The 72,089-nt window shown below is 35.8% G+C and overlaps 1 long non-coding RNA gene across 1 annotated transcript; it reads left to right on the top strand.

Annotated features, from left to right (window-relative positions):
• Nucleotides 1-21,442: 21,442 nt before the first annotated feature.
• LOC122148607 lies at nucleotides 21,443-43,768 on the top strand. Its single transcript, XR_006162499.1, has 3 exons — nucleotides 21,443-21,694; nucleotides 43,376-43,421; nucleotides 43,541-43,768. It is a non-coding gene; the product is annotated as an uncharacterized LOC122148607 (long non-coding RNA).
• The last annotated feature ends 28,321 nt before the right edge of the window (nucleotides 43,769-72,089 follow it).

Genomic DNA, 72,089 nt, shown 5'->3' with positions numbered 1-72,089 from the left:
ATCTTTCTTATTCACTGTAAACATCAGTGCAGTCTATCTTTAGACAAATCAAAGAACTCATTAGTCCCAAATGAAGTAACATTTGCCAGTGTTCTGAAGGGGAGCTTGAAATATAATAACTCCTTCTTGTGCTCTTATTTTGAAACTCCTTCAGATTCAGAATGAAGAGGATGATAATGGCGATTCCAGCAAGGACAGGTAAATGAATAATGTTAAATGTGTAGGACAATGGCAGACAGCTTGCGATCTAATCTTTTTATGTTGTCTTTAAACACCTGTACAGCTATCAGAGGAACACAAATGAAGGTTCTCTCGACAAGAAACAGTAAATGACACTGTAAATAAAATTAATTGTCCTTGTGTCTCAGCTGTCAGGAATAGAAAGTAGTTTACAGAAGGTGAAAATGACAGATAAGCAATTATGAATGCAAAACACAGAAAGCAGTCTTTAAAAATCTAGTCCTTTCATTACTCATCAGAAATGAACAGAGACACCACATACAGTATATGTATGTATGTGTAGCAGCATTTCTTTTTATATGAAGTAGAGAAGAAAACACTCTCTTAAATCCATTCAAACTTCACTGACCTTTAACCTATTCTCTGATCTCTCAGACCAGAGGCTATTCAGGGCTCTTTCAGAGCTGTAATGTATGTATGTGTGTCTGCCAGCAGTCTACTGAAGCGCGACCAACTAAACTAGTTGAGTTAATTATGTTTGAGTTCTCCGCATAAAGATCTACGGCTGGCAGCTCAACATGCTACTTCTTTTCTATCCAGTATGGTAGGAATTTAAATGAAATGAAATGTAAATGATGTTAACTGTGACAAGATGATTGACAGGCCAGTTTACAGTGACAGGGTGTGTGCAACTATGCAACAGAGCGGTCCATTAATGAAACAGAATTGTATGATGTGATAGTATGCCCCAAAGCTTGCCTAGTTTTCTACTACACACTCATAAGCCAAATCAACTTTTTCTTCACATAAAAGAGTACATAATTTAGGGGTATAGTATAGGCACACTGGGATGCAGAATCAGTTAATTCTAGTGAATTGTTTCTTCTTAAACGGTCCTACTGTATGTAGTGCTGAAAAGTTCTATTCATTCTAGTGAATTGGTTCTTCTCAAATGGCCCTCTGGATCGTATGAAAGAACAGATGTGCTGATCTGAGTAAGTTTATGACATTTTCAGCTTCTTTATTCTATCAGAATATTTACCCTAAATGCAGCTGTTCAGCATAGGTTTTAGACCTGTGTTCTAGTGTTCACAAGTTCTGTTTAGCATGAATTGTTTTAAATAATTACACACCCCTCATTCTCTTTGCAGAAAGATGCAGCTCTGAATAAATTATAAAATCTGGTACTTATTTATTAATATAGGCCTACATCTTATTGGGCAGGCTATTATTGTGAGCATTCTATGAATAAATCAATTACGTCATATATCAATTATATTTAAAAGACATGTTGCCCTCTTAAGAAGCTCCAAAGTAGCTTTTTGTTTGAAGCTTATAGTTAACCAATTTTTCAAAGAGTAATTCTGACGACTTTAAATTATCTTGTAGCTTTGCAATCTACAGTATCAAACTTTCACAACACTGGTATGCAGTTACAAAACAAAACCTAATTTATGTCAGCTGGAATTGTTGCCTAATCGTGAGGAGCTGACAGAAAAATGTGTCTTGGCTCATTAGGATTCTAAGCTCAAAGAGAATATTTTGGTATTATGGAAAGGGCCCCATCTCATTAAGCATTTTTATATGACGTTATTAGCCCTGCACTGATTTGTCCCCTTGCTGCCCCACTGTGAGCTCTAATCACCCAAGTCTCTAAACCTAGCGCCTGGCTGTCCGAATGCCAACCCTGCTCTCCTGCTCTGAAGGGAGCACTTACTCAGCTATAATTATGGTGAGAGTCCTACAGCATTGCTCTCTTCCATGCTCTCTAGCAGAGGCCTCAGGGCACAGCAAAGTCAGATTGTTCAGAAACAGCCAGGAGATGCAGAATTCCCGCCTGGATTGCCAGCAGGAGGCTAACTAGCTCTGACAGTGTTGGGGTCATCTCTGAGGCCTGGCCATCAGCTGATGCCACACCTAATGCAACCTGAACACTATGGGAATGGGAGAGTAGACCGCAGAAATTCACTCTCTCACTGTCATCAGCATCATGCATGGACAAGTGTGGGAGAGTTTATGTATGAATGTGGGATAGGTAACTATAAACGTGTGTGAATTGGGCCTTATCATATATGAGCAGGCTGTAACAACTGCATCAGGAGCTAATGCAGAAGTATGGATGGCCCTTGGCATTGTGGGGCATGAAGGACATGTGGTTTACAGAGATACTGGCTCTGTCTTCATAACTAGATTTTGGGGGTATTTTCACCCTTGGTTCAGACGTCAGAGAGACATATGCATTAATATATTGATGTAAACTCTAACCCCAGGATACAAACTGAGAACATCTTTGGAGGTTTATTTTAAAGCCTGCAATGCAGTTCACATATGGAAAGCACATAATATTCATTTTCTTTTCACATGTGAGTCATGCTAAATATTATTTGGGTATTGTCGTGCAAAGGTTATGATGATATGCAGAGATGAGGTGCTTAATTTATTTCTGTGGAGATGACAGTAGGAGGATCATAAACTGCTCATTGACTCTCAAAGGTCTTCCTTTGGTGTTCTGTGCAAATGAAGACTTGCAATGACGCATGAAATTACAACAAAATATAACACTTTTGTATAAATGAATGTACGCTGAGGTGGTTAGAAGATTAAAAATGAATTATGATTGAATTATGATTGATAAGTAGTTAAAATGATTAATCTAATATGATGATATTTCATATCAAAATATTGTGTTCTATGAATGAAGTTCTATTAATGCTTTTGATCTCCAGTGCAACATTTATTTGATCAAAATACAGTAAAAACTGTAATATCGTGAAAAATTACAGTTTAATGGAACGATTTTCTTTTTAAATATATTGTAAAATGTAATTTATTCTTGTGATGGCAAAGCTGAATTTTCAGTGTCACTTGACCCTTCAGAAATTCTAATACACATTCTAATATGCTGATTTCAAGGAATATTTACTTCCTATGTAGAAAACAGTTTATGGGCGATTGCTAGGGTGATGCTAAGGTGTTCTGGGATTTTTCAGTGACTCAGGTTGCCTTGTTATGCCAGTGGGTGGCCACAAATGAGTCATTTGAATCATTCATTCAGCTGATTTGTTGTTGTGATGATTCATTCGGGAGCGAAACAACTGACTTTCCCTTAACAAGTGTCTTTGTGAGTGAGTCATTTGAAAAAATTAGTAGATTAGCAGACATTTTTGTGGTAGTCTGTACAATTCATCAAAGCATTTTCAGACCACTGAAACTAACCAAGATCAATCTAACTTTTAAATGTTTTTGTCCACTAGGGCTTGCTGTCCGGGAAGTCAAGGAAACTGACTATAATTAATCTGCTTTTCGACAAGCTTTGTGCCTCTTTAATTGAGCCTGTGACCCAAAGAGCTACAGTAAATACAAAAAGCACTCAATAGAGGGCCAATTGTGTTGGGTTATGATTTTTTTTTTATTATTCAGACACAATTACAATGACCTTCAGCATTTCTTAACCATAAGGTGAATTGTGCAAAGAAATGTTTTCTACCCAGAAACAGATGCACTGAGTCTCCCATTCAAGAAAAGTCATTGCGTTCAAGAGCACTTTATGTAATATCATCTCATTATAACCACTCTTGTTGAAGCAGATTTTTCTAAGCAAGGTTTATAAACACGTGTATTTATAATTTTCAGATGAAGAGCTGAGTCATGAGCTGTACCACTGACCCATTGTGACTATCTCTCACGCAACCTTTTTTTGTCTGAATGACAGTTGCATCACTCAGCATACATCTGCTGTAAACTGTAGCTGTATCACTGCTGGAGCTGACATCAGCAGCACCTGTAATCATTGGACGAGGCATTCGCTTTGCAGATGGAGTTGGCTCAGAGATGTGTAATGCGCTTATAGGGAGGGAAGGCAAGATAAGCCCACCTCTTCCACAACATCTTTGATTTCGGCATGGCAACATGCGTGATGGTGCGTTTAACATATGTATAATCACATGTCTAAGATGAAATTGCATGCATGTGGATGCTTTTTATGTGACAGTTGATGCATTATGTATTAGCAAGTAATTCCAGGGTGTAACAATACTTCACAGATGAAAAATATGGCACTGATTCTTCAAGAGTAGAAATTTGTAGTTGATTTGAATTTGGAGTGGCTTTACATCAACTGAAGTTTTACATTTACATTTTTTAATTTAAAAAATTTATTTTCTGAAGTGATGCTTGCAAAGGTGGCCAACAGATAATTTTCGGTGATACTTTCTGTAGGTTACATCGTATGGGGTGAAAAGTGACTGTGTTTATGTGTGAGTCATTTGATTGATTCATTCAACCGATTCATTCAAAATCGTTGAAACAACTGTCTCAATGAGTGAGTCATTTAATAGATACATTTAACGGATTCATTCAAAAGCACAGGTTTTTTTTTTTTTTCTCTCAGAACAAATCAACTGTTTTAATGTCTGAGTCATTTCATTGATTCATTCAACCGATTTGTTCAAAAACAGGAACGAACCCAAACGAACCATGATGAGCCATTTGAATCTTTCACTCAACAGATTCGTTCAGAACATTGAATCATTCAGAAACGAAACAGCACACTAGGAGATACACAGCAGTCTGTTCTGCTGTGGCTTGTTTGGGCTTATTGTAACTGTAACTACAATATTGTATCTGACATTGTAAGTAACTCAACATTGACTCTTTAAAAAAAAAAAAAAAAAAAAAAAAAACTAAAAGCAATACGGCACTCACATTTGTAATGTTTTTCGAGATGCAGCTTGTTGTTATTACCTGCGGCAATAGGGAACAGCAGCATTTTTGCTATGAATGAGAAAATAAATGATAACTGTCTTACAGTTTAGGTAACCAATCAGAAAATTGATGTATACAGTGCTGTTGAATAGTGCATTTTGGCTGTAGGAATAGAAGTAAAACAGTCAATCACTTGTTTGTTTACTCTTGAACACGCATGCGCATTAACTCGAACAACCTGGAATATATGTGATCCCACTGTTGCCAGATTTTATTCCTGATTTGAAATATGTTTATCTGAATATAATGTTAACGAACCGATATGGAGAGTCAGGGTAGCGCCATATTTTATTTTTGACAGGAACGGAAACGAGGCTCTGAGAGATAGAACAACGTACCAGCTTTTTTAACTTTTATGTCTGTGTACTTAAATTAATCTGAACAATAGTACTAGTGATGCTTTCTCTTGCAGTCACACTGGATCTCAATGATAGGCTCCAGATAAAAGCTTTACTCTGTTTCAGAAAGCTTGGAGGTTTCCTGTATTTCAGAGCTGCCAGGAATGAGAGTTTTATGAAGTCTCCATAGCTCCAGGAAGGAGAGAAGCCAACAAACCTAAATTACTCTTTTGAAAATTCCTCTACCCGTCTGTCATACACCCCTAGTGATTTGAGAAACAATGGCTCCAAAGCAACCACAGCCATTTCCAATCCTGTGTCAGGTTTCAAACACACCTGCAGCAACTTATAATATTGCATTTCACACTAATCACATTTGTCATCTTTTCCCAAGCACTTTGTTCTGTGACTGAGCCACTAGTTTCGCTCATCACTGGATGTGTGAGAAAGACATTGCTGCTAGTTTTGACGTTTTGTGGTCATTGTACCTTCTGTGAGTTTGAGCAGAAGGTATTGAGTAAGTCTAATGGGCACTAACAAACACTCAAGTGTATTACTGCAGTAAAACTATACACCTTTGCTGTTTGGAAATGCTCTTAGAGATGTCTTAGTGCTTTAGAAAGTGCTTTTAATAGAGGAGCGGCAGTAAGTATGGACCAAAATCATATTAAGGCATCAGTGATCTTACTTTTGAATGCTTTTTTCTGATATCCATTTAGTCACTATATACCACATGAGGACATGCACAAAATGATCTGATATATCTTTATGGGAAGGCTGTATATGTAATGCATTATACAGTTATGGATAATCAGTGTGTGGATGAAGGACAAAGAATGCTGCTAACTTAAAGGGATAGTTCACCTCAAAATGAAAATTTGTCAAAATTGTATTCACCCCCAGGCCGTCCAAGATATAGATGTAGAAGTTTTTTTTTTTCAACTGAACAGATTTGGTTTTACATCACTTGCTCACCAATGAATCCTTTACAGTGAATGGGTGCCATCAGAATGAGAGTCCAAACAAATTATAAAAACATCACAATAATTCACAACACGACAGTCCATAATCCACATATCAAATGTTTTCTGGCCCAGATCCGGGCCACACAATCACTTTTCCCTCGGCCCAAGTGCCACAAAGAATGACGGCCCTGAAGTGGCCCAGAGCTGGATTAAAGACAAGGGCCAAACATGGGCCATAACCGGCCCGAATCTCAGCCAGTTAATCACCGTTAGCTAGCACTGAAATGGCCTAAACAGGTTTTATTATTGGTCCTAATTCTCAGCCTTAAGTAAACCAGAATCCCCAAATTTGAGCCATACCTGAGCCTTATATAGCCAAGACCCAATACAGAATCTTAATATTTTATATTATTGCATTGTGTAATACTATAATCGCCATTGTGTTCCTACACTATCCTTGCATATATAGATATACATAGTCTTTATTATACATAGTCTACGATACTTCGATACTAGTCTATACTTCTATTTTCATAGTCTATATTCCTACTACTGCAGCATAGTTTTTATTATTATGTTTCTTACATTGTATGTGTGTATAGTTTGTATAGTGTACAGTTTGTGTATGTGTGTGTGTATAGTTTTGCACTGTCTTGGCATTCATTGTGGACAGCAAAGTAAGAATTTCATTACTAAACAAAACTAATTCTTCAAACCCTGAATATAAAAAAAAAAACTCTTAATACTTAAATTATTCATTTTGTGACATGCTTTGGTAATGTACACACAAACTATGCCAATAAAGTACATTAAACTCAATAGAAAATCAGACTTAAAACCCACAAATTATATAACTGTGCAATAAAAAACGTATTGCATTGAATTTTTTTTATTTTTTTTTATAAAGAACAAATCAACCAATAAAGAGTGAGTGTATAAAGTATACAGTCTATAAGAGAAATGTAACTGATACACACATGTAACTTAATCATAAGACTTTATTGCAGATGTGTCTAAGAGCTGTTATGCAGTAGTCCAAATGACGATGCATTGCAGTTGCAGTCCTCTCTGGCAGAATATAATAGTAGTATGAGGAGCAGGGCATAATTTAAGTTGAAAATACTATCCCAATCCATTTTGGATCTGTTCCTCACACCAAACATCACATGGATACAGAGGATTTAAATAAAAATAAAATACTTTCATGATCATTTTATTTAATGCTTGTGCATGACAGCATACTAATAAAAATGATGTGCTTCATGGTAAACCAAATAAATATTACACTCAACAATTGTCCCTCATATTGTTTGCCGTGATCCACGCCGTTCCATCATTGCCACACATGGACCAGCTCTGGCTGAAAGGGTACATGCCATTGCCGACAGGAGGCCATCAGTGGTTTGTTTGCTATATGGGAAGTTAATGTCTTGTGATATGAAAAGCTATGTGTTTAAGAAACAAATCCATAGTACATAACAAGTAGTACATAATCCATCATAAGAAGTACATAATCCATAATAATTCTCCTTCCAATTAAAAAGTCCATCCCCTGTTGTCCTCTCACATCAAATCCCCAAACACTTTTGTTTAGAAGGGTTTTTTTTTTTGTAAATGGTGCTTGATCTTTGTATATTTCCTGATTCAGTCTAGATTACCTTTTCACTAAAGAATATAGCAATATTATGGATAGTGGACTGATATTTTACCTTCAGTTTGAAGTTAAAAACACAACGTTACACTTCACAAGACATTAACTGATGGACTGGAGTCATATGGATAACTTGTGGATTATTGTGTTGTCTTTATCAGCTGTTTGTACTCTTATTCTGATGGCACCCATTCACTGCAGAGGATCCACTGGTGAACAAGTGATGTAATTCTAAATTGCTCCAAATCTGTTCCAATGAAGAAACCAACTCAGCTACATTTTGACCTGAGGGTGGGTAAATTTCAGCAAATTGTCATTTTTGGTTGAACTATTCCTTAAGTAGTTTCTAAGTAGTTTTGAAACTACTTTTAAATTATAATTTGGGAAGGTATCAAAGTAGCTTCCTTAACAATGTATGTAATGCCTTATAATTATATTCCATATTTTCTCATAAATAATTAATGTTGAAAAAAAGGCGATGCAAATAAAAATGTTGTTTTGTTGTTGTTGCTAATAATATAATTTGAATATTAATAGAGGAAATGGAAGCTGGTTGAAATGAGTGACGTTTATGTGCCAGCCTCTTTGATTGACAGAGGAATGTTTACATGAGGCATTTTTCTTTGATCTTCAGCCTCTTAAAGATGTTTTCCATTCCTCTGCTTAGTGAAGCGTGAGCAGCACATTTTCAGTCAATGAATGCAAAGTGTGTATGTGTGTAATCAAGTCTGTCAAGTATCTCAGCGTCCTTCTCAGCTTGAATCACACGAAAACAACATCACTAAAATCAGGCACTAATCAAGGCCTCAAAAACCAAATGAGATAATCCTCCAGTGAGTGGCTGTCTTGGATCATCCTTTTCCAGAATATCAAATCATCAAACAAGCGGTTTTAAGCCATTATTATGCTGTCGTTTGGATTCATCGGACCTTATCTGTTTCAGTTTTGTATTGCTGCATTTCTCATGATATCTGGACATCTTACGTTTTTCATGATAGTCATTTAAATTTTGCATATTCAATTCAATTCAATTAAAATTTATCTGTATTGCGCTTTTCACAATACACATTGTTTCAAGGCAGCTTTACAGAAAAATGCAAAATGGGAGAACTGTACAATTTCTTTTGGGATTCTACGGCTGATAGGAATAAATCTGAATTCAACATCAGACAGCTCAGGTAGACAGGGAAAATAAGTGTAGATAATCTTCCCTTGCCTGTGAGCGTGTGGCCTTTGCTGAGCTCCAAATACACTCTGTAATGCACCGATACCTTGTCAGCCCTTACAGACCATCACTCTTTCAATCACAACTCTTTCTCAAATCACATTCCCTCACCCAAAAACACACAGCGAGGACAAACGCAGCGGCTCCTGCACTCGGCGGTGTGCCCAGACTTTAGATGACGCTCTAGATTAGCAGAGCTGCAGATCTTCCCGAGTCTGGGGAGCTGATGTCTGACGATGCGACCTGTCACGGTACTTCTTTTTTCATCACATCCCTCCAGGCTCCAGATCGATGGCTGCACTAAGTCACTGTGGCGATTGCTGGGTGGATATTGATCATTTATTATTTCATCTAAGCCTCATGCAGAGGACAGACGGAGAGAGTGTTTGTGGGATGAGACACCACAGAGGGCCTGATATCACTTCCAGTTACAGTAAACACACAGCTAATGGACTTTATCACCATTAATAGTGCTCAGACCAGACATGATTTTAGTTATGAGTGTGTATTCAGCTTTAATCAGCGATAGGGAACGGTTAGTCTGTTTAATGGTCATGCAGCACGATAAGCTGATCAGGACCGACGTAGACCTTATTACATGGATATCCAATGAATAAATAAATGCACAGACATTAAATATTGATTTGCTTTCATTTTAACTGTTATTTGTGTATTATCTTAAAGCTTCGCCGAGAAAACAGTCAATTAATGTACAAAACAATTGGCAACCAGACGAACACTGCAAAAGTATTACAGAAGGCTATTATAGGGAGTGTTCTGAGGTCATTTTTGCTACAATCGATGGTTATAAGTAGTACGACAAGTAGAATCAAATATTCCAGAGCCACACATGGAGCCATTCACAAGTACAGAACTTGTTTTGGCGTTTAAAAATGACAGACACAGGGTAGTGTAAGGGGCCGTTCACACAGAACCCGTTTTTTTCATTCCAGTGGGAGGTGTTCATAGTGGCTGTGTTCGGATACCCTGAATTATATAAAATTTCTTCAAGCAATTATCACAACCTGTTTTTTTAAAAAGAGAACCTGGAGATAACTACTGTATTTCCTTTATTGTATCATGTCTCAAAAGCGCAAGAAGCTATACACAATCTGTGCTGCTATTCACTAACCATTGTGTATTTTAGGGGGTTGTTCACGCAGAAGGTCTTTTTGCTTTCCACTGCGCTACTTGTCATTTTCTATGAATGTGCTAGATGGTGTTTGACTGCAACACTAAACCCTTCCATATTCTTGCAAATAAAATTAAAAGAAGTCAAAATCCTAAGAATAACAACACCACACCTTGCGTTTTCTTTATGCATTCTTTAAAAACAATCCCTAATTAAAAAAGAAAACATTCTGTGTGAACTTGCCCTAATGAAAAAAGAAAAGAAAAAAACTTTTTTTTTAAACTTAATTTTTAATTTTACTTGAACACTGTGTCATGTGCGAGATGCTGCAAAAGACGTGAGGCTCAAGCGCAATGACCAGACACATCGTCCACAACATATTTTCATAGAAAAACAATGAAAAAGCAGCGTAATGAAATGTAAGAACACGTTCTGCACCTAAGAGCCTCAGCTGACAGCATCTGCTTTTTCAACAAACGTCAAGAGAGATCACGTAAGCACCGACTTTTAAGGGGGCTGACAGGCTAATTGCAGATTTTAGAGGGACTTAAAAGGGGGCTGCAATGCCTATGTTGCCAATGAAGATTTTGTCATCATTCTCAAAGCACAGCGTGTTCTTGACGTGTTGTACCATGGAGAGATGGTGCAACGAAGTTCAGTAGTTAATGAATTCTTTTGCTGTTTCACCAAGAACACATCATGCTTTGAGAATGGCATTTTTCTGTACCATATTCTAGGGCTTGTGTAACTAATACTTTCTTCTAGTTGCCTAGAAAATGACTCGATTAAGTCAGTGATTGTATATAATGAATTAATACTCTTTTTCTAAAGTCATATGATCCACATCTTTTTATTCTGAGTTTATATTGTGAAGTTCTGAGTTTATATTTATATATCTACCTTTCTAAAGAAAAACTTTAAATCCTGATAATAATGATAAAAGAGACAAACATCACAATCCATGACTATTTAATACAGATTCAACAGGTTGACTAGTCATCCAGTCATTGCCAACCCTTAAATATTAGTATTATAATATTGTTGTACTGACTGTACGTGGCGTGCTTGCTACACTATGTGTGCTCTGACTGGCATGTAAAGTTTTCAAACAGCTTTTCTTTTGTTTTTGTGTGTTGTTTAAGGACAGATTTATCTAAAATAGATAATACCACCATAATAAGCAAAGCATTTGGAGACAGAGAGAGAATTCATTCATCTGTAGGGGGCTTCATTAAAGCGACACTGTCGACTTTAATCTTTTGTGAAATACAGCACATTGATTTGTGCACAAGGTCTTGTAAGGAAAAACTGATGAGCCGAGACTAATGATCTTACATGATCATTGACTTCATCACTGTAACTTTTGACTGCGTTCATCTTGTCCCGTTTCCTGCCGTTTCACTGTGCGAGGCTGGTTGTTGAAGTGACTGTCAAGCCTGTGTTGTTGATCAGGTTCCAGTGCTCCCGTAGGGACGTGCGTGTTCAGTACGTCACCTTGTCTCCTGTCTCCCCGAGGGCCCAGAGAGATGGCGCATATGGCTGTCCTGCTCTCCCCGCTGTCAGACTGGAGCACCACTCCCTCTATCATCACCTTGCTCATCTTCTTTACTCTCTAATCCGCTGTCAAAACTCACCGTCCTCTTTCTGCTCTGATGCCTCAGACTATCAAACATTCATACTGTACTTTGAGAACCAATCTACTGACCTTACCTATCTTGCAAAACAACAGGAAACTCATAGCCATACATTTGTTGTTGTTGTTTTAGTTTTGTTCTTTTTGCTAAGCCAAAATCCAAACACAGTTACTGTAAGTTTTTTAATTATATATATATATATATATATATATATATATATTATATATATATATATATATATATATATATATATATTTAAATGTATTTATTATTATTTATTACTTATTTACTGCTTATTATTATTATTATTTATTATTATTATTATTATTATTATTTATTACTTTTTATTTAAATAATATTCAAAATATTTTACCACTTATCTTCTGTAGGGTTGTGGGTTATATTTTAACCACTTATTCTAAATAATAATTTTTAACCAAATTATTATTACTTATTTGACTACTATTTTTATTTGTATTTTTATGGATATATTTTTTTATATTATTTACATATTCTATATACTGCTTCTTTAGGGTTGTGGTTATATATTAACAATTTAATAATAATAATAATAATAAGAATAATTAATACGTTTGTATCTATATATATTCTATATTTAAATATTATTTGTGCGCACACGCACGCACACACACACACACACACACACACACACACACACACACACACACACACACACACACACACACACACACACATATAATTATCCATTAAGTAATCAGAATTAACAAAAAATGAGAATTATTAATATTGTAATTAATGAAATAAGAATGATTAATAATACAAATGATTGATGATGATGATGATGAAGATGATTAAATTTATGTTCTTTTTTTGTGATAGTGGAGAGGTTTTTACTAGATAGGATAGAGACAGGCAGGAATTCAAATAAAATATTTTTGCTTTATTTATTCATCTGGAAATTTGGAGGGACTGTGAAACACAAAACGTTGTTTACATGCACCTTTGCTCTTAAACTTTGTTTTTGCTTTGATAATATCTTTAAAATACAGGAGTTTCATTCTAAGCATCCTGACCCCTGCAAAAGACCAGAATGTTTCCCCAGGCAGTTTGACAGATCCCATTTTCCAGGTTCCTTTGTAAATTCTCAAATGTTACTCTTTGTATTTTGTTTCTTTTGTGTAATCTTAACAGAATTGTTCTTCACCATCCTCTTTTTAGAGCATCTCTCTCTCTCTCCCTCTCCCTCTCCCTCTCTCTCTCTCTCTTCTTTCATGGCTGAGGGGGTTTGTCTCTTACTGTGTAAATATTTATCTGTGGGATCTGGAGCTTTTGGTGCCCCTCCCTCCCTCCCTTTTCTCCCTCCTGCAGTGGAGCCCCCATGTCTGAAGCTGTGCATATGAATTCTTCCTCCTCCGGCACTGCTGTATCTGTCTCCATTTTATGCGCACCACTCAGAGGGATGTACCCACCCTGTTCTTTCTTCTTCCTCTTCCTTTTTTCTTCCTATCCCTACAGAAAATGGGCAAACTCCAGTCCCTGTCGAATTCCAAGCACATCATTGGGGCCTTTGGGATGTCGGGCCACCCTCCACTACCTTCCTACTGTACCTCCATATTTTCATCTAGAAGTGTCCCACTGGGGACGTGTCCTCTCTCTCTCTGGCTCAGTGCTGTACTATTCTTGGAAAAACCTTACCAACTGCAGGGATTTGTCATTTCCTGTAGGGGGCCGCATGTCCTGGGGTGCGTAATCGGTTCAGTAGGAGCTGTACGCATCCTCTTTGAGGCCCTTCTCACATTGTTTGGTATGAGTGTAGCTGCTATTTATGGTGGGGGTGTCTGTTGGGGCTGGCGAGAGTTGTTGATTGACTAGTGCGGTAATTTGAGGAGTATTTGTAGGGCAGGAGAATTGCTCTTTTCCTGACAAAAAAAAAAAAAAAAAAAAAAAAAAAAGAAAGAGATGAAACAGGAAATAGCAGCACACGAATAGGCAGAGAGAAAGTGCAATGTAGAATGTGAAACGACATTACATGAAATGTTTGAATTTGTTACATACTTCCTCCTTCACAGATGCACAGATATTAGTTGACAGAAATAAATGGGGCAATGCAATGAATGTTAAAATACACACTGTTTTGACAGTATAGCCAGAAGCCCAGAATACCCTGTCGTTTTTGCATGATATCCTTTACGAAAAAGAAGTTTATTCAAGTGTGCTATTAGTATACTTCTTTTAAACTAAAAATAGGAAAGTATGCTTTTAGTTTACTTTTTATGTACAAACCCGATTCCAAAAAAGTTGGGACACTGTACAAATTGTGAGTAAAAAAGGAATGGAATAATTTACAAATTTCATAAACTTATATTTTATTCACAATAGAGTATAGATAACATATCAAATGTAAAAAAAAAGTGAGACATTTTGAAATGTCATGCCAAATATTGGCTCATTTTGGATTTCATGAGAGCTACACATTCCAAAAAAGTTGGGAAAGGTAGCAATAAGAGGCCGGAAAAGTTAAATGTACATATAAGGAACAGCTGGAGGACCAATTTGCAACTTATTAAGTCAATTTGCAACATGATTGGGTATAAAACGAGCCTCTCAGAGTGGCAGTGTCTCTCAGAAGTCAAGATGGGCAGATGATCACCAATTCCCCCAATGCTGCAGCGAAAAATAGTGGCGCAATATCAGAAAGGAGTTTCTCAGAGAAAAATTGCAAAGAGTTTGAAGTTATCATCATCTACAGTGCATAATATCATCCAAAGATTCAGAGAATCTGGAACAATCTCAGTGCGTAAGGGTCAAGGCCGGAAAACCATACTGGATGCCCGTGATCTTCGGGCCTTTAGACGGCACTGCATCACATACAGGAATGCTACTGTAATGGAAATCACAACATGGGCTCAGGACTACTTCCAGAAAACATTGTCGGTGAACACAATCCACCGTGCTATTCGCCGTTGCCGGCTAAAACTCTATAGGTCAAAAAAGAAGCCATATCTAAACATGATCCAGAAGCACAGGCGGTTTCTCTGGGCCAAGTCTCATTTAAAATGGACTGTGGCAAAGAGGAAAACTGTTCTGTGGTCAGACAAATCAAAATTTGTCAAAGTTCTTTTTGGAAAACTGGGACACCATGTCATCCGGAATAAGAGGACAAGGACAACCCAAGTTGTTATGAGCGCTCAGTTCAGAAGCCTGCATCTCTGATGGTATGGGGTTGCATGAGTGCGTGTGGCATGGGCAGCTTACACATCTGGAAAGGCACCATCAATGCTGCAAGGTATATCCAAGTTCTAGAACACAAATGCTCCCATCCAAACGTCGTCTCTTTCAGGGAAGACCTTGCATTTTTCCAACATGACAATACCAGACCACATCATGCATCAATTACAACATCATGGCTGCATAGAAGAAGGATCCTGGTACTGAAATGGCCAGCCTGCAGTCCAGATCTTTCACCCAAAGAAAACATTTGGCGCATCATAAAGAGGAAGATGCGACAAAGAAGACCTAAGTTGAGCAACTAGAAGCCTGTATTAGACAAGAATGGGACAACATTCCTTTTCCTAAACTTAGAAATATACTTAAAATGAGATTTAAGTATACTTTAGTCTGTGTTTTCATTGTTATATGGTAGAGGGCGCTAGTACACATCTTCTGTACAGAATTTCCAAAAAAAAAAAACACAAATGAAGAAGAAAAAGAAACAACAGATACTAACACATGTAATCTAACACGATCATCTGACAAGAAACAGCATCAAAACTGTAACATTATGGAATAAAATGTCGACCGATGAAGAGGTAATAATTACAGTCAATCTTTGGGGTGTTGATCGTGTTTTGATTATAATTCTGAATCCAATTCATAGTCTTTTTTCAGCTATTTGTTCAAAATGTTATTCCTTTATTTTTTATGAAACGTACCCACATTAGAGTGTTTAAAAAAAGAATGCATAAAGCTAAAATAAAATGTTTTTGTTTACAAGCAGATACCCTGTTCTTTCTTTGGATGTTTTGTATGTTCAGATATTCATATAACAAAATATATACAAATTAAAACCTAAATAGGGACATCGTAGTACACTTAAAGTATGATGTAAAGTTCACTTAAAGAAAACTTATGTGTATACTTGCTGAATAAAACTACTAAACTAGTAGTTTACTGAGACTATACTTAAAATTGTACAAAGTATTTAATTAGTAAACTATCAGTATACCTATAAGTTCACTTTTAGTATAATTGCAGTACAAACTACAAATATAGAGGTAAATTAGTTGTGTAATCAAAGTTTGCTACTGTTGTACTTAAAGTATACTTTTATATATTAGAAGGTGGGCCAATTTAGTTCCAAGTAGTACTGAAACATTACACTTACAAGTATAATACTAGAACACTGATATTTGTATACTTACTACATAAAGTATACTTAAAAATATACTTGAACTTTACTTAAGTATACTTAATAAAATAAACTTGAAGTATACTACTTTTTGGTAAGGGATGTGCAGGGATACAAGCAAATGACTTTTAACACAGAGGATTTACAATTGATAATTATAAATGTATCCATTAAGTAGACTTTAATATTAATAATTATTGTTAAATTATTATGAAACTAACAACAATAGATGATTATGATTAACCATGATCAGTTATTGAGTATTTAATAATTAGAGAAACATTAATGGTTGTTAATCATTGTAATAATAAATTCTATTATTTTAAAATTATAAGATAAATGACTAATATAAGAAACTGGTTTATATATATATATATATATATATATATATATATATATATATATATATATATATATATATATATATATATATATTAGATGATAGATGAGAAATTGGAAAGGCTTTAAACTTGTTTTTTATTGTTTATTTTACAATTTATTTTTAATGAACTTTCTTTTATTCTCCATGCTTTTAAATTGTTTTATAAATGACCTATTGTGGTGTTTTGAATATGTTATTTTTAAAGCATTTCAGATTGTGCTGCTAAGAGAAAAAGTAAATTTATTTATTTATTTATTTATTTATTTATTTATTTATTTATTTATTTATTTATTTTTTGTGCTGCAATAACCTGCCTTGTCAAATTTTAAAATAAAACTCAACTCAGATAGCACCTGGTGAAAAGCTGGAGCATGAATACGCACAAAATATTTTTACACACACCTTTGCTATTACAAATTCCAATGCTGTTGATAGAGCTTAACTCAGATTAAACCCGGAACATTTCTTCAGATGAGACTGCTGTGTACTAAATGTGTTTCTATATGCATTACAGAAATGCTTGTCTCTTTTTATTGGCTTATTATGTTAGATTAGGAGTTAGCTATCTTTGCTGTCTTCCTTTTCATGTGTGCATGTGATTAAGGCATGCTTTACACAGATGCTGACCTTTCAGTAGTAAATGTAAATGGATTCATTGAGCAAAGTCAGAAATGAGGGGGAGAGAGAGCAAGCTTTTTAATTTCTTCATACATTTGTGAAATACATTATTATCCCCAAACCCATAACATTTGTGTGTGTGTGTGTGTGTGTGTGTGTGTGTGTGTGTGTGTGTGTGTGTGTGTGTGAGAGAGAAGAGGTTAGAGAGAGAGAGAGAGAGAGAGAGAGAGAGAGAGAGAGAGAGAGAGCAAGGTTAAAGGGGAGCTCACACTAGATTTTGTGTTCCATTTACCTTTATTCATGTGCAAATGAATAAACAAGATCCAGGAGAAATGCAAGCATATGCATAACAGATTGAAAATAAACAATTTAACCCTTTACTGTATCAGTTTTGATGCTCACATTTTCTAATGACTCAAAATTCTAAACTTGATCAAAACTTTGCTGAAAAACCTGTTGTACACAATCTTCTACACACCTTCTGTGTGCACTGTATTTTATGTATTCACTGTATTTTAAATTCCTTGTTTTACTTTTGTGATTATTTTCTTTTTTTCATGATTATTTTACTTTATTTTATGTAAAGCACTTTGAATTACCATTGTGTATGAAGTGTGCTATATAAATAAACTTGCCTTGCCTTCTGTTGTCTGAGTAATAGTTACTTAGTATACTTTTAGCGATAGTATACTTTTTTTTAGCAAGTGTAATTGTAAAAATGTCAGGTCCCGATTCATGCATCTTTTTGCTGTGAAATCTTTACTTATTTTTGGTCACACTATTTTAAGATGAACAGTTACTGGACTGAAGCAATTTAGGATTGCTTGATTATCCATGCATATTATCCAATGCAAATCACTGTAAAATGTGAGTATCAAATTTCATTAAATTCATTCAAAAGTATTACAATTCATTTTATGTTTTGCCCCCATAACAAAAACTACAGCGCTTTCATAAAACTAAGCATTTAAGTATCATCTTACTAAGACATATTATTGTGTTATATATGTATTGAGAGTGACAACTTATATTTTTATGCATTTTATGTAAGTAGTCTGCTATATTGTATAAAGATCTCAATGATTTACATTTTTTGGCCATTTAAATATCAGCAGCTGCATTAAATTGCACATTTTTGCTCGGTTTGGGTCTCTGAATGAGCCTACTAGTATGAGCTCCATATATATCAAACTAAATGACCCGTATCAAACATGATACTCAAGAGAAATCACATATGCTTTTTTCACCCCATTTCATTTTTAAGGTGTTTTATATGTTTAGTCTGTTATTTCATATGTCAGACTTCACAGGGTTAAAATTCAATATAAATGGCATTTTACTGGAGTTTATAATATTTGATTTGAAAATTCAGATTTTATTAGTAATGCTAGTACCACACACAACACATTTTATTCTGCATAGCATTCAGAACCAACCATTCAGAACACCTTAGCAACTACATAGCAACGGAACTGTATATTCAGATAATGTAAAAAAAAATTTTTTAAAAAAAAATCCACTTATAATTAATCATATCATGTTACCTGAATTCATTACTGGTTCTAAAATAATTTTAGACATACTTAAACCACCCCTGAAGTTTTAATTCCCAGCGAATCAGTCCTCAAGACCCGAGATCTATTTTTTTGTCTCTCTCGTTCTCCCTCTTTGTCTTCCACCTCCTTTCTTCTTCTCTTTTCCCTCTCTCTCTGTTCTCCTATGGGCCTCTGCCAACACAAGCACAGGATGCTGTATGCTAATTTCAGATTTAATGATTAATTAGTTGCTGCCCTGCTTTTCTGCAAGGACGGCCACAGATGAAAAAACACTTACTTTGTTTTCGGAGTGCGAATGGTGTTTGCATGGAATCATACATGCAAAATGAGCTTCTCTCACACACGGAAAACGAAAGAAACACTGAAATTTGGATGTCCCATGAGCATACACAAAACTCTGATGAAGGCGGCGTGACTGTGTGTGTGCTGCAGTTATTATGTAAGCAGCTCAAATGGCCCTGTCATCTCTAAGAGAATGAGCGTGAAGTGCAGTTGTCCTCTTAAAGTCTGTGACATAGTCAAGCACTCTTCAGAGAGCGTTTGGAGTATATGCTACCGCCCGCCTCCCTTCCCCATCACATCTGCCCTGTTAACTAGCACACATCAAAACAGAAAGCCCATTCAACCACAGCGAAACCCGCTACCAGAACATCCCAAATGATGAGATTTGACAAGGATGAAGGTTAAATTGGTTAGTGGGCTACAGTGGTTCTTTGAATGGTTCACAAAACTATGGAAGCCAGTGTGTGCCAAGGAATAAAAAAAATAATAATTAATAAAGGTAATTTCAACATTTTTTTTAATCTCAGATTTCAGACTTTCTTCCCTCATAAACCTCAGTTTGTAGCTCACAATTTGTACTTTTTTTCTTGCAATTCTGAGAAAAAGAATTAAGAATTGTGAGATACAAACTCACAATTCTTATTTTTTTTTCTTTTTTTTTTTTGCGAATGTAAGCTCATGAACTGTTATATATAAATTCACAATTGAGGTGTAAACTCAGAATTCTGAGGAAAAAAGAATTATGAGATGTAAAATTGGAATTATTGCAATATTATTTTTAATTTTTTTATTCAGTGAAATATCAACCCGGAATTATTGCAAGAAAAAAAAACAACAACAAAAAAAAAAAAAAATTGTGAAAAAAAAAGTCTGAATATGAGATAAAAAGTCGCAACTACTTAATTATATTAAATTAATTATATTATTATTTAGTATTATATGAATTATATTAAAAAAAAAAAAAAAAAAGATGTAAACTCAGAATTATGAAAAAAGAGAGAAAGATTCATAATTCAGAGAAAAAATGTCAGAATCCCGAGTTTATATCTCACAATCCTGACATGTTTTTGTCAGAAAAAAAAAAAAAAATCTCAATTACTTTTTATTTATTTATTTATTTTTATTCCATGGTAGAAATTGGCTTCCATACAATACTGTATTAAAATTCTAGAAATATACAATCCTTGTATACAATCATTTTAACAAATGACCCTGGGCAAATTCTTACCAATATCCCCACCATAATAGACCTCGCATCTAATTCATGCAGTTAAAAAAAAATAAAAATAAGAGAAAAAAGATTTTGGTTAATATGGGTGGGCTAAATGACCAAAATTCAAAGTGCAGTATGAAATGTATAAATTACTGACACCAACATTTTGAACAGTGGTGAATGAATCAATTGTGCTCAAAGCCCAGATTTCTCTTCTGGTAGAGAGCCAGTGTGAGCCAATAAAAACCAAGAGAGCTGGTGCAGAGAAAACAACTGAACTGAGATATGGACCATATTTTAGCACTGTTCATTTTACTATGGAATGTTTTACTGGTTTTATTGTTATGAAGAAAATAACATTGTAGCTGTGTGCAGTGATCCGGCAGCATCCAATCAGCGATATTTCAACAAGCCTTAAATCATTCCCTCCCACAATGTCCTCTTTAAACTTCTCAGGACTGAGGAGATCCATAATATCTGGAGAAAGCAATTGGTTAGCATTTCTGTTCATTCAATGTAGTTGCTCACTTTTTTAGCTCAACTCCTGAGCACAAATTCTATGTGAATAATTTTATTCTGCAGGAAAATGACATGATGGTGCTGACTGGCCAATAGCACAATTTTGATTCCAAGAATCAAATAACTCAAAAAAAAAAAAAAAAAAAAAAAAAAAAAAAAAAAAAAAAAAAAATCATGGTTTCCACAAAATATCAAGCAGCACAACTGTTTTTAACATTGATATTAGAATGTTGATTTCTGAAGGATCACGTGACACTGACGACTGGAGTAATGATGCAAATATATGAAAATAGAATTAGTTAATTTGAATTTTACAATATTTCACAATATTACTGCTTTTACTGTTTTATTTTTAATCAAATAAGCAGCCTGTGAGCATAAGATAATTCCTTCAAAAACAATAGAAAACATTTTTACTTTTAAATGGCAGTGTATTTAGATTGCAAAATGTATTTATTTATTTATTTATTTATATGAGAACAATGCTTTGAAGAACCAGAAGGTGTAGTTACAACATCTACCAGCAGCAGTGAACAAGGCCTTAACCCTTAACACAGACCTGCAACACCACATGTCAATTAGGCAGCCAATAAGCATCTTCCAAAAATGACATGTGACCATGAACTTGCACTAACTTCCTATTCACCTGTGAAAATACTCGCTTAATTTTATGTATTTGTGTTTTTCTGATCGTTAGGATGTGGTTAGATTAATAAATGCAATTATTAAATTGCTATTTGGAAACAGCTTGTGGATTAATTGATTTTCCAATGCAGATGTCATGAAAAGGAATCCTGCTATGAAGAGACAGTACAGGCCTGCAGTTTGGGTGATGGCTTTTCTTGGTAAGTCAGTCTTTTTTTCAAAGCATGTGGTGTAAATTTTATCATGTGTTTTGCATTCCAGGTTAAAGTTGGGACAGGTTGCTGCCAATTTGGGCTTGTATCATAATAATGGGAGTATTCACCGTAAACAAGTTATTGACGTAGATTTATTTGATGTGCATATGCAATGCTTGTTTGTCTTTCTCAGGTTGCTCTGTCCTGATTGTTCATTTTTTTATTATTTGGTCCAAAAGTCTGTACATGCAATGCTTGTTTGTGTTTCACAGGTTGCTCTACATCATCATCATTATGGCTTATTTTCTTTATTCCAGGTCAAAAAGTCATGTTTCTGTTTCCCTAAGCATGTTTTGTTGCTAATAATTTTATTATTTTAATGACATTTCTCATTTATAACATTTTGATCTTTCATGGTTGTTGTATCAAGCTGTCTAATGCAATATGTGTTATTTTATTTTTTTTATTTTTTGGCATTATTAATATATTTTCTTAGTGATTAGATCGTCACTCATCCTTATTGCAAGAATTTAATTATGTGAGATTTATATGTGTAAGTTATAGTAATGCAGGCAAAAAAAGTGCATTGAAATAATGCTTTTAATTTGTCCGCAACTTCCTCTCAGGTGTATCTTGTCTTCTTTTGGTAGCTTTTGCAGTCCAAGCATTTGCTATTATACATTCTGAAGTTTTTGTAGCTTTATAAAATGAGTTCTTCTTCTTCAGCTAGTGCGAATAATTGCACACGTTCCTTTGATGACAGTCACTATGATATTTGAAGAACTGAAATTACAAATGGTGTATTAATTTGCATTTATAAAGTAGAATGCAAAAAAAAAAAAAAAAAAAAAAAAAACGGGCCCAGGTGTAAATGCAACTTAAGATGGAGACCATTTTGCATAATCAGGGCTACATTTTCCGAAATCTTCTTAACGCTTTTCGTTCTCAAGTTAGACCTTAAGCTGTACCTTCTCGTTAATATGTGTTTCCCGAAATGTTCCTAGTTAAGTATAATTTCTATAAGTCATAATTTCGTAAAGTTGGTCTGGACCACTCTTAGCTATTCCTTATGTTCACAGTTCTTTACGTTCCAGTCTATACGAATATAATCCTCAAGTTGTAATACAGTGTTCAGTTAGGCTAACTGAAGTGTTTTCATGCAAAGTATAAAATTGTTATGGTGATGGTTGTTAGCTTATATTATCCAAAGGTACATCAGCTGGCAATCCATTTGGCAGTAAAGGCTTAGGATTCTATTAAAAGGGAATGAATGTGGTGGGGAGTTTGGTCAAACTATGGCAGCGATACAGTATAACAGAAATTAGTGATTTACACCAGTAATGTGATGCAGCTGCTGGGCAATCATTCCTGGTTGTGGAGTAAATCGAAACACTATGGGAAATATATTATGGTATATACTGGCAGTTGGTTATATGCATGATACGTTTGGGCATGAGGTTGTGGGTTCATGCATTCATTTAGAAATTATATCAAATATCCAGGGATGGATTTAGTTTGCAATCTGGATTATTTTTTATAAGATCTCGTCAGTCCTGATAAATGCAATTTACCTTCTGTTTTACTTTCTGTTGGATTTGTGTAGGCCTATATTCTTTTTTCCCCCTTTTGTTAAAAGCTGTTAAATTATAAAGCAGTGTCTCATATAGGTTTTTCCCTTGTATTTTCTGTGGTGAACACTGGGATGTGCTTTGAGCATATACTGAAAAAAAAAAAAAATAAATTATAGTCTGAATTGGATATCGATATCTGAATTGTAAGTCGCTTTGGATAAAAGCGTCTGCTAAATGTAATGTAAATGTAATATATTTTTCTTTCTTGGTTTTCTTTCCTGATGCGATGTATGTTGCAAAGTGAAAGTAAAAGTTTTACACAAGTTTGTTGCAGTCTAACAGGAAAGAGTTCCATGTACTTATTTAAAATCAACACTTTTTTTTTTTATAAAGAACACTATCTCATTTAACGCACTGAAGCAGCCCATGCATGCAGTGAATAATCCATTCTCGAGCCATCGATATCAACTAATTGTGCACCACCGCGCCATGGACAGCACCTGGTAACGTGACACGTGAGAAGGTATACCTTAAGCAGACTCCTAAGGTATAGTTCGAGGAGCACGTCTAGGTATAGCTTTAGAGTCTTCGTAGCGCTAAGAGACAACATTATCGGGAAACGTACCCCAGAACTTTTGTAAAGAAGTCAACCAATCAAAATTAGACAAGACATGTGGCAGATAGTGAAGGTGTTTTTCAGTTGTGTGTACAAAATGCATCAGACAGTTGTGACGGGTGGAGAGTTTGAGCAGGTTGCAGAAACGCATGCAACTTCTGTCTCTGCTGTGTTAGATGGCAGTAATTGCGATATTGTATACATGCACAAGAAAGTAGCAGATGGAAATGGCATGATTACATGGCAGTAATGAGAAGAAAAAATATTTATATATATATATATATATATAGATATATATATATATATATATATATATATATATATATATATATATATATATATATAAAAACTACTTTTTTTAGCTCTTTCCAAACTTTCAAGGTCTTGAAACAAACAAAACATCTCACTCGTACCCCGAAGTGGCACATCGGCAAACATGTTTTGACTGTGCAGGAAACAGAACAGCATGAAAATAAGGAGTGTGTTGTTCATAAATTCTTATGGCTGAAAAACACCCATCTGTCCCTGAAAAACCTCCTTCACACCTTTCTGTACTTTGTCCCACTGTAAGCACCTTTTGTTTGGCCTGATAATTTGACAGCTGTACAATGTGCTCTGTCTCTGGAGGTCTGGAAATGCCTTCCCTGCTCAAAACTGCCACGATAACCTCTTTGGCCACTGGCCTCCATCACGTGTGTGTGTCATTATAAGTAACTATTGCGCTGGTAGCTGTCGTTAAAATAAATAAATAAATAGTTACAGGAGGTATGATTATCTAAGGGATGCTAATAAATCAAGGCTGTTTGGAATGCCATACTAACATACTATGCTTATTTTTTTCCCCAGTATATTGTATGCGTAATGTGCACAGTATGCTACTTTTAATCAAATGATCTACTATTACTATATGTGACAACATGGACTCAATTTGACCTTCCATTTCCAAATGACAAATTAATCAGTAGTGATATCAGCTATTTTATTTAGTCATTTTATCTCTATCTTGACTCATTTTTTGATGTACTGCCAAGAATCAAGAGCACTTTAAATTAATGTATTTTAAAAAAAAAAACCCTTAATAATTGTATTTCTGAGATAACTGGACTCCAGTCGAAGACTGCGAAGACCCTCTTGGAATTTCTTCTTTTTCAAACATACTGTACCATGTTCAATCTGCACCAGACTTCACATATATGACGACAGTCCTGGCCTGAAGTCATCTACATGCTAATATTTAATTACAATCATAGCGCCACCAGCTGAAAGCAGGAAGTTTGGCACATATAAATGACTGACATATTCCTCCTATATTTACCACTTTAAATGCATATTGCCCACCATTCATTGTCTTCCTAAGGCCACCAGAGGGCCCTTTCAAAGCTGCTTATATATATATAATTTATACACACTGTAAAAAGTTATGCAATTGTAAATAAAAGATTATAGGAGTATGTTTTACATGAAAATACTCTTTGAGTCTTTCTACTTCAAATTTTCACTTTTAATTCAGTGGGTTTCGTGACATTTCTTTGTAATTGATGGTCAAAGTAAATCATAGATCTATTTTTCACTTGCGTGTAAATATAATTTTTTTTTTAAATAAAATGACAATTTATTTAAATGATTTATTTATTTATTTCTTCACAACCTTCACAGATGGACCCTGAGCATACTATTTCACAAAAATATTTTTATTTATTTATTTATTTTTATTGCAGAGTATACTGCACAGTGTGAAGTACAGTAAGTAGTAATATAGTATTCCATTCTGAATATTGTTCAAGTGACCTTGAATTTGCAGTAGAGGCAGTTGGTTCCTGCATGTTGTCCCATGTTGCAGCATGTAGCCATTGGGCGGCAGCGATTGGATGGAGACCGGCTCTTAGTCACGCCCTTTAATTCAAGTATACAGCCACCCACTGTTCCTCTGTGTGCATGAATATGAATTACAATTCCATGCTTCAGCAGTCTTTGCGTCCTTGAGGAGATTTTCTTTTACCTGAACCTCCTTATTTTTCAATTACATAACCATGCATAGAAGCCATTATTGTAAAATTCTCATTCATTGAATCAACATTCAAGGCTTCCCTTCGGCTGAGAAACTGAGCTTTTAGATACCAGTAAGTGAGAGAGGAAATTTTAAAGCTGAAATAAACATTATGACTGCTTTCACTCCACGGTTTCAAAGATCTGAACATTAAAGGTAATTTATAATCTAAGGAGAGTTTAAAAATGCAAAATAAAACCCTTACACAAATTTCAATGCATTAGAGATAATGTTTTTAAAATAATATTTCACTCAAAAATCATAATTTTGTTACACCTCCATGTGCTTCCAAACCTGTATGTTTTTTTTTTCTTTTTCTCCTGTATATCTGATAAAAAAAAAGAATAGGAAAAAAAGAAAGATCATACAAGAATTTTAAAAGGTGTCTATATGATAATAATCTTGCTTTATTATTATTATTATTATTATTATTATTATTATTATTGAATAACTTTTATATATATATATTATATATATATACATATATATATATATAAGATATATATATATATATATATATATATATATATATAATGGTTTATTTAATGTAACCATAATTAGATTATCTCACAACATAAATGTAAAGCAAAAAATAATTCTAAAAAAAATAAAGAAAGCTATACATTAAAAATAAACTCAATCAACTTAAAACATAAAAAAAAATAAAAAAAAATAATAAATTCAATAGTTTAAGTCAGATAAAAAAAAAAAAATAATAATAAATTCAATAATTAATGACTTAAATTTCACTTGTATTAAATTTTGACTTCAGAAAACTTGTTTTTTTGTTCCAAGTTGCATAGTTTATGTGCATGGTGCTTTATGATCATTTTTCTGTTTGACAGTTTTGTTTTAACCAAAGAAAGAAAGTTTTACAGAAGAAAGAAAACCTATAAAGAAAGGTGTACATATTAGAAACAGTACTGGCATTTTTAGGTGAACTATTCCTTTAACAGCATTACCAAGGTCTTAGAATGTAACAAATTCATCCTCAGGAATTGCAGTGCTTACATAAATATTAATATTGCAGAGAGAGAGAGAGAGAGAGAGAGAGAGAGAGAGATTGATTGTGTATCTTTATGTGATGTGGTGAGGGCTGATGGGTAATTATGGCTGTGCTGAGTGAGGGGCCTCCCCTACTCTGAAATACAGAAGCACTTTCACTCTTCTGTAATCCAGACACCACACGCCTGATTTCATAAGTTGCAGTTTTGGTAATGTGCTGCAACCCCACATAGTGAAATGGAGAAATATCGTAATAATCCACTTATCAGGAAAGAGCACATTCCGATAATCCTGCCTGCTAAAATGGACCACTGTTCTCATTACTACTGCATTAGCTGTTGTCCCAAGTCCCTCCTGCGATGTTTCATGATGGAGCTGCCGTGTGCAAAAAGTAGAGGTGTCTCTTTGAGAGCAATCTGCTCCACGGCTGACATGTGCCATGGAGTAAGAATTCAGAAAATGACATCCACAAAGACAGTTTAAAATGCATGTACATTTTCCTGTCTCCGAGCTCTTCCTGCTCTGAGACAACTGTGTGTTTATGTGTAAGGTTTGAATGGAGGAGGTTTATTTTATTGCTGAGACTCGTGGGTTTAAGGTTCTTGTAAGTGATTACTCATGGAACTCTCTCCAGTGTTTCCTCTGCAGACCACCGCTGATGCAATACAGAATAATCTTTGCATACTGAATTAAGGTCATTATTGTTCTCGGCTTAGCTGATTTTGTTGCTGGATTACTGACTTGGTGTGTGGTGCTGTGGATCTCTCAATTGGGAGGCCAGGAAATCCTGTAATTGCGAGCTGATGTGGTGTTGAAATGCATTTATTGCACATCAGAATGTCGTCTAAATCACAGGAATGGTCCTGATGCCTTTTCAATGCAGGAAAGCATGGCATCTTGATCACTATGGCTATTTACTGTGGATTTGACCCTGTTCAGTGCCTTTGTAGTCCATATAAGTCAGTGTAAAGACAGAACATGCTACTTGTTAAAAAATTAAGAGAAGCCATTTTAGTGCTTGTTGTGGCAATTGCCTTATTGGCAAAAACCTTGTGGTCTTAACTAGTGGTTGGGTTTTCCATTGCCAATGGACTGTATGTGGAATTCAGTTTAAAGGCAGTAGTTAATGGACAGTTGATGTACAACATTCTCACTGTATGTGGAATTCAGTTTAAAGTTGTATGAGTCTCTTAAACTGTGTCGAAGATAACAAGGTCTTACGGGTTTGGAAACAGGTTTACATGCATGCAAGGTCAAAAAAGTTTTCTCAAAAAAATCTATTTAATTTCACCTCATGATTCGTAAATGACTTGTGCGAAGCAGTTCAAAGAATCAGTCTCTCTAAACCCCTCCTTTCCATGAGCCCTCACTGCTGTGATTGGTCAGATGGCACAGTCCTTTGTGATTGGTCCAGAGCCATAGAGAGATTGGCTCTGGATTGGTCTACCGTGTACAGAGCATGTCGGAAACGAAACAACCATTCCCATGACGGAATGATAGCCCTGGAGACTTGTCAATATAGAAAAGATGGTATGGATTGTACCTTACCAATTTGAGCCGGAGTGATGTTAACCACACTGAAATTTTAATGTTTGTGGGTGGGCAAGTTGGCAATGTACAACGTGGGCAGACATTATGCAAATGTGTTAGTTCATGACGTAGAGACGTAACAGAATAAGATTTGAATTCCTGACGACTCGTTTAGGCGATTGCGAGCCGACCCCCTTTTTTTTTGATAGACAATGACTTTATTTATTGTGCACTGTCGGCTTCACAACTTCGTATATAGTTAATGTTCACATACAGTTACATGACACACTGCATGAAAGGTTATATTCAAAAAGGCATAATAGGTGCACTTAAAAATAAATAAATAAAATAAATAAAATTAACCTTTTTTTCTGGCTCAGTGCATGAGAAAATACTGAAAATGGTTATTTTATAACACTTAAATGTGTATTTTGGATGTTGTCTCTCCACTAGTTTAAAAGAAGACAAGTTATGGAAGCATCTCAGAATCGACCATTGTATGAAAAAGGTTTTGGCAAATTAATGATGCTGTTTTTTTCATATTTAATCTGTGATTCAATCTTGTTTAAAGGTGCTGTATGTAGGATTAACACCGAGTGGTTGAACTAGCTATTGTAATCCAAATTCAAAATATAGGAGAGGGGTTTTTTTCACCTGGCCCCTCTTCCTCAGACTTGATGCACACGCAGGTTGCCAGATTGACGACACAAACAGGAACGAGCGCACTTGACGATGAATGAAATATGAAAAATATGAAATACTGTATGCTGTGTTTTCCGCCAGGTGGCAACCCGGGGTGCCGAAATACAATTGGGTATACTGGCAGTATACCCAATACAGAATAACTTACTGTAGAACTGTTTTTCAGATAAACAAGTATGTTAACTTAGCATGTTTCTTAAATATCTGCAAACATATTATGGTATTTTTATGCTTTAGTTGAGTCAAAATCAAAGGCGAAAACACCTTTAAGTTTGACAAAAACAACTTTATTAAATTTCTGTCTTTCCCCATTTAAGTACTGTATGTGAATCTGTACACATTACTGGAAATAGCCACCCAGGGGCATTACTAAGATGTGAGTGACTTGCTAAAAAAAAGACTTTGTCTATATTTGTGAGTGTGTGTGCATGGAGCTACGTGAAATGATTTGATTCATACTGACGGGTTATGACCTTGTATACTGGCCTTTAGTCAAAAATCTCAGAAAACACAGATAGACTTCCACTAACTGATGCTAACTCATCTTGCAACTGCACTAAGCTCTATTTTCTTAATAATTCATATTCACATGCTGTATAACTGTGGGAAACAGCAGTGTGTCTGTATGTTTATGTTTTCCCTATATATCTGTGTACTGTAATCAAGAAGCAAAAGCTGAGATGCAGTGAGAGAATATAGCAGCTATGTGCAAGTGGCTACATATTGAGAGTTCGATTGAACGAGTGTTTTCTGGAAACAGCCTGGGGCCAGACAGAGGCAAAAGGAACAGAGCGGCGGGGTTGAGCTGCACAACAATCAGCACACACACAATCAAGCCTTTTTTGTAGGAGTTTTATTTGTAGTTTTGAAAGAGTCTTGGGGCTGTTTGCACTGATGATGGACAGAATGAGAGACACGTTTGTTCTTGCTTTGTTTTTTAAAAGGAATTGTGTAAATTGTGAGTCAACATTGTGAGTGCTGGGAAACAATTACTAACAATTAACGGTTCTCACTGTGTGGATGGTATTAACATGACCAGAGGATTGAATTTGAGTGGAATGATCCAAACCAAACCACTATTATTTGTGTACTTACAAGTTGAAATTGAGGATGTCATTTAGTTGAGTGGAAAGAAAATATTTAACATTTAAAATATGAAATTTGGAAATGTAAAATATTTAAAGTAAACAAAACTGTCCAAAGTACAGTGCTTTATAGACTGGAATGATTCAAGTTAATAACAGTTTTAGACTGTTTTGCTACTTTACTGTACTTTATTCAGTTTTATCTTAGTTTTTTTAATTCAGTACTATATTAACAGCTGTTAATATAAAGTCTCAAATGGTTATTATTTGGACAAATAAGTTAATAAATAAATAAAACATGCCACAGATTCTGTAATGACAGTAATGATATCAGATGCCATGCTTTCAACATGATGTGTATAGATAGATTATATATTATGCAATGTGTAATCTCTGTTGTGGTTTTGCATGTGTCAGACCTGCTTTAACAGATGATTTCCATCCTCTTGCCCCCCTCAGCGCTGTCCTGCTGACCCAATGGGTCACTCATCTCGCCTTGAGGGTGAACATGGACTTTTAAATGTGCCATGTCCTTCCCAGCAGCCAAAGTTAGTCTCATAGACACGGAGTCTTTGTGGGCACATGACCTGAGATAACCTCCCTCGTCTTCCTCTGTCTGTCTCTGCTCACTTCTCTCCCGTATGTCCTGCTTTCCGCTTGAATCTGTCACATGTTTGTCTTAAAGGACACTGGGTTTGTATCTTCCCAGCGGTTTTGGTGTTAGTGAGTCACCAAGACAAACCCAGGGACACGTCTGCAGTCCCTCATCCTCAAGCGGAGACCTTTATTTCTTGTCACTGACACGCTCTATTTCAGGGCAGAGACTTGAACAGCCCTGATCCACTGTATTGATGGTTTAGAACCAAAGGCTGTTCTATAAACCCTCTTTTGTCCCACTGACCAGGTTGCCAGCAGACTGAATCTCTTCTCTGACAGACTCTCTGACTTATGCAGCACTGCTGAACATTTATGCAAATGTAGTCAGGCCCCCATGAAAACCGCAGGCTGTCCTGCTAAAACGTCCTCCATGTACTTACAAGGTGAATGTCATTTAGCTGAGAGGGAATACAATATTTAACATTTAAAATATGAAATTTGGAAATGTGAAATATTCAATACAAACAAAGCAGTCAAATGTAGTGCTTTACAGACTGAGATAAATTTGCTGGAGGGGCTCAAGTTAATAACAATTTTTGACTGTTTTGCTTCCAGGTTAATCATTTTATGATATTAGCTGCATTTTACTCTCTAACACAGGAAAAATGTGAGACATATGAGCATATCTTAATTGGGACTTAAAGGAAGGGTAGGTGATTTCGGAGAGGCTAGCAAGAGCAAGCTAGCTTTGATAGCATAAGATCCCACCCTCCCTGCAAATCACTCTCCAAAGCCACGCCTCCTCCAAAACACACGACCAGAGGCTAATCAGTGGCACCATGAGAGATGGCGTTGGTAGATAGTTTAATTCAAGATAATAAAGCAATGCTGTCAGATTACCTCATGTCTCATTCACCAGTGAGAAAACATTACAGTACAAAACAATAATAATGCCTTCTATTCTCTTGGTCTGCAATAGAGTAATAGAACGCACTGATGACGTATCATGTCTGCATGAACTGGGTGCATGGAGTTATGCAAATGGCTTATAGTAGCCTTTGGAGCGAGGGATATGATTGGACGAACATTAGATGGTCCTATGCTTTCCACAGATGATATAAATACATATATTTAGACCACTTAACTTAGTGATTGCTATTCTAATGTAAAGAGACTTTCAACCAGCATAACAAAACAATTTTTTGAACCAAAAAAGAGGTAGCCTAAGGTTATATGATTATGCTTGAGAAATGCAGTCAGCACTCGGTTATTGGGAATACACACCAATATATATATATATATATATGTATGTGTGTGTGTGTGTGTGTGTGTGTGTGTATATATAATTTTTTTGAATATATATATATATATATATACAGTACAGGTCAAAAGTTTGGAAACATTACTATTTTTAATGTTTTTGAAAGAAGTTTCTTCTGCTCATCAAGCCTGGCATTTATTTGATCAAAAATACAGAAAAAAAAATTGAATATTGTGATATATTATTACAATTTAAAATAATTGTTTTTAAAATTTATTATACTTTAAATTATCATTTATTTCTGTGATGCAAAGCTGAATTTTTAGGATCATTATCACATGATCCTTAAGAAATCATTCTAATATGATGATTCATTATCAAAGTTGGAAACAGTTCTGCTGCTTAATATTTTTTCAGAACATGTGATACTTTTTTAGGATACTTTGATGAATAAAGTATAGTAAAAAAAAAAAAAGCTATGTTTTTAAAATATAAATATTTTGTAATAACAATATACACTACTGGTCAGTAATTTGGGGTCAGTAATTTTTTTTTCTTTCTTTTTTAAATAAAATCAATACTTTTATTCAGCAAGGATGTGTTAAATTGATAAAAAGTTATAGTAAAGAAAATATATTATTAGAATATATATTATTAGATTTTGTTTTTTATTTTGAATAAATGCAGTTCTTTTTAACCTTTTATTCATCAAATATATTAGACAGCAGAACTGTTTCTAACACTCATAATAAATCAGAATATTAGAATGATTTCTAAATGATCATTTGATAGACTGGATGTTACATGTGACACTGAAGGCTGGAGTAATGATGCTGAAAATTCAGCTTTGCATCACAGGAATAATTTTTTTTTTTTTTTTTTTTATTTAAGTATATTCAAATAGAAAACTATTATTTTAAGTTGTAATAATAATTCACAATAATAATGTTTTTTCTGTATTTTTGATCAAATGAATGCAGGCTTGATGAGCAGAAGAGACTTCTTTCAAAAACATTAAAAATAGTAATGTTTCCGAACTTTTGACCTGTACTGTATATGAAAGAATATATTAGTTGCATTCAACTCTCCACCAACACCATCTCTCATGGTGCCGCCGGTTAGCCTCTGGTCATGTGTTTTAGAGGAGGTGTGGCTTTGGAGAGTGATTTGCAGGGAGGGTGGGATCTTATGCTATCAAAGCTCTATATATATACTGGGTTTTTCCTACATTGAAAATTTTTTGGCTATATATATATTGTTTCTATATATATCAGAGAATATATATTATATATATATATATATAGTATATATATTATGGGTTTTGTGAGTGAAGCATATATAATTATTCTATATATTATTTTACGAGTGGCGCGTTATTTGATTTATTTAGTTTATTTATTTTTGCAAACAGTCTAAAAAATCTAAAACCGCTTCGGCAGATGCAATGTTTTAAAAAGAGAGAAGTGGAATCACTACTCTTTTCCCTATGAGAAACACCTTGTGACATTTGGCACGTCAGGAAAGTTGCAAAAACTAATTATCTCGGTCTCCTTATTACGCGAGTATTATCCAGTAATGAGGATTTGTTGAATATCAAATGAATGGAAAGATGAATCAAAATTTCTTCACTTGGACATTGCTTTATTCAAACATGTGCAAACATTACACGGCAATTACGGGTATGTATAGGCTTTGGACATTTAGAGCATATCTCAGGGTTTATCTCAGGGTTAGTTAATGTTAACATTTGTAACATCATAAACACAAATCTTAAAAATTAAATTTCATTAAAAACCTCTTAGAAAATATTAATATCTTCAACAATCTAACAAACTCTTAAACATCAAATGAACGTTTATAAAGGAACAATACATGGAAGAATATTAATAAATTAGTTTGTGTGTGATTCATGATATGATTCATTTATTTTAAACCGAATCTGTTGTGTGTGTGTGTGTGTGTGTGTGTTTCAGATCAGTTAGACTTTGGGCAGAGTCAGGTTGTGAACTATTATCTGGGTTATGGCATTGAAGTATGGTTCAGCTCCAGGCTTTAGGCCAACACTAACTCTTTCCTAAGTCTCTCTCTCTCTCTTTCTCTGTGTCTCTCTCTCTGTCTCTCTGAATGATAAATTAATCAGACCTACTATACCAACTTAAATCCATAATGTTATTGCTTTGCTGTGATTTTGTTAATTTTCACACACTAAATCCCTTTTAATTTCAAGTTTCCTTAACCTTTCCTAGATTTCTCCTTGTAGTTTGCAGGTGTCTTTATCTTTGCTTGCTTGTGTAACTCACCATCACAGCTTTGCAACATGTACCATTTCCTTCGATCACAGATGTGATCAAGCAAATAGCAAACAACAGAAGTCACTAACACCATGACATGACTGGAGCACATTTGAGTTGAAAAACAACTTATGATAAATTGCTTGTGCTGTTCCTCATTTGTAAGTGTAGCTTTGGATTTTTGGATAATAACAATATATTAGTAATTTAAAACAGCTTTGTGTTGGCTTTTCTGCTTTCCATCTGTCTCTTTTTGGGCCATGATTCAACTGTTATTTTATTTTTATTTTCTGGCAGAATCTCTTCTTCTGTCATTATCTGATTGCAGGCTGTATGTCATTCTCATGTGTTTTTTTTTTTTTTTGGTGACTAATGTATATATTTTCTATTTATCTTTTATAAGGAACAGTTATTTACATTCCAAGCTTAATCTCCTTCTTGGGAATGGTTGTGTTTGTCTTTGTGTCACTTTAGCATATGAATGTGAACTCTAATTTATAGATGATTTAGCAGTCATAAATAAACATCTCTATAATGATGAATATAGCTGCCAAATTAATCTCTACTGTGTTTAACAAACTTCCTTTTTGAGGACGGAGGGACAGCCTGTCTCATAAATAAAGAAAAGGACATCAAACTGTTACACCTGAATTACAGTTACCTTGTGTGCATTGTGGTAGTATGATTTGTAGTGTTCCTCTATTACTGATTGGTCTGTCAAAATCATTTCTGAGCTGCTGTACTGCTGCCACTTCTTTGTATTGGTACTTTAACACAATAGAATATCAAACATGTTTTGTTTCTTCAGTGATATAAAAACATTTTTAGCACCGGACTCCCACACACAGATGTTTCTAACAGTTGGAGCTGACCAGAGAGGGAGTATAGACAAATGAATAATCATGAAATCACAGAATAATGGACACATTGATATTTGTGAACAATTAGTAGTGCTTTCAAAGGCGAGGTTTGGATATGGATAGTTTTCACGTATAACTATGCTTGATCTGTGCATATTTCTCTCCTGATCCAGACATGAAAACTTTATAATTGAAAAAAAAGCAGTAGCATGAATAGAGGACTTGAATTTTAGCTGGAAGATTGTGGATTATTTTCATTTTTCAGTGAACTATTCCTTTAATATCAAAGATGGAAATTGAAATGTGTTTTTCCAAGTTACATAAATTTATAAGGTTCATCAAAGAATGCAGCATAAAATAAAAATCCATTTTACTTGAACAAAAGTTAAAGGAAAACGAGTACATGTTATTCTAAAGAGGAAAACAAAAGTTTTCCCATAATCCTTCATAAAAATGAAACAACTTTTGTTGCCTTTAAAATTACTTTTCAACTGATGTAACCAAGGCCAATAATATCTTAGCCTACTTTTGACAAACCAATCTAAACCTGATGGGGGGAAAAATCATGCTCCATCTTTTATTATTTCCCGCTGAATGTTTTGTCACTTGCAAATTAAATGTGTTGCAATGCATATATTGTCTTGAAGGTCAACAAGAAATCATAGTCTTTCCAAATACTTATTTCTGGTTTTATTGTGTATGATCAATCATTGGATATTTTTCCAAAGAAATAAGGTTTTCGTTGTAATGTTTAATCAAAATGTAGTAACTTACTTCACAAGAAACAACTTTTCCTTCTGGTTGAATTCACAAATCCCTCTTATTTTTCAGCCTTTCCCTTTCATTTACCTGTCACCTGTTTCATGTGGCCTTCAAGCACAGAAGTATTTAGAACAAGTGAAAGAATATATTTAATCTTCTAATAAACTGTGAGTACAAATGTATGTCTCTTGTACTCTCATGCACACAGAGTAACACGGTCACGCTCGTTGTAATTAGCACCCTTTGAGTAATGGGCTGATTCAGCCTGGAGGTGTTGTGCCAAATCAGCACTCAGATAAGTTTCAGCTCCTTCAGGAACGTCTGTTTATAACGGCTTGCCAACCAACACCCCCCCAACACACACACACAAGCCCTGTTCCTGCCCTTTAGTAGTGCTGAAAGTGTAATGATTTTGTTGTGAATCATGTGTGTGTGTATGGACTATATCCATAAAGATGCTTGGGGTACTGCAGAACATATATTAGCTTTAGAACAAGAACTGGACAGAGCATCCAAAACCTAACCTAATGTGCACTGTCAGTATAATGACACAAGCTCTTGATCCCAAGTTGCTTGTATCTCTGGAAGAAACGGAAAGAGCATGTTAGGGCTTTGCATAACTGAGTTTACTAGGGTTGTTATTTAATTGAGTGTGATTTAATTATTATTATTATTATTATTTTAAAAGTGTGGTTAAAAAAAAAAAAAAAAAAAAAAACGAATGTAATTAATCATGCCAGGTGACCCATGCAAGCAATTCAAGCTTGAAGTACAACCAACATTTAAAAAAATATTGCATACTGCATATCGTCGCTGCCCGATGAAACTCACGTATGTCCAAAACGGTTACTTTTCAGGAAGTGAAAAAAACACCGTATTTCAAAAGCAGTTGAATGTAGCGTTGTCATACTTGGTACGGCATCTTTACATGTAACCATATTCTTGCCAGTGTAATGATATAATCCACATTTGACCAAAATTGAGTTTAAATGGACATACGTGCATATTTTACAGTAACGGTGGTCGATACCCGTTCTTCCAATCATTAATTAGAATGGCCAAGTCGCGTTTCATATTGACAGATGAATACGCTCAGTTTATTAAATAGCCTACGTCTTAGTTTATTAAATACGCTTAGTTTATTTAATATTAATTATAAATTTATTAAATGTCTCTTGCAAAACTATGAAGGGACAATGAATCAATACACTGACATGGTAATGCTAGACATTTACTTTGTTTGCACAGTCCTACCATAATTTTGTCACTCCTAGACGTACGTCTGGCGTCAGGGGGGAAACGTTTACCTCGATGAAGGAAAGTCATTGTCTCACCAGGCTATGTTTATTTGGCAATGTATTGCAGAAAAGAAAAGTGAAACTTCACGAGACCGGCGAGATGCTTCCACAGGGTGGGAGGTGCGTGGCGTGATTGACAGCTTTGACACCAAATGGATATACGTGAAAATCAGATGACATGATTTCACAACTTTTCATTGGCCATTTAGATATGTGAAGCATACTGTATACGGAAATGAACCTGGACATTCAATCCGTCGAAAAAACTCAAAATCGGCAAAATGGACATACGTGGTTTTCATCGGACAGCGACGATATTCTGAACATTGTTTAAATCTAACCTTAAAGCCAATAAGATTAATTCTGAAGCCCTTTTTATTGACTGCACTTTATTTATCTCGAATTTGTCAGATTTTTACACTTGTATTACATTGAAAGAAGTTAAAACTAGTTAAAAATCTATTAGTGCAGTAAGGCACTATATAAATATTTGAAAAACAAATCTTAAAGGAATAATTCATCCAAAAATGAAAATTTGCTGACATTTCACTTGGGTCATCTAAGATATAGCTAAGTTTGTTTCTTCACTCGAACAGATTTGTGGAAATTTAGTGTCAGATGTGATGACTTTTTCACTGGAGAAAGCAATATGGACTCTTTCCAGAAGCAACGGTTTAAAATAAAAAATGTCTTGATGACAGAATTTAAATTTTTGGGTGAACTATCTCTTTAAGTATTTTTAACACCATAATGTTAAAGACTTTACCTTTTTTCTCTTAGTGTATTCAGTGTTGCTGTCTGCTATAGTATTTTAATGACTTTATTTTGGGGACTTTTCTTAGCAAATACTGATATTCACAGTTGATTAATCGGCATATGGTATAATTTATTAAAATTTCTACTTCACTGACAGCCTTAGAACTGACACATCACTTCACTCGTTTTTGAGAACACAGACAAATGTGATTTGTGTCGGTGCGTTCAGGGTGTGTACAGGTGCACGTCTCTCTCTGTAATTGCGTTTGTGTTCCAGTGGTGTGTTGACTGAGTAAACACCCTTCAGATGCAGCATTGGCAGCTACGTCCTTGTGACAGTAAGGACACATTAATCCTTTGTGCAACAAAAGAAATTGAGATTCCACTCCTTGCTGTTTGTTTGTATTTTGAAGTCTCATTTGCAAGCTTTAAAAAAATCATCATCTTTACTCATGTCCAGATTGCAGTCAGAGACCACATACGTTTCTAAAAAAAAAACAAGCCAATGTTTTTAGATCGTTATTTGAATAACCATATAGATATAGTTGTAGAGGGCAGTAATTGCATTCTCTCCTCATTCTTTCTTTCATTTGTTCTTCATTCAAGAATTCTTAATACTGAGTCATTGAGAATACTAAATAATTAACAAGATTTGTGTTTCCCTAAAGAAATAGGCTAGCAAGGCACATGCAAACGCTAGTGCTTACTAGTGATCTCAGGAGAAAACATAAAAAATATTTTTTTGCAAACTTATATGAATTTATGATGTGATTTGTAGGAAAGTGTACAATATGTCATTAAAAAGAAAGAAAGAAAGAAAGAAAGAAAGAAAGAAAAAGAAAGAACCAAAAGAAAGAGAAAGAAAGAAAGAAAAAGAAAGAACCATAACAGTGTACCCCAACCTGACCTCTAATCCTTAGCAGTGAATAAGCAGTTTGTACAAAAATGTATGAATGGGACTGTATAAATTCATACAAATTCACCATCAGTTTGCCAATGGCACATCTAAGATTGCAAATCTACAAAACAAAGTTTGGATGGAGTTTATATGATACAATTCAAGCTAAAGTAATTGTGGGAAATTTTCTGGAAAATTTTCCATGACAACATCATGATTCATTTTCCACAGTATGTTTGGCTCTGTGGTAGATATTCTCCACCAGCTCATTTGCAAGCTATGAAAAAATCATCATCGTCATTGACGTCCAGGCTGGAGTCAGAGACCACATACTGTATGATTTTATAAATAAGCCAATCTTTTATTTATATTTGAGTAACAGAAACATTGAATGTATTAACATATCACCTTTCCTCGATCTTTCTTTCATATATTCTTCATCCAAGAATTCTGACTCATCAAAAATAAATAAATAAAAAAAGAACAATATTTGCATTTCCTAAAAGAAACAGGCTAGCAAGGCACTTGCAAACACTTTTTTTTTTTTTTTTTAATTTGTAAGTCTTTTTTCTTAAACCAGCTTGATGTTAATAGACAACTATAAATACTGTAAGCCATCCATTGGTTAATTTACCCCCAAAAGTGTAAACGCTTGAGTTCTATGGCAAAATCATAACACTGAGTTTGGGGCAGGAAGATGTACTGATAGGATGTTATGGATGTGTAATGTGCGCATGCGCAGGAAATGGGCCAGAAGAGAGAGTTTTAGTAAAGTCTTACATAACACGCAAACTGTCACCAATTCGTAAAAAAACTATAATTTAACAGACGATCTGTTTATCGAACCAGATCTCATGAGAAAATATAAGTATTTTACATAAGTTGCAAATTGTTATGAATTTGTAAAATGTGATTTGTTGGAAAATGTACGATTTGGAATAAAAAAATAGTATGCATGAAGCTGTACGCCTAACCTGACCCCGGAACACTAAACCTCAGTGGGGAATGAGCGGGTTGTAAATTCACACGAATTCACAACTAAGTTGCCAGTAGCAGACCCGAGACTGCAAATCTACAAAACAAAGTTTAAATGGAGTTTACACAATACAACTGAAGCTAAATTAACAGTAGGAAAACTTCCAGAAGTGAAAAGCAAAAGCAAACACAATTAAATATGCAAAAAAAATGATGGCAAATTACAATTAATTATGCACATATTAAAGGGGTCATCGGATGCTACATATCAACACACTGCTGCTTTGCAAGCCCTCCATGTTTAAGATGTCTCCCAATTCTGTTAAATGCATTCTGGACCACATTGTGCATAAATAAGTTCAGCTTTTGAGCTCTAGGCTGCAGGGTACATGGCTGCCTGACTAACCCTTAAGGCAGAGGGTGGTTACCATGCTAACAGGGGCCTCGACATAGTCAAAGCCAAGGTCACAGCGCCTGGAGGAATGGTAGATTAAATTGTGCAGTGGTCAGGGCTTTAATTCAATTAATCTGTGTGGAATGGATGGGTGTATGTGTGTGTGATGAGGGATAGAACTTAAGGTTATGGGGACACACAGCAGGACTCTCGAACATTGGATGGATAGATATTTTGCCCATCAACTCTTTGGCCCCAAATCCTGTGCCGACATCATGACCAGCTCGTGCTCTCAGACAAACAGCCTATAATTAAAAACAGCCTCATGGCTTATTAAAACAATACAGCCTGAAAATGCATTACACATGATGGGATGTCGTATTATTCATCTATTGTACAACAAAATAAATTACTATTAGTGCTAATGTGGTTAAAGTAACAAAATAAGACAGAGCACAAAAGAAATATCGGCGTTTTGGGTTTATAATGGCTCGGGAGAAACATTACAGCTACCGTATTTAATGAGATTTGTGCGTATCCTGTTTTTCCATTCTGACGGTTTTAGAGGACTTGCGAGCTCTTTGGGGGCTCATCATAAACCACAATGTCAAAAATGCTAGTTTTTTTTTTTTTTTTTTTTACTCATTTTGTTAAATAAAAGCAGAGATATTTACCTCGTTAAATCCAACAGGAGGCGTTTGCTTTGATAAGTAAAACCCTCATTTGCCAACGGACCTTTTGAGGGACTTCAATGAGAATCTGAATGTACGCCACTCGTCTTTTTGACTCCCTGTTCGTGCTGATGCAATCGCGGGCCAAATTGCTTCATTTGAAACGGTTTAATCTTTCCTCTTGCATTACCGTCAGATTCGCCTGATAACTTTTGGTCATTGTCGATTTGGACACGGCCCCTGTAAATTAGGTCATACCTTGTTTGCTACACGTCTCTTCTCTGGCTGACAAATTGATTTATTTCCTTTTGTAGCTGACGTGGGGTGCCAGATGGCTTGTAACGAACGGTTTACCTGAACTGGGGCTTCTCGTAACCAGAGCGGAATGGTTGAGGCACGTGTATTAGAGTGCGGGCCGGACCCTGGGCGAGGCCCTTGAATGGATGCATTAGGACTGAATGAAATGTTGATGGAGATGGAGGTTGAGTTGACTGACAGCCTTGGCCCAGTCATGCCGCCTCTCTGGTGAAGTACCAGCACTGTCAAGTGGAAAATAGAACACACACTCGAGAGCGTCTGCTTTTAAGCAGCACCGCCGGATCACCGGGAGTTTCAGCAGTGCAGGGGCTATGCAGAATGCTTGAGTGGTAGTTTTTTTTTTTTTACAGACTCTATCACACCTCTCATCTGAAAACATTGTATATAATAGGGCTTCAGCTTGGAGGTGCATGTCATGCTGGAGAACAGGTTCAAAATACAACTCCTCCTCAGTCTTTTTACTGCTCATATTTTGGTTACAGATTGCTTATGTGAGTGATTTTTGAGATAACATTCTGTGCAGCAATCTTCAAAGCTGTAGTAGAGTTCACATACGGCCGTAGCTGATATAGATTATTTAAATGACTTACTGGAAAACTTCTGATTCATCAGTGCAGCATTCTGTGTTCAAGTAGTTCTGTGTAATGACCCCTAAACCACACACCTGACCAACTATTTTCCTGCATATCTGTGCTAGTTTTGTGTCTCTGCAGCCTCTTTCTTTTAGTATAGTGTATTGATTTATTCATATTCATTTTCACACACACACACACACACACACACACACACACACACACACACACACACACACACACACACACACACACACACACACATATATATATATCACTGATTCTAAGGGACAAAACATGTCATACACACAAAAGCCCTTAAAAATGAAGAAATTAATCAAAATAAAAATACTTAGTTACATCTGAAGGAAATCTGTATACTGTATACCATTCATTGCTTTTATTTTTAAATAATTTATTCAGCATTATTTGAAATACATGCTCCATACTTGGAAATAATTTAACCTGTTCTCAGCATGAAGTCACAGTGTAAAACTGGCAAACAAAGTGTTGATATATTTTCTTATATTTTATAAAAACAGTGTTGAAGTCTCTGCGGTCACAGCTTCAACATGTCAACTCTGTCATCCCAGTGTAATAGTTTCTGTAAATAGTTGTGGGATAAATCTTGTAATTTTTGTTATGTTTATTAAGGCAGATACAACTGAGGAATAAAACTAAATTGATCCACTGTACAACATCTGGTTAATGTGCAAAAATATAATTTTTTTTTCTACTCAACTCATCAGATTTTATGTCTGGCAGATTTGACTTGTAAGATGAAGTTGACAAATGCTCACAAAACTCTTTATATAGTCTGATATAGTTTTTTTATTATTATTATTTGTATTCTCTTCACAACATTTAGAAATAAAAGTTTAATAAAACGTCAACAACAAAAATAGCTAGCCAGTTTAACTGATTATCTTAAAAGTCCATAGATATCGCTATTATTTAATACAGCAGTTAAACGTTCTCCGACAAGTGGAAGCGATGAGACCTGGTTTCCCGGGTTGGTCAGGTGACGTTCGACATATACCCTATTGGCAAACATAAGAGACGTTTCAAAAACATAAAAAAAATAATATTCTTATACCGACCCCAAACTTTTGAATTGCAGTACATGTATAAACAATACTAATTTATATATATATATATATATATATATATATATATATATATATATATATATATGTGTTATATTTACAGAATTATGCTTTATATAGATATCTTGATTTATTGCTTTTGACCCTACTTCCATATTCTGTGTCACTGACACACATGAAAATATCTGAAGACAACCGAGGCTCCTCTACAGAATCCTCCAAAATGAGGTCAAAGTGTTACCGGAGCAGCATTTTTATTAGGACGTTTCTCTTGGAATACTGGGTTGGCATGTGAGCAGCTTATACACTTATCTTAGATTCTGAACTGACTTACATGTTGGAAGAAGGTTTTTTTCTTCTTCTTTTCATCAGATTGCAGGTTGGCAGGTGTCCTGTGTTTGGTGTCGTGCAGCTGAAGGTGAACAATCCAGGCACTTCATTATAGTGTCTCGGGGTCTGATTGTTTTAAAGGTCAGGTAAAGAGGGAAGCCTCGCAGCGTTGGTTTGATCTCTCGCTTTCTTCTTTTTTGATCTGAGGTGTTGCCATGGAAAAATCTTCTCCCAGACACTCCTGGGCAAAGGTCAGACCTGAATCACTGACTGTTATCATACCTGAGATGAGCTCTTAAAAAAAACACCTGCAGAGACGGAGCATGATGTGCCGCTGTACTTCAAATTAGAATTCCAGCCTCACACTTATGGTTGGCAAAATTATAAACCCACACCATGAGTCTGAATCTGCCATAAGATATCTTGGTTCCTATTAAAAACTTCCAATTTTAAATATTGTTTCCATTACTTTTTTTTTAAATGGAAGAAATATAGACAAAGATCTTGGTTTCTGTTCAAAATAGAATGTTATGAATATAAATTTTTAATATTAAAATGACTGAATACTTATGAAATTTTTGCACAAAAGTTGTCAAAATTAAAATAATATTTCCAAACAATAATAAAAAGAAAAAACACATTCAAATATATTCTCTTTTAAAGATATTTTTTTATCTTTAAAAATATGAGATTTAGCTGCAATACGTCTATATATATACACTGTGTGTGTGTGTGTGTGAGTGTGTGTGTGTGTGTGTATGTATATATATATATATATATATATATATATATATATATATATATATATATATATATATATATATATATATATATATATATATATATATATCAAATAATACGATTAATCATAAATATAAGTTATAATATATGTGTGTGTGTGTGTATATATTTAAGTATGTTATGTATATATATATATTAAATAATATAAAATTAAAATTAAATTTTATCCAAAATTTATGTGTGTGTATTTATATATACAGTGCATTCAGGCTATCAAAACTTTTATTTTGGGATGTGATTAATCGTGATTAATCATTTGGACAGCCCTTATATGTGTGTGTTCATATATATATGTATATATATATATATAAATTTAAATTAATTAAATTTTATCTTTTTCCAAGATAAAATACCTATCATGTACATATATATATATTCATTCCTATCAATGTATTGTCTTTTTCCAAGATAAAAAATATTAAACAAATATTTAGAAGAGTTTTTTTTTTTTTTTTTTAAAGGTTAATGATTTTGTTTTAATGGGTGATAATATATGGGTAAAGAAAACCCTTTTTGATTACTCTGCAAGATGTGAGATATTAGTGTTTTATTGCATATGGAAATGTTCTTGACTCTTTTTTTTCAGTCCATGAATATTTAGATATTCAAGAAGAACTTCAGGTTCTTATTCTGTGTTACCCTCACTATGATCTTCAATGTGACCTTCTGTTCCTCATACACTCCTGTTTTAATGACAAGACATCTTATTATTTTAGTTTTTCCTGGTTCTTCAGAATTGTTAAATAGCCTGGCTGATGTGATTTTGCCCCTGGCACATGTGTTCACCCCGCTCTGAGACTTGCCGGTTACTGCAGTGCAGAGGACCTTCCGTCAGTTACTCACAACTTTAAACCCGTTTCCCAGGCAACCAACATGCCTGCAAATCAACGGCAACTTCCCTTGACAAGTCCCTTTGTTAGTGGAGTCACGATTGTAGAGAGAAGGGGCAGAGGAGAAAAAAACCAAACAAAAAAAAAACAAATGAAACATTAACACAGGATGCAATTCATAGGTGAGGACTCAAACTCGATAGACAGATGAGTCATCAGAGAGTGTTACAAGTGAAACTCTGTTATACAGTACATTCAAACCCCGACTGTAACGGCGACTTTTGACAGAGAATCACAGCACTGGATTTTTGTGAGACATTTGTAGGAGCTTCAAAAGAGTAATTGACTCAAAAATGAAATGCTGTCTTTATTTACCCACCTTTTAGTTGTTCTGTATGCTGTTTAGTCGTAGAACATAAAAGGAGAAATCAAAGTATCTTCACTCATTTTAGCTCTTAAAAAAGAACACCAAAGCACCATCAGCTTAGTCCATATGACGTATGAGCTGTTTTTCAAGTCTTTTGAAGTCATAAACTACATTTGTGTGGTGAACAAAACAACATTTACATTTTTATTCACTGATAACCTTCCTTTCATTACCTCATTCAGTCACTGAGTTGTAATTGACAACCAAATCAGTCTCATTCACAAACGAATGATTCTTTTCAGTGTGTTCATTTCAGTTATCCAGGTGATCTTGTTCACAAAACAGCCTAATTCAGACCAATCTGACTCACTATGTTTACATTCATTTTATTTCAGGAATTTGTATTTATTTTGTATTTATATTATGTCACGTACATGCTTTAGTCTGACTGAATCTATCTTGCCTGATTTTAGACTAACAGCTTGGACAGACGAAAAGAGATTGTAGCTCATCTATTCAGAAAACTGCTGTATAGCTTGATTATAATTGCACATGTGAGCTAACTCAGAGTTTTTAAACTAAAACGGGGTCTGCAGCATTTCCAAAAGTATCCATTTTTGGGAGTCGAAAATGCCAGATTAGTGTAAACAACAGGCTTAACCATAGCAAAAGTTATGTGTAGAATACTGCAGTGTTAATTATAAATTAATGTGCACATAATTTTTATTTGTTGTGTAATGACACGTACATTCATGCGTTAACCACTCTCCTGTGCAGTCCTACTTTTTTATTTTATTATTATATTTTTTTATTTAGCTCATTTGAGAAGCTTTTTCTCTTGGATATATATACATCCCAGTCGGCAAGAAAAGACAGTCACGATTTCTAATTCATGCCAACATTAATGGTCTTTGCTTGAAGATCATCAGCAAATAACGACTTAATTTTCCTCACATAAGTTATAATAATATTAACGTACATTTATTATATTCTGTACTGTGAATGTTGCACTTGATAAATTGTTTGCACTTCTCATTTTTAACTCTGTTTGGATAAGTGCCTGCTAAATGTTGAAATATATATATATTTTTTTAATCTTGGTGTATAGCATGCAAGTTATGGATTTTTATGATGTTTTTATTTTGCCACTTTGGAATTTGACAAGCATTATGGACTTATATGGAAAACAGAACCATGAAGATTCTTTAAAATTCTCATTTCATGATTAAAAAGAGAGAGAGAGAGAGAGTTAATAATGACAGAATGACATTTTCAGCAGATTTATTCTAAATAATCCCTTTGTTTCTTAAAATAACGGCACACAAACACTTGCTTTTTCCCTCTTTGCATTGGTGCGGCCTGAGAGGGTGCAAGTTTTGCCCTGCTACTGTAGTGTTGCTTTGTGCAGTAAGCGCTGACTCACTGTTTGCTTGTTCAGTGGGATGTTTTCGGTTCTGTGTGGGGGAAGGCCAGAGATCGGGTCTCCAAGGGGGGAGGCAGATGATGTGGTCTTACGTAATCAAACGCCGCCTCTCACTCCTCACCAGCTTTAGTGAACATTATCAACATCATCCACAGATAGCCGTGGGGCAAGTGTTGTTTCCAGGCTTATGCTATCTGGGTGGATTTGTACAAATACAATATTAATATCTAATACCAACAGTGTCTCCTTCAGCTGTACTCTAGCATGTCAAAGTTTTACAGTTCATGTTCCCGAAGTTCAGAAACTCACGAATCACAAGTACATGGGTCTAGTAGGAGCATCTGCTCTGCTCTCTATAGCTATCATGAATGTCACACAGTGATTGACCTGCACAGTGGAAACAGCCAAAACCTGGATATTTAAGACAATATTAAAATCCTGGCCGGGACGTGTCCCGTATGAAAGGCACATATGGCCACCCTGTCTATGTTTGGATACATTAACTTACCCTAAACCTAACAGATAGTGTTGACTTTGTATTGCAAGTTGCCGGGTGAGCTACCGAGCAAGTTTACTTTGTCAGAAAAGACATTCATACTAAGTTGGTTATGTGATGTAAACATAACATTTTATTATTTTACAAACCATGCACTATGGTAAAAGGACATGGCATTAAATTAAATTTTAATACTACTACTACTACTATGGTAAAAACGTTTTGAGATCCATAACATAGTATTGTGCAAGGAATTGCTTGAAAATAAGTCTTTATTAATCTGTAATCTGCCCCTTTAATTGTAATGTGTGTGAAAAGTTTTGGAAGTTTTCCCGGAGTTTTGCAAAAATGTAGGCAGAGGCACATTTTTCCAGTGAGCCTGGGTTGGTAATATGGTTTCAGCTTTCTCTCACCTGGAGAGCACAGCTAGCTTTACATCAATCCTCCTAATTTGATCTTAAAAAAACATCTTGTGCTCCAATCATCAGCCAAAACGAGTAAGCTGTAAGCTCTGGAGGAGTTCCTCGTGCACATTACCGGATTTGGCCTGGTTTTCGGGTGGTTAATTATATAATTTTAATTGTGCAATCTGCTTTTTCCACTTTCTTTATCTTTCCCCCTTCTGTCTCTCATTTCCGGAGTTGTTCAGTGGCACATTGCTCAAGGATACGCAGTGATGCAAGACTAGGGAAATCTATGTTCCCAGACTAAGGTCGACTTGAAGATTCAAGGCGCCTGGATGATAAGGGGAAGTCTTCTGGACTTCATGCCGGCATTACGGTTCGGAGTGAATGTTTCTGTGGTGCCAGGTGGCGCCGGAGGTCACTGTTTCCACAAAGGCACTGATGATGCCACCACTGGTCTGAAGCAGAAGGAAATGAACTCCAGCCAGTGGGGAGACTGCCTCCTGCTGAAGCATTACACCCTCCAGTGTGATGTGCTCTGCCTTTATATAACCCTGGCCCTTAGACGGTCGCACTCAAACAAAATCGATTGACTCTCATGAGGGGATACGGCACAGAAAGGGCTCTCCCTTTGGTTCATGTGAGAACTGTGTAACTTGTTTAAGAGATTGCAAAATCATGACTTGTTTTAATCTGAAGGCAGGGAGGGAATATTTAACTGCTCCCTGCTTGCTTCTTTGTATGACTTGTATGGCTCCTTTTCAAAATCTCTCTTTTTCACCCACTGCAGATTTTATTTCTTTCAGGGCTAAAGCTGTTCCATTTTTCCATTAAGTTTCCTCTTTGTACGCTCCGTTGTCAGCTCGTTCAACTTCTTACCTACCTGTGCACTGTGAAATGCATTGCCCCAAGAAATACAGATTAATTTACAATGAGATGTGTATTTTAAACCATGACAATGAAAGCATTGGCCTTTTAGCTGGGTGCTATTATATAAACCTATGGCATACTAAACTTAAGCCATGCACGCGTGCAAATGAATATGCATGTCTATATTCATTGTATCTGAGGAAATAATGAGCATCAGAATGAGAGCAGACAAGTGAGTTAGCGTGTGTTTTAAACTACTCGCTCCGTTTGAAATTGCAACAGGATGCAACCGTTTACTGAGCTGCTTTCATCAGTGCAAATTTACTTATCTCTGAGAGCCTGGTCTCATTTCACATGCCTTTTGTCACTGAATCAAAATGGATGCCTGGAGGTAAATGTAAACCCACACTGGTTCCGTTCCCACACTCATTTCAGTAAGCGCTCTTATAAGTGGATTAGCTCAACATATACATACCCAAACCCCAAGACGCAGAATTTCACACTGTCTTACCAGAAGACACACCAAGTACCGTAAGTTAATGCTAACAAGATTATTTACAAATGACTTGTTTTTCATTTTTCATTTTAAACCTCGAGGTCAGTGATTGACAGAGATTTTTTTCTTTTACAGCATTTTCTAATTGTCACTTGTTGCATTGTAAGCTACACTTTTCAGCTTTAGGCTATACATTTTGAAAAGGGGCGTTATGTTGATGTTTTTTTTTTACTATGTGTAGCAGACGGTATGCTGAATGCTAGCTAATTACTTAATGTAATCTGTGCAGTATATGCAGTATATCTTTTAAATTGAATGGCAAACAGTATAAAGGGATAACGAAGGGATAACGTACAACCAGTCCTGACATGAACCAGAGGGGTCTTGCATCACCCTGAAGGGGTTTATTTTGAAAATAATTACTGGCTAACTGTACATTTACCTCAATTACACAGCTACTTACCAAATAAATAAATAAATAGACATTAAATATAGATTTGAGCTAAATTATTTTACTACGTGAGAAGAAAGAGTCCAGGGAGCAGTACAAGAGACGTGAAACTAGCACAGTTTATGTACAATTTGTGAGTGCCAGTCAGTTCAGCATTTATTGCATTATGATTGTTGTTTAGGAAGCTGAATGAAACCCTTACAAAAATACAGTTAGATGATTAAAAATGTCGAAACTGTCATCTTGATTGGGAATCAAACCTTTTTGTTATTGCTAGTCAGAAGCGAACAGCGATGGGAAAATTGTTTTGCTGGGCATGACATTATTTTGCATAACCTCTGAAAAGCTCTTAAATCATAAATATCCACCATGACTGACTTTTTCCTCATTCACCGTCCTTCACTTAAGATTTTACCCCATTGCAGAAGGAATTCAGAAATGCTGGGTTCAATTTAGCAGACTCGTTTTGTGTCTCTCTTCTTCCTCCCCTGAGATCCGGAGACACCATCTCAAAAGTCTGTTAAGAGTCCTGCATTTGTGATGGAAATCAGGTTTCCCACCAAGAAAACTTGTTTGCAGATGTTTACTATTTAAATGCTAATTTGTGGGTCTACAAAATGCTGACAATCTGTGAAGAAGTCTGAATCTAAGTGAGTTGTTTTGGGTTTATGGGTGATCTGCTGTCAGTTTGAAATTACACAGGAATGATAATTTAGTTTTTTTTCCACTCAATTATATTGTCAGGTGAAGTGTGTCAAAATGTGTGTTTTCAAACAGGTTTGAGCCCAAACACTCCACCGTCTTTCATTGGTTAGTCAAAAATGTCATCCCATCCAAAACTCAGGCTAAAAAGTATTCATAATTTATTTTTGTGGATGATGAAATATTTGCTTGCTTAAATATATGACTGAATCAAAAACATCTTGAAAATGCTTAAAGGAATAGTGCATCCAAAAACTTTTCTGAACATTTACTCACCCTCAGGCCATTTGAGATGTATATTTATACATGTTTGTTTATACATCAGAACAGATTTGGAGAAATTTAGCATTACATCACTTGTATCACTTGTTTACCAGTGGATCCTCTGCAGTGAATGGGTGTTGTCAGAATGAGAGTCCAAACAGCTGATAAAAGCATTTTAATAATCCAGAAGTAATCCAGAGTCTATGTAAGAAATAAATCCATAATGAAGATGTTTTTCAATTCAAACCATTGCTTTTGGCTAAAATATGAGTCCTCTATCCATTATAGTGCTTTCTCCTTTGAAATAGCACTGTTAACAAAGTCCAAAACAGTTTTTTTTTTTCCCACTGGTGTGTTATTGTGGGTTATGGACTGGTATTTTTGCCAGAAACAACAGTTTAAAGTTAAAACATCTGAATGATAGATGGAACCCATGGACTGCGGAGGATCCATTGGTGAGCAAGTGATGGACTGCTAAATTTCTCCAGAAGAAACAAACTCATCTACATCTTGGATGACCTAAGAGTGAGTAAATTTTCATGTCTGAGTGAACAATTTCTTTGTGTTGTTTTCTTAATCTTCAGATGTTTTATAATTGAACAGAGGCAGCCTGTTCAAGAGCCTCGGTTTTGAATGGTCTGGATTGTCTTGCCAAGCTGAAAGAGACTCGCATGTATATCCAATAAAGAACAGAAGGATTTTATTTTTTGTCCTGTTTTCTCAATGAAGGAAGAGGAATGCAGCCACAGACCCCCGTGGCTGATTAGGGAATAATGTTGGAGCCGATTGTTTGTGGCAGGTTTTATTGGAGCAGGTTATTGGATGTGTTTTATTGATGGCTCTGTTCAGGGAATCCCAGATAATGAATGATTTATGCACACTTACATAATTCAGTTCTTTACACATGCTGAAACTTCACATCACATGCAGCGTCTGCGTATACTCAGTGTGAAAAGTGTTTCTGCTTCAGCTGTGGTCCAACTTTTTTATGTATCAAAAGCTGATGATAAAGGATGACACATGCCACAGAGACTGAATCAAACCGGCCCTGAATTCCATTTTCTTCTGGCTTTCATTATGTGTTCTGTCCTCTCTATCTCTCTCAATGCTGGAGTTGAAGGAACGGTTCAGCCAAAAATGAAAATTCTGTCATCATTTACTCACTATCGTGTTTTTCCAAACACGTATGACTTTCTTTCATCCTTTTTTTTCATCCTCCATGGTCATTAAATGCTTTTTTTTTCTGTAAAACAGAGCATGAATGGAGTCTGACAAGCTCCAAAAAGATGAACAGTGGATCACCATAAAATCAACATGACTTGTGCGCTGAAGTATGTGTAAAGACCTTAAGCATCAGAGAAACTAGTGCACAGCACAACCATAATTAAAATTTTGTCTTTGAACTTCTGTTTTTACAGAAAGAGTGGTTCATGCATAAATTTGTATGACTTTACCTTTATACAGTGTTGAACAGGGTTAAGGCTATATATATACATATTATGTATGCAGTGGTGTACCACACATCTGTGAACAAGATGAGGCCTCTCCCACCAGCAGTGATGTCATGTATGAAAATTTATTCTGCACCTGCCGCAACATACTACTGATTCAGTCTCCCCCATTTACATAACTGATTTTTAACAGTATTATCATTGCATTGATGCATTTAATGTTATTATTGAATAACATATTACAGGCTATATAATGTGGGTATTTTAATCAGACTGAAATCCCTGCAGGAATAAATATTTAGTCTTTGAACGTGGAGGGAAAAGTGCCACTGCTCCGATTTGATTGTTATTTTAGCAATAGTAGGAGTATCATTCAACAATAATAATACACAAACATCTGTTATAGGCCCCGGGTCTACATATTTAATTTAACAGTAAGCTCAGTGAAATTCTTGTAGGCTAATGGCCGTGAATAAAGGCCTCTTGTAGTGAATCTATGCATTTTTGTAAGAAAAATATCCATATTTCAAACGTAATAAACACTTTTCTCTCACTGCCATTATTTGTCATATGCTGAAGCCATTCCAGCACGTATATGCAGCGCGCGCCTCTGAGATATGCTAGTCTCGTGAGTTTGTTTATAGGAGCAAAGGAAGCAAAGTTTCCTCTTTCCTCTTGGTTTATATCGAAATCCTCCATCATTTTTATTTTTTATTTTTTTTGCAATTCCTCATGGCTGGCGTTTTGTTCTCTCTCCACATTCATCACTAATCACACAACGGCGACTTTATACGTCATCCGCCAGAACGGTTTTCACGTATGACCGATAACGGAAGTGAGAAAATAGTGTTTATTACATTTGAAATATGAAAAATTTCCTACAAAAACACATGGATTCACTACAGGAAGCCATTATTCACCCCCCGGAGCCATGTGAGGGACATTTTATTACGGATGCACCCACCTTTTTTGACGACTTGTGGACTGTTCAACTGCATCACCCGCTGACTGCAAAGATAGATCTTAGAATAGCCAGGACAATTTTCAGTATAACTCCCACAGGATTAATCTGAAAGAAGAAAGTCATTTACACCAGCGGTTCTAAATTCCCGTCCTCGCGCCCCCCCTGCTCTGCACATTTTGTCTTTCTTATCGCTTCAGACGTTTGTTCTATTCGAAGTTAAGTGTCCTGCGAAGTGGACATCACAGGATATTCTGCCATTGATTCCAGTTCGGATCGAACGTATGTGTTCCATTCAAAGTGCATTGAAGTGTGCAAGACGTGAATTTAAATTGTATTTATTTACTGCGGTATATGTCACACTTGTCTGTGTGTGAAGACATTGCGCAGCTCAAATCCGTGAATGAATGTTCCAAAGGGAGTTTAACTTTAACAGATTTCCCCTGCTCAGAGAGTAGGGTGCAATGAACACTGTGTAGAGACCATGTCAATGGCAACACAGTTCGTGCACAGATCTCACTTCTAACGAGCTGAATCAGGTGTGCTAACAAAAAGAGACATGCAGAGAGGTCACGTGGTGTGGAGGATCGCAGACTTATAAGTGCATTACCACCACCTATCTCTCAAATGACCCATTAACAGTCTATCTACAATCTCAATTAGGAGTATCAATGGTACAGTTTTTTCTAAATTTCACTGCTGCTTCTTGGGTTTTTCAAAGCAAAAACATGTTCTTTGTGATTTTTAAATCCCTTATAGAATGTCCTGTGACGGGGCCCCTCAAATAGGTGGGGCCCCCACACACTGCGGGGATGTCCTGTACTCCACTGTATGTATGTATACAGTATATGTGTGAACGATTTTTCACAAAAATATTAAGCAGCACAACTGTTTTTAACAGTGGAAATAATATGAAATGTTTATTAAGCACCAAAACAGCATATTAGAATGATTTCTGAAAGATCATGTGACACTGAAGACTGGAGTAATTATACTATAAATTATACTTTGAATATAATTTTTTTTAGTATATTCAGATAGAAAGCAGTTATTTTAAATAGTTATTGCTGTATTTTTGATCAAATAAATGCAGACGTCGTCCCAAAAAAACATTAAAATAAATAATTAATTAAAAATCTTACCAACCCCACACTCTTAAACGTGTGTGTGAAAATAACACATTTATCTATAGTGTGCATTTAAAGATTTCTGTTCTGGCATGATCATATCTTTGAATAATGTGTTTTTGGAGGCTTTTCTCAGCAAATATTGATTTGCAGTTTTTTTTGTTGTTGTTGTTGTTACAGTGAATAAATAATCATATCGTGTAATGAATTAGATTACATTTTGTAATCAGTTGAAAGGCTTAAAGAAAACATTAAGATTGTATTCATCCTTTTTGTTTTTTAATCAAAGTGCGAAGAGAGAAAATAATGTCATACAATTAGCTAATGCTTTATTAATGCACAGGTTTACATCTATAACCTGTGTCTGACAACCGTAAAATGTATGTCACATCAGTTACCATCTTTCTCTCGGGTTCCCTACGTTGCAGTTATGAATGTGTTTACTCCAATCTTCCCTTTTACATCCTGTATTCTCACTGTATATTTCCTCTTGAGGAAGGCTAGCTTTGCCAGGAGACTGGTTCTCGCACCATGTTTGATTTGTCTGTCTCTTATCTGAGCATGGTGATAAGGAAAGGCATCCACCAGAATGCAGGATATATCAGTACAGGCTGAAAGACTGCTTTTCCTCTTTTCCATTCCGTCTTTGGAAATGCTTTGGAAATCCGACGATGTCTATACCAATCGGCTGTGTTAAAAGGAACTGTGTCTGTTTTGTTTAGTTAAATCAGCATACATGTTATTCCTGTGATTAATTTTTGCAAAGCAGCTCTACATTCTGTCTGCTGGTCATCACCGTTACGCCCCTGCAGCACTTGAGGAAAGTGCCGGAGAAAATCACTGCATGTTCCACCCTCTAAGCAGGCAATTGTGCATTAATGTGTCAGTTTTAGGCTCTGTAAGTGAGCGGGATGGATTGCTTTTCACCTTTTCATGTCTGTAAATGTCTGAACCTGTAGGATAGTGAAAGAATCTTTATTTATTCAAAGAGCAGTCAAAGGTGTCAGATTAAAGAAGCCATTTGCTTGAACTGGAGAATTCTACAAAGGATCATGTATTATTGATTTAGGACCATTCACAAGTGAGAGAACAATTACCTCTGATTTTATTGACTGTCGAGAAGAAAATGTCATGGATTTTGACTGCGATTGGTTTATATTTTAAATTCTGTCTGTCATGTTGTCTTGGGCATTGGAAGCAATATTTCTGGTAAGGCCCCGGTTTTTGTGGAGAGAGATGGAGAGAAAAAAAAAAAAACTTTTTGTAATTTTTTGCTCGGTTGGTCCTATTGTGATGCTTAATCGAACCTGTATCTGGTTTATGAACAGTACAGCAGGCTATGCAGCCTATAGAAAGCAACAATCTCTGTTTTCTATTGATTTATTGATTGGTTATTAAAGTTACAGTATGTGATGCAAATACATTGTATGCAGCTATATGTTGTATAAAGGGATATTATAGATAAGTAAAACAAACAATTAAAAAAATAAATAAATTAATAAATTAAACCCTAACTAAAATAAAATTATATATATCTATAAGTAGATATATATATATATAAACTGCAAACTAATAAAAAAAAAACTGCAAAGTATGAATAGTGCACTAATGTTTTTAGATGGAATTATTATTATTTTATTTTTTTCCACAGAATTAGTTAAAATAATGCAGTCATAGCATGGTGGTGGATTGACCCGTTTGATATAATTTATTTTAGTATATTTAGTATATACTTACTATACAGTATATGTTTTCTATTTATTTATGCACTATGTATTTTTTCTCTCTCTCTCTCTCTCTGTCTGTGTGTGTGTGTGTATACTGGTATATATGGTTTATGGGGACACAAATGTGTATAATGTCACGGGTACTACAACGTAAACATGGTTTATGATGACACTTCCTGCGTCCCCTGTTAAACAAAAGGCTTAAAAACATACAAAACTGTGTTTTATGAAATTCAAAAATTGCCAGTTGTTTTCTGTAAGGGGTAGGTTTAGGTGTAGGGTTGGTGTAGGGTGATAGAAAATACAGTGTGTACAGTTTAAAAACCATTCCGCCTTTGGAGAGTCCCCGTAAACCACAAATGCAATAGTGTTTGTGTATGTGCGCACACTAAAGTATGTACTAGCATCTGTTGTAGCCACACTCACATTTTTGTGAACAGAACTAAAAATTGTGGTGCTTAAGAATGTGTCTGAAGTAAATAAGATGGAGGAAGGTGTCATTATTATTTCTCATCAACATTCTTGGCCTGACCTATAAGACACCACGTCTTTGTTGCATCAAAAAATCTAACAACAATCTTCTTAATAATCATTAATGACAACAAGCAAAAAATAATATTAAAAAATGATCATCTTATTATATGAATGAGTGCAAGATCACAGTTTAACATTGCAGTTTATCATGAAAGTGTCATTGTGATGACTGTCACGACAATGGAAGTGAAAAGCACACTCGCCTTTTGTAAATGGGCGATTTTATGTAATTAGGACGGAGAGGTTGGCTCTGGAAAAGTATCAGTGCTAGCACAAAGTACTTGAAAATTTAGATTGAATAAAATGATCCAATCACACAGGGCATACAGAGTTCATTTGGGAGCATTATGATCACCGAAAGTTCTCACTTTTTGTCAGTTTAGCAACTGTGTAAATGCTGGGTGTCAGCCTGAAGGCATCCCTGTCAAACTCTCTCTCCGGGTTCAACACATCTCAGCCATTAGCTTCAGCACCATACATTAAGCCTGTGACGGCCCACAGATGGCTCCTAATTAGCAAGGAAATTAAAAGCGGTAGATAGAGGCAGGAGAAAAGGCCCATGGCTGCATTGAAGGGTGTTTCTGAGGACCCTAGGAATGGTCATTCAGCTAATGCATCATTTATGTGGAAGATGGTGTTAACGCATTGACTGTAGGATCCTCCTGATGTCTTGATAAAAAAAAATATAGCACTATAAATTTCTGCAGAATGTAATAAAAAACATTCTCCAAAAAACGAAAATTAAAACCTTCAACTCAAACACATTCAATATCAAGTCCATAATACTCTAAAAAAAATCAAAAATTTATTCGTCATTTCATATTCATTTTATATTATGTCTATAAGTCTTTAAGCCAAGTGATCGCTTTATTGACAACTGAAATATAATTTGTTAGAACTGAATTATGTTTTTAAAAATATTTAGCATATAAAAGGAACAAAAATACATAATTAATAAATAAATTTAATAAATAAAAATAAAAAAAAAAAAAAATATTTATTTAAACAATTAGACTTAACTATGCCAACCATTTGTTTTTAAAATATTTAAAAAGTGTAAAAATTTCTGTAAAAACAGAAATTACGCAGATTAATCTGTTATTTCACACTTCCTGAGATCAGTGTGTACAGTTCATCGCCTTGGTAATGAGTCCATCAACGTGTCAGAATCTTGACAACCGTCCATCGCTAGTGACCTTGCTGCTGTCGCACAGACTGGACAACTGTTATAAATCAATCAGAGCTGATGTTTTCATCTATTACACCTGTCAGGCTGCACATCCACGGTCACCGCGCATGAAAAAGCAGATGTGAGTTATGACACTGCAGTTTAGGGAAGCATAGATCAAGACGATGACACAGGTGATGCTTGCAAGTATTCTTTGAAGGTAAAAATAAGAGAAAAAGGAAATTTGCTTTGTCACAACAATGTCTTTGCAGGTTTGATATGAGATATGAAATGAGTTATGAAGGTGAAAGAGTAGTAAAACTCGAGAGCTTGTTGATTTGAATGTGAAAACTTGTCATATTATTATTTGGATTTGTATGTTGAAATTTACACTCAGCTCTGATGTGAAAAGTTGAATCTTTCGATTTGCACATATAGACAATAATCAAAAAGCCCATGTTTTGAATTCGAAGTTGCAGATTAATAGTTACAAATGTGTAAAGTGACATTAACATAAACAAAATGACAGACACAAATGTGTAAGATATGTTTACTTTTGCACTTTTGTTTCGCTTTACAACCACAAGTCGGCACTTACAGTACAACCTCTCAGATCTGGCAGTACAACGTCAAATCATAGTGCTTTGACTTTGCTACTCTTTTTGCGGTATTCTTGTAGCAAAACTCACTTGTGCTATCTATCTATCTATCTATCTATCTATCTATCTATCTATCTATCTATCTATCTATCTATCTATCTATCTATCTATCTATCTATCTATCTATCTATCTATCTCTCTCATGTCAAAAAGGTGATGGTTTCTTGGTTCTACAATCTTGTTACTCTACCTGATTGCTTTAAAGTTTTAAATATATTCAAATTACACAGCAGTAATTACTCACTAAGATTTGTGAGATACTTCTAATATTTCTAAATCAATTAATCCATTTGAGGCTGATGAGGCTGAAGTTTTTGCATGGTTGCATTTATGGACTGTAATGAATAACCTGAAATGAATGTCAGTCAATTACTTGTCAAATTTTTCAATCTGTGAGCCATTTAAAGATTTTAGTCTGGTGTATCTGACCTGCAAGCTCTGATTACTTTTGCGTAGGATTCTAAATGGAAGAGTCAGAATTGTCAAGTGATCCGTTTTCCCTTTGAACCTTACAGACAGGCCAACTTTACACCTGGCATTGACATGCAGTTTTAGTGACTGGATAGCACTTTGTCTGCACTGAAAAACACATTTAAATGCACTTCATATGTATTCTGATCTAACTGTAATTACTGAAGCCACATTGGAGCAGATTGAGGTTGGATCTGTTCCACATTCAGTGTTAGATGTAATTGCCAAGGTTTTTTTTTTGTTTGCTTGTTTTTGTTTTTGCATCTATGAGAAATATACTATACATGTTGCATTACAAGTAAAGTTATTTTAATGGATTGTAATGAAAGTTTTTTCTAGATACTCTTTAAATTATTTTGTAGGTTTAAAACATTTTATATACATTTGAAAAGTTTTTTTTTTTTTTTTTTTTTTTTTTTTTTTAAAGAAGTCTCTTAAGCTCACCAAGATTACATTTATTTGTATAAAAATACAGTAAAAAACGAATATTGTGAATATCTATTTTTTTTATATATACCATTAAAACTTAAAAATACATAAAAATATACTTAACTTCTAATCCATTTTAGCATCATTTAATGTTACTAAAGTAGATTGATGCAATAGACTAAATTACCTTAGTTTTATCTGTCAAAATGATGGAAAGCATTTTGAAATGTGCCTTTATGTAAGTGGTGTTTTCCATATTGCACAGAAAATTTGACTGGTGTGAAGTGTTTATTCTGTCCAGAAACTCTATTATCTGGATACAAAATACATTTAAATGCTAGGCACTGACCACTTTCTGTTTTCTGTTTTAAGTTAAACCATAGTATTTCATGAAATTAATACTGTACTTTGAACAAAATCATATTAATTGGTGATTGTCTGGGCTGAAAAGCCATGAGAGGAAGAACAGATGGATAGCAAAAAATGTGCTGTGAGATAGGGAAATAAGAATAATAGAAGATGATTTGTGTGTGTGTGTGTGTGTGTGTGTGTGTGTGTGTGTGTGTGTGTGAGATGTATCTTTAGGTTTGTGATAAAAATAACAAAGTGAATATCTTTTTTTTTTCTTTTTTCAGTCTTTAACAAAAGAAACAAGACAACCAACGACACACTCTTAAAATTTTTAGACTGTTTTGCTGCACGTGCATTTTTACTAAAATATTTCCCTATACCCGGTGTGTGGTATGAAGCCCTCAAGGCTTTTAACACAGACATAAATGATCCTTCCTGACATGTTAACAGTTTTGGCATTTAAATAAACCAAATGCTCAAGGCATATTACTACAAGCATCTGTGGATATTGGCTGACTGTTTTATAAGGTTCAGGATTGGTTTCATGATGGGTGGTAAAAAACCTTTTTATACGGGGGAAAAAGGAAGAAAATGCTAAGCCACAGCTGTGTAATTATCTAAAATGTCCTTAAACCGACATTTCTGAGAGGGTGTTCAGAATCGATTTAAATCTCATCCTGGCGAGAGAAAGGCAGAGAGTCACAGCACATTATGGGGCTTTTATGTGGTCTTTGATGCAGCCTTGGGTATACGTAATTTGGTGTCACACTGGAAAGGAGGCGACCTCTGACTGTGACCGAAACCATCAGCAGTCCTAAAGAAAAGGGTATGAGGGGACCACTTACACACGCTGGATTGCCGTTTATACTTGCATTCCGTTGGACTAATGCAGGTCCTACCATCAAACTCAGACGTGGTTCCTCCCCTCGGTTGCACTTCCGGCGCTGTTTTATTGAAGGAAGTCCATTTCAGCAAGTCATGCTTATCTACCGTGACTCATTGTTTTGATTAGAATATGATTGAAGGATAGAGATGATAATATGGAGATAAGAAAGTGAATAACCAGAGGAAATTATGATGGAGGATGAAGAGAGAGAGCGAGAGAGAGTTTTGTATGCGTGGAACTTGAAGGAAAGAACAGGTTGAATCGATGACCAAAAGTAGAGAGATAAAAGACATAAAGATGAGTGCTATGGGCTTTTGTAGACACAGTGGCCACATGGTCTTTGTTAAACAAATAAGAATTATGCTATACTAATTTGGGATATTGTATTCCAGTGGCAGGTTTTGCTCTAGCATTTGAAAGACTTGAAGTTAAACACAATTCCATTGGTTCTGTGAGGAAACAAGGCTTGAGTTCACATTAACCTGTTTCATAAAATAGTTTAAGGTAAAATCTGATTTCACTACTCTTTTCTTGTAGTTTGTAAATTTAAGTCATATACTGTAGAAGGTGATACAATATCAAATTCATTGTTTAATATGACAATAAATTTCCTAAGCTTCTGAAACCTCACCTCTTTCATGTTGAATATTTGATCCCAGAAGACTTTTTGCAAACTTGCATCTTATAAGTCCTCAGAAGCTAAAGGCTTCAGCACATTCTGTGAAGGCTTTTGAAGGATTTATATATATATATATATATATATATATATATATATATATATATATATATATATATATATATATATATATACATACTTATACTGTATATACTTATATATACTTATATATATATAGAACTTCACTTAGTACAAAATACCAGCTGGGTAGCTACACATAGTCAAAATATTCACAGCACATTTATAGAAAGTGATCTTGTACACGCACAAAATCCAACTTTTTATTTTATTTAATTATTTCCTTCCTGGGAGTAGTCAAACTCTGCTGGCTCACACTTCAGTGTTGTGCTGCAGAGTATTAATCAATACTTTACATGTTCATCTCCATTTACACTTTTGATTGACTCTTGTCTGTGAGAGCCAGACTCATCCAGAGGCACTCTGGAGCTAAGCCTGAATGAGCTGGAGCGGACTGTATCTGAACCGGGCCGAGTCTAAACGTGGTGTGTGTGTGCCCAGGCTGTGTCTCTGCATCCTGCCTGGTGCCAGCACCCCATAATGCACTTTTTATAGGCGCCTCCTTATTTCCTGGATGGAGTTGGAATCCCGGATCTCCGTGGAATATCAATGACTCTGTGTTGAAACGGCACAGTCAGTGGGGATGGACCACACCGGCCCGTAGAATGTCTATGGAGTACAGAGGTGCATTTAAGTCAATGAATGTTTCATCAACTCTATACTCCTAATGGTTGTCCGCCAAGGTGTTTTATTCATTAAATGAAAAGAACATACAGCCTTTTCAAAATGAGTCTTAGACTTTAATGTTGCTGTTGTGAGCGTTTTTCACAAACCTAAGTGCGTCTAATGATAAAATAAATGTACTGTATGCTTTTTACTTTTGATGTAGGAATGTATGCATGTTGAAAGTGTAAGTCTGAGATGACAGAACAAAGAAACAAAATATTCCTGTAAGTCTGTGTGAGCTATACAAAGCAGAGATGACACCATGAATAGCAATTTTTTAGCAGGCCAGAGGTTCCTCTCAATCAAACTTGAGGATTTATGTTTGAGCCTGTGCAAACCAGCCTTCTCTTTTCCTCTCCCAACAAACACCCTCTTACTTTATAACAGTTGCAATTTTAATATGTTGTAACCGTCCCGCTAAGAACCACCTAGTGAGGCAAGGTACAAAATATTTTTAAGGGGAGGTTCCCACTAGCTAAACTTTTACTTAAATGTAAAGAACATATAAACAATTTAAACATAAACCCCAAAACACAAATTTATATATATTTTCTTTTTTGAGTTTATATAGAAAGATCTTCAAAAATATATATTTACAAAAACAAACCCCAGCAAATATAGAAATCACAAAAACAGAGTCACCCCCATGCAATACTGACAATGTTTGGCAATGAAGTTGAAAAAGAAAAACCTTAACCGACAATTGTCCTCTTGTCCGTAGAGTAATCCCAAAGATTTGTAGCTTAGAGTAGGGATGAAGATTAGTTGAAGAAAATTACATTAAAAAATGCCAAGCAAATAAACCAATAAACAAAAAAGAATAAAAAAAAAAAAAAAATGAATCAAAGCCTATACAACTGTCCTCAGTTCCTATAAATCATGTAAACCATTCACATAGAGAAATTTATCAGACGGAATGAAGGTTTCATTCTGTTCTGAATATTTCGGATTAATTGAAACTGGTCCGAAAGCATCCCAAATTTGCAGTCCTGTTTATCAGTAAATTATTTACATAGCAATTTTTATGGATTATTTATTTATAATGTAAACTCTGATGTTTAGTAAAAGTAAGCAATTCGCTGTATTGACAAATTTTATTAGCTTCAAAGCTCAACAAGTGAAATATTTGTGCACTGATCAGTTTTGGAATTTGGCCTGTTTGGGTTTCCATGATTATTAAAGTGTTAGTTCACCCCAAAATGAAAATTATTTCATTAATTACTAAAACCCTCATGTTGTTCCCCACCCCCTTAAGACCTTCATTCATCTTCAGAACACAAATTAAGATATTGTTGATGTCTGATGCCTTTGTAACTACCACTTTGACGCTTTAAAAACGTAAAGATATCGGAAAGCTAATCCATATGAATCAAGTGGTTTAGTCCAAACTTCTGAAGAGAATTGATAATTTTTTATGTTGAACAGATTTAATTTAGGCTTTTACTCAAATGTAAACATTGATCAGTGAACATTAGCAGCAGCTCAACCGAACCTGAATAACGTAAAACAACTAACCTCTTCCAGAAGCTACAACATTCGGCGTGACACACGTGAATGAACCTCATTGGTTACGCAACGTTTGAGGTTCTGGAAAGAGGTTTGTTCCTATGCTTTATTCAGGTTAGGTTGAGCTTCTGGTTATGTTCTCACAACGAAATTCTCACAACAAGTGCATTCAGACCCCTTGAGCACCGAACGTCGGTGCTCCTCACCAAGACACATAACGCACAGATCGAGTGTGTCCTCAGGTGTCAGAAACCATTAGAAACAGAAGCACACACTTTCTAAAACGCTCACTTGCCTTGGTTTCTTCATAATGCCTTCACACGCACTGTCAAACAAACAGTTCCTGAAGACAACAAAAGCTGGTGACGTGTTCGGCAGGTGCCCACCTGAGACGTCATGGGCTACATGCCCCAATACAAAATGACCTCTATAACACATGCTCCAAACAACATTCCTGGAGGACCCCCACCCCACAGTGTCCACTAGAGGATGCAGTGTGAGTTCCCTAGAAGGGGAAAAACTTGCATAAGTGTATGTAAAATAATTTCATGTAGACATATTAATTTTATGTCATTGAAATGAAAACTATGAAAATATTAATCACGAATAAATATTTCAACCATTTGGTGGACCTAATTTAATCGTATATTGTTAAATTAGATTTGAAGTGTTCTTTGCAGTGAGGGTTTGAGAACAGAGCCATGCTCATGCAGGGTTGAAAGTGGGCACTTGTTATTCAATGATGTGTTGGTGTGCTGAGGACTAAAGCTCGCCAAGCCTGCAGGAAGTGAATTATAACCTCTCAATTAAATCTGGGCATCTATGAAATATTGAATTGGAAAGTATTGAAGATTCCAGTCACGGCGTGGTGCTGCATAAAAGCAACCTGACTGCCTCCCTGGGCCTGTCAGAGGCAAGGCTGGGGCTGATCAGCTTGGTTTTTGCACACACACACAAACAGACACAGACAGAGCGACAGAGAGTAATTTATACACACTTATGCAAGAAAATATCTTTCTCTCCCTCACTCATTTCAATTGTCATTCTTCTGTGCATATTTTTATCCTTAGCTCTAAAGATAAACTAAGGACTAAGAAGTCTGTGTTTAATTTTAGTCTTACAAGGTCAGTCCTGTTGTGCAAGAATCTTAGGTAGTGATCTAACAGTACAGTGAGTACTCTTACCTTTTTAAAATAACTTTAATAAATATATGCTTATGTTGTAATTTATGGAAAGGTACAACCCCAATTCAGAAACATGCCCCAGTCAATATCACACACTTACCGTAAATTAATTTTCTTAATTATAACTAGATTAATTACATAATGACAAGAAAATGAACACAATGCCTGACTGGATGGAAGTTAGTTATGTATTATTATCCAGATTTATTTATGCATTTATTTTTTTTTATTTTTTTTATTTCAATTTGTTATTATTTTATTGTTATTTTATCTATAATTAATTTTATTTATTATGTTTGTGGAATTTGCTGGTTTGTCTCGTTAAAATAAAAATACAGAAAATATGTTATTGAAATTGTAGAAAATGTATTAAAATATATTTATATTTATCATTTATTATGAATGGATATGACACAAACCAGCCAATTCCTTAAAAAATAAAAAATAAAAATCATCAAATTCATTTGATACATTTGCTATTGCTCACAGATTGTTAGTGCTGATGTTTTACCACCAAAATTGTCACTTCCTGGAAGATGATGTCATTAACTTTATTTTTATTTTATTTAACTAACCCTTTAAAAAACCCTTTAAAGGTGTATGTAGGATTGACACGGAGTGGTTGAACTAGGTATTGCAGTCCAAATTCAAAATATTGGTGATTGTTTTTTTTTCACCTAGCCCCTCCTCCTCAGACAAAGGAACACTTTTGGACATTGGATACCGCTTCACTAACCTGTTTCAGGACACTTTATCCTCCAATCCCATCGTGGCCATCTGAGATTCTCCGGGAACACCGAGAAGAACAATGGCCACCTGAATAACCACCCCCAGGCGACGGATCAAGAAACACCCGCGGGAAACGTGCTGGGGTCCGCAACAGACTTCTTCACAGTCCTCCTCTACCGAGCATTCTGCTCGCCAATGTCCAGTCTCTGGAGAATAAGATGGGACGATCTTAGAGCCAGGATAAGTTTCCAACGGGACATTAGGGACTGTAACATCCTTTGTTTGTCTGAACATGGCTCACGCCCTCGGTCCCGGACGCTGCTGTAACGCCGTCTGAAAACCTCTCTGTTTTACGGATGGACAGGACAGCCGAGGCCGGTAAATCCAAAGGTTGAGGAGTGTGTTTTCATGATTAACAAGAAATGGTGTGACCCCAGTAATATCTCCACTCTGTCGCGCTCCTGCTCGCCTCATCTGGAACATTTATCTATTATTTGCCCGCCCATTCTATCTTCCCCGGGAGTTTTCATCGATCATCGTTACTGCTGTCTACATCCCACCACAAGCTGACACCGGTTTGGCTTTGTCCGAGCTCCACGATGCGCTCAGCGGCAACATCAACAAACATCCTGACGCTGTTGTTATCATCGCTGGGGACTTCAACAAAGCCAACCTCAGGCAGGTTATGCCTAATTTTAATCAACATGTATCCTGTCCAACCAGAGGACCGAATACACTGGATCATTGCTACACTCAGTTTAAACACATGCCTACAAAGCTCGCTCACTACCGGCTTTCGGCAAATCGGACCATGCCGCCATTTTCCTCACACCGGAATATAAACAAAGGCTCGTTCAAGAACCCCCGGTGCAGAGGGTGGTGACGCGCTGGTCCGCCCACTCAGAAGCCATGCTACAGGCGGCTCTTGATGACGTAGACTGGGACATGTTTCGTGCAAGTTCCTCTGACGTCAGCGAGTTCACGGATGTAGCATTAAGCTTTGTAAACACGCTAACACAAAAACACACCTACACAAAACGACAATCACCTTCCCTAATCAGAAACCTTGGGTGGACAGTACAATCCGTGCAGCAGTAAACAAACGCACTGCTGCTTACAACGCCGGTCTTTTGTCGGGAAAACATGAGTGAGTACAAAGCATCGTACTATGCTCTCCGACGCGCAGTAAGAGCCGCCAAACTCCGATACAGGGAACGAATAGAGTCACATTTCCAGCTCAATGACTCCCGACGCATGTGGCAAGGACTAAGAACCATCTGTGCCTTTGGAAATAAATCCTCTGCAGAGGTGAGAGCAGATCCGTCGCTGGCTGACGAGCTGAACACTTTCTAACGGCCGCTTTGAAAGCAATCTGAGCAGCGCGAGTCTGCCGATCAGCGCGTCAGGAAACAGCAGTCAGAGTAGCGATAATCATGTGATCACCGTGTCTGAGGACGAGGTTCGGAGGGCTCTAAAAGCGAGTGAATGTCAGGAAAAGCAGCCGGACCTGATGGGATTTCTGGCCGTATTCTGCGGTCCTGTGCTGATCAGCTCGCTGGTTTGTTTACATCCATTTTTAATGAGTCTCTTGCTACAGTCGGTGGTTCCCCACCTCCTTCAAAAAATCTGTCATCATCCCTGTGCCTAAGAACAATAACCCTCTTGCCTGAATGACTATCGTCCAGTTGCCCTCACATCAATAGTCATGAAGGTCTTTGAGGGACTGGTTAAAACTGTCATCTGCTCCTCCATCCCGGATACTTTGGACCCTCTTCAGTTTGCTTATCGCCCCAACAGATCCACTGATGATGCCATTTCTCACATCCTGCACTCTTCTCTTACACACATTGACAGCAATAACAGGAACTATGTAAGGCTGCTATTTATCGACTATAGCTCAGCTTTCAATACTATAGTCCCCATCACGCTAGCTTCTAAACTCATGGACCTCGGCCTGAATTCTTCACTATGCAACTGGATTCTTGATTTCCTCACCGGCAGACCTCAAGTGGTGAAAGTAGGCCAGTTCACCTCTAACTCCATCACCCTGAACGTAGGAGCCCCACAGGGCTGTGTCCTGAGTCCCCCTGCTCTACTCTCTCTACACACATGACTGCGTATCTTCCCACAGCTCCACATCTATTATTAAATTTGCTGATGATACTATGGTTCTGGGCCTCATTTCCAACAATAATGAGACCGCATACTTGGATGAGGTAGAGAAATTAACATCATGGTGCCAGGACAATTGTCTCTCTCTGAATGTGAGCAAAACCAAAGAGCTGATTGTTGACTTCAGGAAGAGACAGCAGCAGCCCTATACTCCTCTTATGATCAGCGGGGCCCCTGTGGAGAGGGTGAGCAGCTTCAAGTACCTCGGTGTAAACATCTCAGAGGACCTGACTTGGACTACCCACATTCAAACACAGGTTAATAAAGCCAGGCAAAGACTGTACCATCTGAGACAGCTGAGAAAATTAAGGGTTTCACCTGCAATCCTGAAAACTTTCTATTCAGGGGCCATAGAAAGCGTATTGACTCAGTGTATATCAGTGTGGTATGGGAACAGCTCCAGTCATGACTGCAAAGCCCTGCAGAGAGTTTGTGCGCTTAGCTGAGCGCATCTCAGGGTCTGCTCTCCCCTCTCTGCAGGACATCTACCTCAAACGCTGCAAAAGCAGAGCTGTTAAAATAATCAAGGACTCCATTCACCCCAGTAACCATCTTTTCACTTTGCTGCCATCTGGTAAGCGTTTCCGTAGCCTGATGTCAAAAACTGAGAGACTTAGGAGGAGTTTCTTCCCCATCAGGCTCCTAAACTCAAAACCAGCCTCTTAACATCTTCATGTCTCCACTTAATATTCACTTTATCAGTAAGATATTCATCATTCACTACCTCACATTGACATACTGAAAGTGTCAACCTGTTTGCACATTTTGCCTCTTGTACATTCCTGTGTATCTTAATATTTAGACTACAGTTTACTTTCATGCACATTATTTTCCACTATATATTTAATTCTACAGTATACATCTCTTTTATATATTTTATTCTTATATTTTTATTGTTTACTTTTATTTCATTGTTTCATAGCTATATTTATGTATATTTTCATCTGTGTTGTATTCTTTAATAATTGCACTGTCCATGGAGCGGACCTGACTCACATTTCACTGCTGGTTATATATGCTCTATATAATTGTGTATGTGACAAATAAAAAATCTTGAATCTTGAATCTTGAATCTTGACTTGATGCACACGCAGGTTGCCAGATTGACGACACCAACAAGAATGAGTGCATATATATGTTTTTTTTATTATTATTTATTTATTTTTTTCTTAACAAGTAATTGGTTAAGAAGTTAGTGCAAGTCATAGGAGCATGTACACTTAATTGTGTTGTGATAAAAATTAATATGATTTTATATTTTATTTTAATATTTTATCCAGTGTATTAAAACACACATGAGGTGGATATGAAATGTTCAGAATCAGAATGACCCAAGTCAAGGAATGTTGGCTAATTGAATGTGTGTATGGGAATAGGTTATAAGGAAATATAAGGAACTGCTCACTTTTTTCTTTCTCAAACAGGCACACAATATATAGAAACATTTATAACAAAGCTTACCAGTTAAGAGTCCCACCGGTTTTTATGCCACACTAACATAAGTGTCATGAGAAAATTATATTTAGCTTAATGTCCATAGACATTTTTATGGGTAAAGTAAACAGTGTCCTAGATGCAGCACGAGTCTGATTTGTCTTGTTATCTTTTTGTAGAAATCACAGCCACTAAAATGGAAGGTTCAGAAAATCATCATTCAGGCATCATTTCCTGTCCTATTCTATTAGAGTGGTTTTATATTGCTTGTGATCCAGAGGCTTGGGTGTAGAGGTTTAGCTGTTGATTCATAGATATTAAAGGTTTAAGAATCTCACCCCATCTGTAAGGATATGAATTATTTATCTTGCAATGTAAATGTGGCATATTACCAGAATGCTCAGGCACACCAGGGACCAATTTTATAGAAAGTGTCTCCTTCAAACAGCTTTTAAATTCTGCACAATATGGCGTAGGAGAACCTGTGAGTTACAAAAACATCTAAAAGAAGATTTCTGTGCATAAATACTTTCCAAGCATAGTGACATGTAAAGCAGCACCATCCCTTGATATTTCTTTGTTTAAAATGCATGTAGATCTTAGTGGTTTGTCAATCCTTGCAGACCATCTGTGTCGGGAAAACATGCCGAGATGTTCGGTTGATCTCCAGGGTGCTACTCCTCCTGTTAGAGCTTATAGTCTTGTTTAAGCCATACATTAAACAAGCATGTCCTTCTCTGAGCCTCTCATGGCTCTTCAGTGTAAACTTTGCCATAAAGGAAACACTGTGTGTTTTGCTAGGAGGCTGCGTTGGCTCCCTGCATTGGTGCCATAATGCCTCAATGGACGGTTTTATGATCAGCTTGGGCCAATGGCGCATGTAACGTGGGTGTGATCCCCGTGGTATCACGCTCAAACATTCCACCTGGTGAGATTCTTTCACTACATTCGGCACGCGCCTCCACTGGGTCTCCTTGCTCATGCCTGCACCTGAAATTTGCATCTTTTTGTGCTTCTCATTAGTTGCCGCTATCGCATTAGCTGGGCATTGTGAACACGGAGCTGTAAAATCTGTCAACGTCTTGTTCATTCAGGTTTTGTATCCCAACCCAACCCTGATCTGCTACACATTTGAAATAAATTGTTTGTCTTGAATTATCCACACTGTTTAAGTGGTAAATATATTACATACTGGTAAATATATAATATAACAATATAAGTCTTATAAGTCTATATACTGTAAGTAAAAAAAAAAAAATTACCATCACTTTTTTATTAGTTTGATGTATCCTTGCTGAATAAAAGTATTAATTTCTTAAAAAAAAAAAAAATAATAAAATAAAATAAAATAAAAATTACTGACCCCAAACTTTTCAACGGAAGCATATATTTGAATAAATGCTGTTCTTTTTTACGTTTTATTCTTAAAGTGCTGAGAAAAGTATAACAGGCTCTAAAAAACAAACAAAAACAAACAAAAAAAAAACAACTCAGCATAAAGAAATGTGACAGTTAAGATAATGCCTGAGTAATGCCTGATGAAAATTCAGCTTTGCATCACGGGAATACATTATTTTTTAAAGTATATTATAATAATTTAATAATTCAATATAATAATTTAATAATGTTGTATTGTAATATTTCACAATATTACTGTTTTTACTGTATTTTTGATCCAATAAATCCAACCTATCCAATCCAAGACACTTCTTCGAGGAAGAAAAAAAAAAAAAAACTTAAAAATCTTACTTATCCCAAACAATTTATTCTTTTTTTTATTTAACTTCATTTTGTTTGTAATTTTTCATACTTTTTTTTTTCATTGAGATTATTAATCTTTACTGTGCATTTCTCTCTCTCTCTCTTTTCCCCCCATTTCTTATCTCCTTTGTCTCTCACTTTTTCTTTCTCTAAATGGGGAACAGACTGTGGTGATGTGGAGAGCACGGTTTTGGCTCATATGATGATGGAAGCTTCAGGCTTTAGATCCCAGTTAGAGAAACCTCCGTAGCTGAAGGAGATGCTGACATTGAGAAAACTGGCAGATGTTCACATGCATCCACAGATGCACTCACACACGTGTGTTCACATATGCATCCTGGGTTAGATTACAGGTTAATGCATACACCTACTGGATATGAACCATGCTTAACTTTGAGTCAGCATTATGCCTCGTAGTGTTTGTTTATGTGTGAGGAAGCGTGATGGTTTGATTTCGGTCCAAGAACACACTCTCTGATTCCTCTCAGAAATGCCTGAAACAATTTGGGATGCCTCATTTCTCATACAGCTCACAGTTCCTGTCTTTTCCTTGAGTAAAATAAATTGTGAGCATTCATACAGTGGCCTCAGGTATTTGGAAATGTTTGCTGCACTAATGAGAACTCAGGACATGGATCCTCCCTACTGGAACATAGCCTCTAGAATGACATTATTGTTAGATATGTGGTTTTTAAAATTGAGGGAGATCGATCACTCCTTACTTATGATAGAACCAGTGAATGGGTGCCGTCGGAATGAGAGTCCAAACAACTGATAAAAGCATCACAATAATCCACAAGTAATTTAGTAAAAAGATACATTTTTGTAAGAAACTAATCCATCATTGAGGCACTTCACCATTTGAAGTTAAAAGTGTCATTGAATTTATAAAATTAAAAATGCTGTGTGTTTGTACGAAACAAGATGTTAATTGATGGACTGGAGTCATGTGGATTACTTATGATGTTTTTATTAGCTATTTGGACTCTTATTCTGATGGCACCCATTCACTGCAGAGGATCCACTGGTGAGCAAGTGATGTAATTGATGTATGATTTAGTAATTTCTAAATCTGTTCTGATGAAGAAACAAACTCATTTACATCTGGGATGGCCTGAGTGTGAGTACATTTTCAGCAAATTTTTGTTTTCAATTTCCAATTTTCATTAAGTGTCCTTATATGATAATGGGTTGCTGTATGTCCCACAATTCAACTCCAGAGTAGCTTCTCAAGTCCTAAACACATATTTGCATTTATTCTTTTTTTGTGTCTTTTCTCACACCTGGCTGGTCTGGTGTGTTGCACACAAACAGGGCCATATGTAAATTCAAGAGTCTCATGAGTAGTAGCTCAAGGTCGTGGCGCTCTCCCTGCCTCATGGCCGAGCCACATCGCTCAAAGTTTCCACTCAGAATGTTTAATTATTTTTATACTGTGTGTCAAATCAGCTTAATTAATACTGGCCATCTGCGGTAGTTAATGGTGGCCTCAGATTTGTGTGGTCTCCTGACAAGCTTATGGTGAATGAAAAATAGTGTAATAAAAGAACCCCGCACAGTGGATCAACCCTTCATTATCCGTCGCTATTACCAGCTGTGGGCGCCTCGGGCCGTGTAGATCTCTGTACTTCATCGGGAACTCACACCTGTCACACTAATTTGGATGAAAAAGAATGGGGTGA

Source organism: Cyprinus carpio, chromosome A18 (genome assembly GCF_018340385.1).
Source record: "Cyprinus carpio isolate SPL01 chromosome A18, ASM1834038v1, whole genome shotgun sequence".
Taxonomy (NCBI): domain Eukaryota; kingdom Metazoa; phylum Chordata; class Actinopteri; order Cypriniformes; family Cyprinidae; genus Cyprinus; species Cyprinus carpio.
This window is presented reverse-complemented; position numbering and strand designations above follow the sequence as displayed.